Genomic DNA, 72,089 nt, shown 5'->3' with positions numbered 1-72,089 from the left:
CATTGCAGGAAGAGGGCTGTGTTAGCCTCTGGGGACAAAAAAAATCAGAATCAGATGGTACCTTTTAATAAATGTTATTAAAAGGTATAAGCTTTTGTGACCCTCTTATTAGCATTTGTTAGTTAGGAAAGGTTCTAACAGATTCCCAATTTATAAAAAATTAGAGGTCCTTGATTTGTACCAGAAGTCAAAGAATGTTATGAATTGTAAAAGAATGTTGATTAACATTCTTTTAGACACTTCTGAGCTTTCTTGCAGTGGTTCTATTGCTACTAAAATGACCTGACCCAATAGTAGACATGTTTCAGAGGTTTCCCAGTGTTCTTTTTATGTGGGGTGATTGTTAGCACGTGCCTTTTAATTCTAAAGAGTTCCAGTATCCTAAGGATTAATAAGACAGATTCTACTCAAATGACATTTTGCCTCATCGAAACCTATTCTTGCAAAAGTAACCTGAGTAGGAGTTCTAATGTAATAATCAACATACATATATTACATTCCCCGACATTTAAATTGCTTGATATTAATTGGTCATTGTATATGTTCAGTGCCATGGATTTCCATTTGCTTCCTTTCCTGTGCTCCATCAGAACTTGGAATAAGAGTTTGGAAGGTTTTATTTTCATGTTTTGCTTTTCATGTTGTCTAAACTAACAAATAGTTAACTTTGGTTTGCCGAAATCTATCATAACTCACTATTTCATGCTATTTTGATTCAACAAAAGCATAATTAACAATAACAATAATAACCCTAAGTGATACCTAAATATGTTCTCATGTTTAAGAGAGTAATCAATATAAAAAGGGTAAATGCACTGTATGTGATTGTTCTTCATTCAGAGAGCTTGTTCTTAAATCAGTTTTGGATTCAGAATTGTATTTTGTACACAGTGCATACCTGAATAATCCAGGCAAATATTTGAGCCCACTCAAGTTTTATAAGAGCCTGAAAGCTTAACAAAACTATTATGGTTATTTAATAGGGCAAAGATGGTGAACCTGGCCTTGATGTAAGTAATAATTGATCACCTATTTGTGTGTGTGGTGGGTAAACACTTGTTTCTAGTAAATAGTCGCATGCTTACAGCATGTTGAAGATTATCCCATTTCCTATGCACGACAATCATGCAGAGATTATACTCAACATTGTACTGCCGTTTGTCTTAAAATAATACTAGAGAAAATAATAATAATAATACCGCCATAAATAGTACCCTTAATGGTTTTGCAGCAATTGATGCTAACTAGAGCACGGATAAATGACCACGGAATGACAAATGTTCGTGCAATTCTGTATTGCTATAAGCATAATACTAAGTGCATCAAACCTTACAAATGCAGTCAGTGGTGCTCGAAAATGCAGCCACATCAAAACATCACCACAAGGCAACTCCTATTTGCAGCAACAGTTCTTCCAAGATTTTGGGTGTTTTAATCATGCTATTATAAACCACACATTTAAAAGAAAAAAGCCTGCTACTGCATTCTAAAACAGCGAAAACGTCATGGGAAGTTGTTCCCACAGGTTGCTACAGCATCTTTGATTGCACATGCTGACTGCAATTGAGTTATATCTTATCAGAATTAAATTAGAAGCTGCGGTTAGATGTTCCAGTTTGTGCAAATTCTTTGGAACGGAGAGAAGTTAATTAGAATGCTGTTGCCCATTTGTTCAGTGCCACTAAACCTCTATGAAGCATTTGTCCTTGAACATTGCCAGCACTAATTTGCATGTAGGAAAACAAGGGTAATTTTCTATCAATTCTTTTTTTAGTTTCAAACTACTCAATGCAGTATTCTTGGGAGTGGGGTTGCCAGGGTGCATCTCATATAGCTCTTCAGTAAAAAAAAATAAAAAAATAAACCCACATATCAATACACAGAAGCCAATAGAGATATTTGTGTTCATTTTTTATAGGGATTCCCTGGTCCACGTGGAGAAAAGGGTGATGTGGGAGAAAAGGGAGAAAAGGTGACCTCAATGCTATTCAACTGTTGTTTGATTACTTAGCTTAGTCAGTTGCTCTCTCGCTCTCTCTCCCAGACTTACAATTTGTCCCGTTAAGCTTTCTGCCTTTCTGCCTTCTGTGTGCCAAAAGGCCTATCACTGCTTTGCTAGACAAAGTCATTTGTCAGACTGTGAAACTAAGCTTCCACCCACATCTAAAAAGATGCGCATATTCCACAGTGGGAGAAAGGTTTTCTCCCCTCTAAGACTCCTTGCAGTCTGTGTTTGTTTATACTCTAGTTACTGACAAGAGACATTGGAGTAGCCATAGGACAGGAGACCCTGGGCCAGAGTGACGGCTTTTGTAAATCGATATACTGGTAGGCCTACAAACTTCAATTAAATGTGCTCTGTATTTATACTTTGTAAGCACCTGGCTTTATTGCTGAGAAGATGAAAACCAAGCTAGGAGCACTTTGGACTAATTCCGGGCAAGTTAATTGCATCAGATTCCTACTGCAAGTGATAGCTAAACATTTAATTAAAGCACTTAGTCCTATTGAGACAGCTTCAATATGCTTGTCATTGGATTGTACTCACATGCAATCATTGAATTTTTACTAGAATATGCAGTGTGGAAGCTTGAAATACATGCACATATATGGCCCATGCATGGATCACTTTCTCTAGTTCTTTAGGTTTATTTTCACTGCCAGGCAAACTATGCACTGATACATACATACCCAAACATTTATACATGTAAACGTCTTCTTTTTTAGTTCAGTGGGTGATATTTAAGACATCCCAGCAGTTGAAAGATTTCCAATGTATTCTCCTTAGGTTTCTGTGAAAATTCAAATGACTTTTGATTCTGAAATATCAAAAACAAGAAATGACAGGAATTCACATCAAACTGCTCAAAGCAGTCCAAATTGGACTGTCTGTCTGGCTGTATCAGATTGCTAATAAGCAAAGAAATAAGCTTGCAATAATACTTATTTCCCACATTATAAAGATGAAAGACTGTCTTTATTATGGCAGGATATTACACTGCAGTCTATGCCCTTGAAGTGGCAGCTTCTTCTAGTCCCAACTGTAATGACCATGCATTAGGCATGATTTTTTTGCTGGAGAAAGCCTATATATTTGTATATTCCTCCTCAGCAACCAGAATGGAAATCCATGTTCATAGAGCCTACATATATTCAATCTTATCGTGAGCCTTTCTTCCTTGACTTATCCGTTCCCAAAGCCTAGCCACAGGAGATTAAAATCATCTTCTACTAGCCATAGAAGATGAAAGTCATACCACTTTGGATGTGATGTAAGCAGCATAACTGTTCCTTTTCAGTTGTGTAATTCATAAAAGAGTTGAAAGATCAAACAGAAGTCATTTTGTAAACAGTAGTGTAATATTTCATTGGGGTTGGGCAGAAAATGAAACCTAAATTGGGAGATCTACTTTGATGAGCTTCATACTAAATAAGCTTTGTTTAGGCTTATTCCCTCCTTTAGCTCATTTTCCAAAGTTTTCATGTTTTCCCTGTTGACTATGTTGGGGAAATCAATTCCCTGGAACAATTTCTAATTAACAGAATTGGGTGAAATATAACAGGGCTGCAGCACCACCTTCTGCAACAATGAAGTATAGCATGGAGAGCGGGGATTAAACTATGTCTGAATGGCAAAACTAAATTAGCTATCGTCAGCACCAGTCTCTGTCACTTTCTAGAAACTATATTTGGTACAACCTTAGCTTGGAAATGTACCTGTTCAATTTTTTTTAAAATTGTGCTTGCCAAACTGGTTTAGGACAAAGCAGTAATGCTTCCAAAGTGTAATATTTTTAGGAATAAAGAGAGCACAGCAGGGACATTCAGGGAGAAAAAATTAAGTGTGGACAATTTTAATAATAATGGTAACTTGCATCCCCCCCCCCAGCTATTTTGTGAGTTTCTTCCAATTTACTTTGCTATACAAATGTATGTTTCTATGAAAAATCATAAACGTAACTGCATAAACATAACTCTATCAAACGTACTAGATTTAGAGCTGAATAAGAAGTGAATGAAAAAAGACACTTCTTATAATAACTAATGGGCTATTCACACTTTACTTGTTCTGTGTCACAGATTAGACCAGTGTTTTTCAAACTTTTTCCTTCATTAGCCAAAACCACTTATCAAAAAGTCCTTGTTACTTTTTATCTGAAAGACCTTATTTAAATGTCCCTGTCATGATTGGGTAATGGTTCATCAGTCATTTCCAGATTTGGAAAGAACTAGATAAGACACTAAACCCCAGACTGCTGTGTGCCTCCTACCTGTATGGTTAATTATCGATTCAGTGTAATGTGCAAATATTAAGGCAATTTAGGCAGCCAGAATTTAACTTAAATGTCAGTAAGCATATTATGTGATCATAACCGCAGACTCACTTGCTTCAGAGATAATTGGAAGATCTCCAAAATCAGCTTGAGAAAAATAAGATGCAGCCCTTAGACTAACAAAATGTTGCTTTGAAGGCTAACTATATGCTTACATGTTTAAAGAACACGAACAGCAGTTAGAGTTTCGAGAACTAGGATATCAATCCTGAAAGAATAGTATTGCATCATAGTACACAATATCATTGCCTGGTGTTTGTTTTTCCCCGGACATCATTTATTTGCTGGATGAGTTAATTGTAAAAGAACACTGGACTGGCTCAGTCAGTTCAAAATTTGTCTTGTGGAGTCAATTGTGCCAAAGTGCAAAATGAAATTGCTTTCGAATCTAAATAATTACCCCTAGATATTCTAGATGCAAATAGGGAACTAATGTTTAAACTAAATTTTTCCCTTAAAATATATGAATATGGTAATTTAGTATACTGTTTAAAACTTATAAACATTAGGTCTAATTCTAAATCTTGTATCAATAAAAATGTTCCACATAATTATTCCCTGTCAAATCCGAAAAGCGCGGGAAGCCATATTTTTGCATTAGCAAAATTAAAAGGCCCAATTTATTTTCCATTTATTGTTCTCTCAAGTTACTCTAATCTATTTTTGTTGGCTCTTTTGATTCATGGTTTGATCAGAATCTGCAATAAGGGTTTTGTTTTCCTTTTCCGAAAACTTTTGTTTCTATGTGCTGACACATCTTTATTCACCCATACCTCCTCTCCAGCTCAAAGTGGCATGCAAAGCACTCTTTTGTCTGATTTTTCCCTGGGTTCAGAGTTAGCCCCATTTATAACATATGTGGAGAAATGACTTTTTAATGTAGAACTTAAATTATCAATATTAAAGATAAAGTCTGTCAGGTTGATCTAATCTAAATGGAAATGAAGTATTTCATAGTTAATTCCTTTGACTTATAGTTTCTGAGTTATATCTTCAATTGTTCAGTTACTACTAAGAGGTCCCCTCACCATTTTAAAGTTCATTATATTTTGGCCTACTCCTGAAACGGATGAATTAATATTAGTTGTAGGATATAATACAGTATATCTCTCCATGAAACTGTGTTTGACACTCATTAGATGTTTTGTCTTATGCCATAGTACATTGTGCATTTTGTGCAATTTCACTTTTTAAAGATGTTAGCACAATAATTGTATATGTTAATTTAAAGTGAGGTTCTAATTTTGGAGGGGGGATTCATTGAGTGACTTTAAGAATGCACTGCTTTAGGCACTGAAGTGTTAAATATTACTCATTGCAAAGCAATTGTTCTAAATATTTATTTTCTGCTGTAAATGGATGCATATTTTTGTTTTGAAAATGAGTGACTGTTTATTCCTTATACACCATCCTAATCTTCTCTGCCTTTCCAGAGGTGCATTTCTCCCTTCTCCTCTTACCTTGTTTCCTTAAAATTCATCTGGTCTTTTTTACCCTTTTCCTTGCAAATTAAATCCTTCCTTCAGCTTAGACCTTGACAATCATTCCTTAGTTCTGCGGTACTAACTGTCTTTCTGCTGTATCTCCATTACACTAATATTCTTAATTTGTGTGTGTCTATGTGTTTAAATAGAGTCACTTTTGGTTTTGTTAAGAACTGTCAGCCTGAAACTCATTTACCATTGTAACTGATCAGATGTGGAAACAATTCTAAATTAGTTGTCAAAGGTGTCCTCCATTGCCTTCTGATAAAGTCATTTTTGTCAGGTAGCTGTTCTTGTCTCCAAGTATTGCATTTGTGTAGTGAAATCTGTTTACAGAAATCTCTCAAGTTAAGCCTCAAACTAAACATGGCATATTTTCTTTGAAAGAATGCCTATTTTCAGACCATAAAAGTTTCTAATTTAGGGACATGAACATTTTAATCCAGGAAGGATGCCAATAAATGTGCATTAGAATATAGAGCTCTAATGTGGAAACGCATCAGAATAATCGATTGAGATACCTGGGTCTTCACAATCCTTTCGCAAGTTTGAACAAGGAATTTGAACTTTATCACTTAATTTTCTTCATTGGCTTCTCCAACCTAATGCCTTTCAGTTGTGTTAAACAGGACTTTATCTTCTATTATGATTCTATTTGCAGGGCTGTCAAACTCGTGGCCCGTGGCCCGGATTGTCATGCACTGGGCACCCCCATGCCCATGTGACGCCAGGAGTTTAACACCCCCGTATTAGGGGAAAGTTGATCCCTAATGCAAGCCCTTTACCTGAATATTTTAAAAGGGCATTATCTGAACATCTTAACATTCTATTTTGAGCCGAGGTGGCGCGGTGGTTAAATGCAGCACTGCAGGCTACTTCAGCTGACTGCTAGATCAGCAGTTCAGCGGTTCAAATCTCACCGGCTCAGGGTTGACTCAGCCTTCCATCCTTCCGAGGTGGGTAAAATGAGGACCCGGATTGTTGTTGGGGGCGATATGCTGACTCTGTAAAACCACTTAGAGAGGGCTGAAAGCCCTATGAAGCGGTATATAAGTCTACTGCTATTACTGCTATTGCATTAACGCAGAAGAACAATATAACCAAACCGATGCAGTTAATGGTTCTGATCATCATATAACTTATTTTTTTACCTAATGCATCCTGCAAACTAGCACACAGTGGTAAGTGTCCTTTCAGCCCTCCATTGGCTAACAAACAAAAACTTTTAAAAGAGATCTTTTTGATTCCCTGAAAAAGAATAAAACATGTTTTATCCAAACCATTGTGTCCACAGGGGGAAAAGGGAAAGAAAGGCAAAAAGGGGCCTAAAGGGGAGAAAGGAGAACAGGGTGCCCCTGGATTAGATGCACCTTGTCCATTGGTATGTCTCACTCATCTCTTGGAAATGTCTCCTCTTACAGTAGATAATATAGCAATATGTCATACTGCAGAGAGGAGCAAGCTACAGTTTGAACAAAGTTGTTATTCATTTAAAGACAATGCACTTTAAACATAATCATGATCTGGCCTGTTTCCATGTAAAATATCCTTTGAAGTTTTTCAAATTGTGATTAATGAAAGAGTCTTCCATAATTTGTGGTGCAATGGCTCATGTGCGACCTCATGTTTGCCATGTAGATCATGTGTTCAACTACAGATCTAAGAAGGGAAGGACCCACATTCTTCTGTGGTCCTCTTCTGGTCAGCTTGCTCCTCTTTTTTTCTATTTGCTTGTTCCAGCAAAGTTGATGTAAAAGACATTTCTTAGTAACGTTGCAAGTTAATCTTTACAAACAGGGATTCCGTGGAATTAAGGGGGAAAAAGGGGAGCCAGGCCAGCCTGGTCTGGATGGGCTGGATGCCCCTTGCCAATTGGTACAGTATTGTTCTTTCCTTCCAACCCTGCATGTGAATCCTATATTTCTAAAAAGCTGTTTCCAATGTAAAGTTCACAGTAACCAGACTTTACATTATATGTGCCCATACATGCATGTGCATGATCAAAGTGGCCTGCCTTGGTGATGATAACAGTATCCAGAGATCACTCCACCTCTCAGCATCAGCAGTATAATACTGGCAACTCATATTTACATTGCACAGTGGCTCTGAAGTTATTGCACTCCAACATCTGCAGTGAAATGCAATTTTCTATTTAAGATAGTTGTCTTTCTCACCATCCTTCCCATCACCAATAAAACATGTTCTGCCATACTTAATATGAATGAAAATTCCCTCTTTGCTGAAACAGAATAGATCCCATGACTGAACTACTGATATCACACGTCACATTAATACTTGCCCCACCCATAAGTGTGGATTCCATCTGACCTCACTCATAAACAGGTTTTATGATTTTTAATCATAGCTATATTTGCATGTTCTTTATTTTAAAAAAGATGGCACTGGAGTAATATAGTATATACTTCCAATAGAAGAGAACTTCCTCAGGGTTCAACTGTGGAGCCTTTAGTGCTCCCTGAGTTTGGTTGTTTCCTTGCAGACATTTCATTATTCAACTAGGTAACATCACCATATTAGTGAGTGTGGGGTTTGTTCTCAACTCCCACCAACAGTGAGAAGCTAAGCTATTGAATATAAACAAGGAGGAAACCGTTCACTTACTATCACTGATTATGTAATGGAGTGTCTGCAAGCAAACAACCAAGCTCAGGAACCACCAAGGACTCCAGAGTATATGTGCCTAAGAAAAGAAGAGAAATTCTCACTCAAAGCACATTAAGTGTATAACCAGGGATACTTTTCTGAGTATGGCTTCACTGGGGATCCATACACCTCAAGAAAAACAATCTATCTTATGTGTCTATTCCTATTAACTTTTTACAGGATGGGCATGAACAGCCAACCTAGGCAAGGAACTCTTAATTGCCCACACACTAATCCTTTGACAACCTCTGGGGTTTCTGTTCCTGATATTCCATTTATTTGCTTTGACTATCATCTGTTCTCATTAAGCCAATGAGGAAATTGAGAACTTGGTTTGCTATTTGCTTTTGGGCAAGTGTACAGAAGGAAGCTAAAGAGAGTGATGAACAAGTGGAAGGCATGACCTGGAGTTAGCATTATCTCCATGCTTGACCTTCTGCTTATCTAATAGATAGATGACAGGGAGACAGGCCCACTGTGTGGTTAAGGATCAATGCAAACAGTTTCAAAGAGTGCAGAATTTATCTACAGTAATAGAGGGGAATGATATAATGCATTACAATAAGCAGTTTAACTGGAATGCTCAGTTTAGCTTTTGTTCTGCGATTTCTGGATTAGATTTATACTTAGTTATGGGACACACTAACTAAAGGATATATTGAGCACAAGATTGTTCAGTTTAGGTTATAAATATTCTTTCACAGAATTATATAGTTATGTAGGTTATTTTAACAGGGGAATGTTCTTGAATAGATTTACCTGTCTGCTATTCCCATGATCACGCCTACTACAGATTGCAATGTTATGTTCACTTAAAAAATAAGCTTTATAAATCCTTCATAAGGAATTAATGGCCTGCAGCCCAAAGCACTTATTGTCTGTTTCTTAAATGTTTCCAGCATAACAGTCTTTCCTTTGGATCTTAATTTCCCACAATACATACAACAGTCCCCTACTCTTTGTTAGCATGAATTCAAGCACCTACCTATACTAAAATTCTACTTGTTGATCCTTTTCCCTTGTACCAATCTGGCAAACATTTCAATATTACGAAAATATGTTTTTTTTAAAAAAATCATCATTATCTACACATTTCTAGAAAATGCCAAAAACATTTTAAAAGGGTAGCTATGTTTAATCTGCATGTTTTGATACTGTGTGTATAGTTTAAGCACGATTCTCTAAAAATGAATGGAAAGATTTAGTGGATTTTTAAAAGCATATCTATAATCTAAATCAGTGTTTCTCAACCTTGGTGACTTTAAGTCCTGTGGACTTCAACTCCCAGAATCCCCCAGCCAGCAGGGGGGATTCCACAGGACTTAAAGTCACCAAGGTTGAGAAACACTGATCTAAATTGTCAGGAAAGCCTTTAAGTATAAAGTCCATGTTTTATTTTGTTTGTCATTGTTTAACAATAACATATTGTTATATATTTGATTGCAAATAAATAAAGCATGCCTTCATAATTCTTTAACATATATTTGACAGTATAGTATTGGTTCTGTCTGGAAATCAGTGAAAACTGTCCTCAGTCTAAGGCACCTGTTAGCAACTTTTTGCTTAGTTGTTTTTTATGTGTATTCAAGGTTTTTCTCCCTCTTCTACTCAGTCATGTCCAATTTTTGAAGATTGCCTGGACAAATCTCTGGAAGATTCGCAAAGGTTTTTCAGAAGTGGTTTACCATTGCTTCCTTCTTAGGGCTGAGAGAAAGTAACTGGTCTAAGGTCATACCCCTGACTCTGTGCCTGAAGAACGTACTCTCTCCTCACTAGAACTCACAACTCTCCTAGTTTCTAACCTGATGCCATAACCATTACTCCAAACTGTCTCTCTTTATTCACATTATCAAATGATAAACTAAGGAGGGGAAATTTATCCTAACTTTCAACTAAATGTTTTACTAGACGTTACAAGTATGTTTCATTTTCTTATAATTTTCAAGCAAATACTGTAACATAAAGCCTCTCCCTATATTCAAGTAGTGATCCTAAGTAATCTAATAATCCCACAATTTTACCAATGAGAAATACATAATTATCAGAATCCAAATTCTTAGATTTAATAGTACCTGATAACATACTACAGTATCTTATAATTGGGATAACATTTGGCCTGTTATCCTTCAGAACAAAGATATGCTATTGTTTGCAATTATTGCACAAATACCTTATGTTGACTCAGCCTGATATAATTGATCTGAAGTTAATAGGAATGAAGTCTCTCTATTTAAAATCAGAATATAGTTAAGACAAGAGAACTAAACTTATTTGAACAAAATTTCTGATTTTAGTCAAAGATAGACACCATAGATTTAACCAATAGCAACTTAAAATTAAGGTACTCTGTTTTATTAACAATATCCAGTATTGTTAAAACAGCAAAGAGAGAAAGTAGTCCACAGGCCCCCTCTTACCTACTAGCAAACTTTGTAGAATAGTTTCCCAGGTAGAAACAGATAATTTTTAGCATTCATAAGAACCTAAACATTTACTTTATAAATGTAAATCCAATCAAGTTAACCAGATGCAATAGACTAATGCTTCTATATGAGCTTAATAATGTCTATCAGCATCAGTTATGGACATTACCTTTTCATAATTTCTGAGAAGTTATATTTATTTTGTTTTCCTTTATATACTTTTAATTTCAAACATTGCATATTGAAAATGTGCCATCATATTTGAGTGTAGCTAAATTATATTATTTTGGGAAAGTAATTCCAGTGTATTCCAGACAGAAACGATGCTTGCTTATGAAAGGTTGTTTTGGTTATTTTATATTTTTCCAAGTCTATCTAATTTTCTTGAGAAGGACTAACTAATCCTACTCAAAACCAAAAGATCTATAACATGCTTGGGGTTATAACTGTCATCCATTATCACTATTATATATGGATCAAAGCCATAAATATGTTTGCATGGAATAAGGCATTTGTTAATGTATGGTGTTCCTCTGAATTGACTTCAACTATTTGTACAGTCGTATGGTTGCAGTTAATTGCTCTTCTGAAAGCATGGGGAACATATGATTATATACATAAGAATTTCAAAAATTGCCATGTACTACATCTGTTATATTGTTTGAATTTTGCTCATTTTCCTAAATACAATTGAAGCATGAAATGATGTTAGCATTGGTGCGGTGTATTATCAAACTTAACAGTATATGGTTTTCCTTATTCAAACAGGGGCCAGATGGGTTACCAATGCCTGGTTGCTGGCAAAAGGTAAGATTACTCAAATACTTTTATGCTTACCATTTTAATCTCTTCAATATGATATACGATCAAGCATCAGTAGGCAAAATGGCACCTGTCAACCCAAGGAAAGAATATAAACAAATGAAGAAAAAAGAATTGCTGTTTTCCCTTTACTAACCAGTTTCAGTAATGCGGCAGGAAGAAGGGAAAAACAACCTCTCTCCCTCCTTTTACTCCTATAAACTGAGAGTATTTTATTCTGTGGGAAGAACTCCACTTTATCCAGCTTAGTATTATTTGTACAGTTGAAACATATATTTGAATACTACTAATATTGCTAAAATGTTTTTCTTTGTTTCTTTGCAGTGATGAATCTAACTTTGCAAGCATGAAGTTGTGTATATAATACATCACCTCCAGTATTTATAATTGAAAATGGAAGCATTGGTTTTACAAGTTTGAAATATGTTTACATAGCACTGCTTCTATTTGTTTGTAGTAGTCATGTGTATATATGGCTGCAATCTGGCAAATATAAACTGTGCAATAAATGTACAGAATCCAAATATTCTGTCTACAGAGCTAATCCCAATAGAGTGATCATTCATAGACATTTGAATTATTTCTGTAGTTTTCCTTTTTTACATTTTGGGATTATTATTATTATTTTACTTTTATTTTTTTGGTTGCAGTCTTGTTTTATTTGGCTTGTGGACAAGCGTGGAGAAGAAGTGCCATGAATTAGGTTACATTAATTTGTGACCACAAATGAACTTGATAATAGATTGCCATTGGAATATAATGATTCTGTTGCTGTGTTCACCCTCATAAACTCTATCACTGCTCCATTTCCCAAACTTGCTTGAGCAAAAGCATGATTTGTGTGCTAAAACAGCTTGTTGTGCTACAATGGTTGCTTGCTGTCATATGCTACAATGGCTGTTTGCTGCCAATTTCACCTGACACGTTGAATTGTTCTTTCTATCATCTCAAGGGAGTCACACCATGGCTTATTGCAAAAAAATGATACAAGGAGATTAAGACAAAGCTCTTGAATTTGGAGGGAGCTTCAGTTCCTTCTGACGGTGAATGGCCTTCAGTCTTCTGGGTTATGAAACCATCTTTGTGAAAAAGAAGGATGATACCTGTTCATCAGCCTCTGTTTGCTTGCATTGCTCACAGTCAAGAAGCATGGATTTCCACACATGTTGGATAGTTTTACCAAGAATGAAAGAAGATGAAGATCATGCTTTATGAGTAAGATGATAGAGTTGCAGAGACATCAAATGGATCATTCAATGATAGGTCTTAGTATCAACTGGTGGACAATGTAATATTCAAAGACTGCTACAATATGTGTTTCACATGTTGTATTTTCAAGATGATAGAAGAAGTGCTTTGACAAAGGTCACCATAAAATGCCTTCTTCTCATATAATGAAATGCGGTTGACTTTTCATGGTTTGCCATTTGGATTTTAGAAATTCCTGTGCAATGGCATATGCATGTACGGGCTTGGAGAATATATTTAATTATAATTGATCAATGGTTAAAGCAAGTAGCCTCTTTGCTTTCATGCTTATAGACATTCACGTTTTGAAGAACATATTTGTGTTTAATTTTTTTCAGCATTTGTTTAGACATATATAAGGACTTCTCCAAAAGTAAAGTTCTTTTTTTAAAACTTGTTCATCTATTCATTTTTTAAAAATTATACTACATCACTGCTGGGGTTCCAGGACCCAAATAGTATGGAATTGGTAGGAGCTACAGCATAGGCTACTTTGTATCTCAAATATATTGCTATTTTCATCTTAATTTTTTTAATGTTTCTGTTTTGAATCCTTCTATTTAATATGTTTATATTTAAGCTTATATTCTAATGTATACTTGAAGGCATTCTAAGAAATGAATTAATGTTGCTAATTATTTTGCTGGGGGAGGAAGAAATACTGTTATTGTTCATATGGTCATTACATTTAATGAATGTTCTGTAACTTTTTAAAGATCTGACCAAATAAGAAATTCCATACACTTTCAAAAAAAAGTCAGAGGGATATTTTAAAACTAGATTAACAAATAAACATCCATTGCTGAAAAAAATCATTTTTATCAGCTTGTAAATGGAATTATATTTATCACCGTACCAAATATTAGTTAAATCTCAGTACTATTTTTTACCCTTAGTATATCCCTTACTTCCTTTTTTTAAATTTAATTTTTTGTTTACAGATCATTTGTGCACTACCCAGAATCTACTGGAGATGAGTGGCCAATAAATATAAATAATAATTAATAAAACAATATATGTATAGCATTTTTATTGCTTTTTTTGAACTAAGGATCTTTTCCTCAATATTGAAGCTTTCACATTAACATTTTAGCAAGTGTTTCAGTCATAACCTCTCAACAGCAGAGGAAAAAAGATTTAGTGCTCAGGAAATTCAGAGAAATGAATGCCTGCTTTTAATAAATATTTTCTTGTAGTTTTGTTATATTTTTTATCAAAACTTGTCCTGTCTGCATGGAAAGGTAGAATTGAAATTTTTGAAATGCAAAAATAGGAAAAATTAGTCTGTGTATGCATGTATAATTGCGTACACACACATAAATACACGTATTTCAGTATATATTAACATACACTTTATCCATGTAATGCAGATCATTTGTTTGTAAGATAGAAACTCCTTTCTCTTTTTGCATAGAATATTCATCCTCAAACATTTTCCCAAATCTACTCTGAAGAGTTGTCCAATTATCCAAGAAAAAAATTATGTCTGTGGAGCTAATGGTAGCGAGAGAAACAATTACCTCCATTTTTTCTGGTTGATGGATAATGTTGAATTCCATGCATACACTTCCTGTATATTAATCTTTGTTAGGTGTGTAACATCAGGACCATATATAAAGTTCCAATTAAACTGATTTATTATTACTCATTCCTATTGCACAGAAGCTTAACTAATGGTTACCATTATTTTGTCATTAGAATCAACTGAATTCAAGAGGGATTGGATTTACCATAGTCTATATGTGGATACATAGAAACTATAAACTGATTCTTCTTTTGGCTCTGCCACTCCTTTTCCTACAATCTTTTATGCATTTCTCTGTAATGTAAACTATTTCTTACTCTATCTTCTCAAACCCTATTCATTTAAATTTAGATCTGATCAGATATTACTCATATGTAAGCATAATGGACAAGCACTGGGCTGTACATTCCCAACAAATTATTTATGAGGATCATTACAGTCTGAATGGCCACAGTAAAAATAAACTTAGGTGCCATTTACAAATTATTTTTTAAGTTCTTTTTCCTCCACTTCATAGGAGTTTACCTATAAAATAAAATGCCTGGGACTATGGGTGTTCCTTATCTTCTCATTAAACATTACCTTTCTTTTTATGTTTGTAAAGCTAATAATACTAGCTCTATGAATACAAGATGAGGAAGTAGAATAGTTGGGATGCATGGAAATATCAAACCTGTGGCTTTACCCTATGGCCAAGCATACTAATCAAAAATAGAAAGTCGTTGTGGTGATCCCTTCAGAAAATCAGGCCTTTGACCCTGGTTTGTTTGTTAGTTTATTTTTCAGTTGATAGTTAAATGAGTTAATGATAGGATATCAATCACTAAGTTTAAAATGAAATTGAACACTTACAAATGTTTATAAATCTGTGTGCAGGTTGATGGAAAAGAATCTAGTCTGTACTGAAATTAACAATATATGGACTGAGAATATGAGCATGTAGCCATAAATTAACAGAAGCAGCAATTTGTCTTATAACAGCTGTAATTTTCCAGCTGTAGCAATCATTGCAAATGTTTGCTGATCTTTTTAAAAAAAACACTTGCTGTTTCAGGCTATTCATAGATTAATTCTTATTTATATTGTTAAAATCAGTTCCATTGTATTGATACCATTGTGCTAACTCTACATGCTAATCTGACTCGTTAGATTTTGAAGTAAAAGGAGATAACACAATGGTGCCTGGTTCCTAAAAATCCCTGTTAAAAACAAAAATGTGCTTAGTCTGGCTATGTAGTTGTTTTCTGAAGACTTGTTCATAAAGGTTCTGAAGACCTTTATGTTGACATTTAAGAATTAGTTTGGTGCTAAAATGTTTTCCATTCTTCTTGCAAAGTTCCTCCAAATTAATCATTTATGCTAATATATATTAAATTGCATTTTTTCTCTTGTTGTTAAACTTTCAAATTTTTGTCTTACAATGATATAGATTTTTGTTGCCTATTTTTGTTTTTATATCCTGACTGGAGACAATATATATTTGTTTACTTCCCATTTCTAATTTTCCTTATTACTTTATTTTTTGAAGTTTTCCCTCCCAGCAACATTTATTGGGTAGTGTTTTTCAGAGGTACAAAGAAATAACATATTTTTCATTCATCTTTCCTGAAATCCCTTAAGGTGTTTCATTTTCAGGTCCACAAAAAGAAGTATTATGTGTAGAAGATATAATAGTAAGCATAAAGTGACAACCATCACTCATAATATCTAAAGCTAAATATTTCCTTTCCTGATTTTATCTCATTGCTAATTTAGAAAAACAGACTAATATATTGCTTTCCACTATATAAATAAAAAACATAGCAATATCAATATAAATCTTACCAAGTATACCAAAATCTCTACCAGCAACTTGTTTAATGTATTCAGTTAAATAGGATGATAAGAAGAGAAGTATATGTAATGCAGTGGACTTGCAGAGATATTCTCTTGTGATGAGGTTAATCACCTCAAGGAAACTTGGCCTATGTTCTGAAGTGATAGTATGTACTCTAGTCTTTAATATTTATAAACTATTTAAAAGAGAAGCACTGAAAAAGGTAACTCCTGTTTACCTTTATCTGTGTCATTAAAAACTTGAATAACGTCCTCTCCAGACAGTATTACATAGAGTGCTGAAAATCTGTTTGAATGCTTCACTTTTGCTGAAATAAAAAGTGCCAAAATATTAAGACGCTTTAAGAAATAGGCCAGAGACAATCTAGGAATCAAATTGGACATCCCTGATGGCCAGTTGGAATGCCTGGATGAAGCCTTATTTTTATAGGGTATTGGTAGCCATAAGAATATGTTATTCGATTTGTTTGTATAACAGAACTGTTTTGTATCATAATTTTAAGTGGAAATGGAATAATGGACATCTTCAGATATGTAAGGTTAATATTATACATTTTTTGCAAGCCTCCTAATTATCATTACTATTTTATTATGTGATTTTAGCTGTACATCTGCATCTTTTGTCTATTAATGAATTACAATTTTCATACAATAAGCTATACTGTACCTTAGAAAAAATACATATTATGAGAAGTTAGCAGGCATTCTTTGTTCTGGAATGTCAGCTATTAATATTGTTATTAAGTGCTGAAGTTTTTTTTTTCCTTACCCGGTTTTTTTCCTATATGGTAAGAGTCATATAGCAAAAACCCACCAAAACCTTTTGGATCATGGTGGTTTAAAACAACAACAACTAATAAATAAATGGTTCATTCATATTGATTTGAATGGTAAATTTGAAATGATTTTTTTTCAGCCTATCTGAAGACTGGCTAAATATAGAGAAATGTTTTCTCAATACAGCTGTCTGAACATTAGATAAAGTTTTCCAAACAATTAAACAATGGACAGACCGGAAAATTTATTTTTTAAAAAATTACTGTTGAAAGGCATCTTTCTTTTTCTTCAGAGAATAGGGGCCTTATTCAGATCTTACTATATATGTTTAAATGAAAATTCAGCAGTTTCCACAGTTATATTTGGTACTGGTGATATTTTAAAAACATTTCATTTGGGGTTGAATGTATGTTTTTTTAACATATTCTTAACGTTGTCCGAGCTTGTCCTGGACCACTATCTTGAAGAAATGAAATGGAACAAATGGTCATCTCTAATGTTCATACAGGCCAATGGGCTTGTTCATTGTGGATATTATGCCATTGTACATGTTGGGAAACTATAATAATTTACAACCTATTTTTAAAGGTGTATGTATCTGGTTTGGGGTTAGGTTGTTTTTGTTTATTTGTCTGCTTGCTTTGGAAAATATTGTATTTTATTTGCTTTTTTACTTTTTTATAAAGTATCTGTATGTGCAGGTATTTCCATATTTCATAATGATATCTGTTAAAAGCAGAAATCTGCCATTTGGGGAAAATTATTCCTACTTGGAAGAAATCATTAATATTCTAAGCCATTTTCATATCCCATTCTAGGTATAATATCATGGTTGAAAACAATATGTGTGCAAATAGTTGTAAGATTTAAGTCACCATTTTTATCTGATATTAATTTTTGTATTGTTGTAGCCTCTGGTTCAGAATTAAAGCAAGACTGAGCTTTATCAAATAGGATGATTCATTTTCTTTTTTTAAAAAAAATTCTGGTTCTTCTTATGCTTATAAATGTTTTAATTGTTCCTGTTTTAGTTTTGTATTTGGTTTTTGTCCCAACTTTGTGAGAAGTTGAACTTCAGAATTATTTTTACACTATTTATGACTTATTTTCATAATGTAAAAAGTGTGTAATTATTAAACTCTTATCTCTGAGATTGGTTATCCATGTTGTAAACATTATTTGCTTGTCTTTGGTTGTAAAAATATGCAATACTTAAAAAAAGTTTTCCTGAACTATATTTCTTTGGTAGTCTCCTATGAAATGTATTAATCTGAAAGGTTTTTGACTTAAAACCCATTATGTTTCAAAATTCTCTTGTATAAACCTGACTGTTTTGCCACTTTCAGTATGCAATGTAAAGAATGATTTGCAGTAGATAATGAAGACATAATTCCTATAACATTGGGATGATTTTATAAAAGGGCGAATTCACAATGGTTTTAATCATTCAACTCCGTTGTGAGGTAATCTCAGGAGAAATAACTACTAAAAGAATGTCCTACGAAGTCCTACTAGAATTGGGGCTGATCTAAGAGTTGGAGGACAATCCATGCATGTTCCAAGAAATTCTTACCAGCCAGGCAGATGCTAAATTTACTTCTGATGTATAAATAGCTTCCTCTTATTCCAGGAAATATTAGTTCATACATTACTGAGGCATTGCACAAGTTATTAAAAAAAATAACACTGTCCTCTTTTCATCCAAATAAAAATCACATTTCTGACATTTTACAAGATCATAGGAAATGCTATCTTTTAAATGCATCCAGTGTTCAATATACAGCTCAATATTTCCATAATAATTCACCACATTTAATATTTCATAAAATAACCCATATATTTTAGATAAATAGATGGGAACAGGAGAATCTGGAATCCACATATCTGTTAGTCCTATCCTTATCCAAATGCAACTTGAATATAGAAAAGAAAAATGGATAATTGAACCACCCATTCTCCCTTCAAGATACATATATTGTCTCATAATGTACATATTCTGGATATTACACATAATGCATATATTGATACAGAAGTGCTGACTTAATATGAAGAGGAAAACAAAACAAAAATCATTTTATAAGCTTTACAGAATAGAATATTCCAGTTATTTCTGGATATTAGAACTTTGTTCCCAGTAGCATTTTCATTATATTGCCTTGTTTTGATGAATGACACAAGGGGAGAAAAGGAAAAAGAAAGACAAGGAAAATGTGCAGTCTTATTCCAGTTCATTGCTTATGACTACAATTGAACCCAAAATTTCTGTTGCTAAGTGGGATATTTGTTAAGCAAGTTTTGTCCCATTTTATCACCTTTCTTGCCACAATTGTTAATTGAATCAGTGCAGATGTTAAGTTAGTAGCTCGGTTGATAAATGGATCTGGATTCCTCTTTGACCTGGTTTGTCAGAAGGTCGTCAAATGTGATCACATGACATTGGGACCCTGCAACCATCATAAATATGAGTCAGTTGCCAAGCATCTGAATTTTGATCACATGACTATGAAGATGGTTGTAAGTGAAAAATAGTCATGTCACTTTTTTCAGTGCTGTTATAACTTTGAATAGTCCTTAAACAAACTTTTGTAAGTGAAAGACTACCTGTATATAACACAAAGCAGAAATGTAGAGATCCTGCCTGCTCTTCACATCCAGAAAGGCTTAAAATATACTCGATCATCATGCATACAACTTTCTTAGCTCAGCAGATATGTAGACTGATCTTCTCTATAAATGAATTGCTTTTTTAGAAACTGAGTTAAATTTTAAATAACATAGGACTTATGATAAAATCTCAGCTAAGCATACTAACAAATAGACTATAACATGTACGTTGTAGCTGTTTGCAAGAATATTGGCTGTAAATGAAAAATATGCATGTGGGGAGTCTTATGAGTTCATCTAAATTAAAAACTTCCTTCTCTAGGCTTACTAGCTGCTTATTGTGCTTTATGAATAACATGGGTGATATCTCACCAACAGGTGGCAGATGCTGACAAGGAACCATATTAACACTTGTTTATTTTCTGATAAACTTTGAAAAAAGTACTTCAACTTTGTTGCTTTTTATTTATATTAGGATCAGTATCCACTATCCATATTTGGGAATTAGATCCTGGGAACTGGCAGGAAGGAAAGGAGCCCAGTAATTTGCTTGAAATTTTCAGAAAGTGGAAAATTATAAACAGAAAAACAATACGCTTGTCTGTTAGAAAGTAAGTGTGTGTGTGTCTGATGAGGGAGAGGGAGAGGGAGGGAGAAGGAGGGAGGGAGAGAACATATGACTCAATTTTTGATTCTGGGAAACTATCTAGACAACTCTGCTGTTTTTGTGGCAAGATTTCAGAGGTGGTTTATCACTACCTCCTTCCCAGGCTGAAAGACAATCATTGGCCTAGAACTCATGATTACCTGGTTTCTAGCCTCATGTCTTAACCATTACACAATAGTGACTCTCTTTTGAGTGATTTAATGAAATTAAAACTGACTCATATTAAGTGATATGAATATTCTTTAAAATAATCAGTGATACCCTTCTTCTGTAAAAAAGACAGAAGGTATCTAGCATATACAGGTACCTGTTCCCATGCCAGAGTCAACCAAATTAACCCAACTTCCAAGGAGTCCATTGGCGGGGATGGGTATTTTTGTATCTAGAAAGTTTTGAACCCTGATATAACTAAGACAAGTTATATGTGGTGTGGTGTGCCAAAAAGTCATTTCAATTACTGTAAGCTACTAGAAAAACAGGAATGACTTGGAAACAGAAAGAACTGTGAGGTTTTAGTGTGCTAACCAAAATATTATCATCATGCTAAACAGTACTATCATTCCAGGTGTTGAATAAATCCATGGATATAAGTGGTAGGCTAACAAGAAATAGGCTCAGTGTGATATTATCAGCATAATGTCTTATTAACAAATGTCTGTGATCTTTGATGCTTGATTTCCTAACATTCAAATGTAATATGGAAAACTTTCACATGCTCTCTAAGACTCTCATCATATAAGATTGGTTAGTGTTCTGAAGAACCAATATTCTTTTGATTCGGGACAGTGATTAATGGAATGGCTTAGAGGGGAAGTCATGGATCCAAACTCAACTTGAGGTTCTTAGGAGAATAAGATGGAATTAAGTAATTAATTGCAAGTATGGTAATAAGATGTCGTTTTACAAATAAATAAAATAAATAAAAGCAATTCTCATCAGATATTTATAGGTTTTATCAATATATCTCCATTGGGATTGGATTCTTCTTTCTCTGAATGAGACACTTTTATTCTTTTGCTTAGGTTTCTTCTCTTTTTATATTACTGGTACACTTTGCTGGGCCTCTTGCCCTCAGTTTATTTACTTACAGTATGTATGCTCTGTACTTGAATCAGGTTGATAAAGACACTTAACAAATCAGTGAGAGCAAGATATAAATCTGAAGGCAAATTAAACATCTTTCTTATAGCCTTTGACCTGCCTTTGCAGCAGGAAAACAGAAATTGTTTGGTACAGCAATTCATTATCAGGGGAGAAAACCAATAAGACAATAAGATAGCATATCTAATTAAATGTTGCACAACTGTATGGCTTTATGAAAATACCTGAATGTAGAGTTTGCATCCTTTAAAAAGAAATAAACGTAAAAGGTCTCAAGATGACCCTCAAATTTAGAGTTGATTGGGAACGTCAAAGCATGTTTTGAGGACACGTAAAAAAGAACACTTTATGAGGACATGGGCAAAATGATCCCTGGATCCACAAGAATCATTTCTTTGTAAATAAGGAGTCCTTTGAAATCTTCCCACCAGCAGTGCTGAAGGGAGGGCATCAAAGCAAACTCTGGAAAAGATCCATCTATATTTACTTGTGGTTAGAGTGTATAGATATCCCTTGGTAAAGGTCTTGCAGCTGACAATAGAATTGAGGAGCATTTTAGCAATCCAAATCCTTCATTCTTTTACTCTTGATTTGGCCTTTTCTAGATTTAAATGGCCTAAATTCAACAGCGATGCCAAGATTTCAAAGTTCTTCCACACGGGTACAGTCCCAGTAGCTCTTTGACAACAGCAGAGGTATCCAACTTGAAGGGTCAAATGCAATACTGAGCCCTGAAATTAGAATTCTGCCCCAGGACTGAGCCTTAAGAATACTTGGTACCAGAGGTGGTGTTCTACCATTTCAGACTGGATCACCCAAACTGGTAGCGGAAATCACGGGTAGCTTCCCCCCCCCAGTGTCTGGCTATATGCATCCCATTTAGCCCCCCCCTTTTTTGCCAAAAACACATGTGCAGAAGGATCTCCGCATGCACGGAGTAGGCAAGGTAAGTGTATATCACCCCTGTTTGGTATCCTTAGTTCAATGTGGCAGGCACTGACTAATAATCATTAGGAGATAGAATATATTCGCTGCAGTGATATATTTGCTTAACCTGATATTAGATTTATGCAATTCAGTATATCGATTCAAAGACTGTTGAAGGCTAATTTGGGGGTGATATGCTAGGCTGTAAAAATACCTGTCTGAAGGATTTAGCTGTGAAATCATGGATACTTGTATTAGTCTACATTATTAACTGTAAGTCTGAGCTATTAAGTCATTAGTTAAAGTTAATTAACTTATCAATGTGTTAAGGAGATGTAAAGTTATTTGTGTTATTAAAAACATATTACAACAATAATATATCTGAATAGCCACTAGTCTCTTTTAATTAAGGGGGGTAAACTGCATAAATACATTTCATTAGAGAACATAAATAAATATGAATCACTGGTCACTGACCTACGAATAGTAGTAATTACTGTCATCAGCATATCCTCATTTTAATCAGAACTCACTGAGTTCCTCCCATCACAAGGTCACAGATGATCTGCACGCAGTAGCAAGGTCCAGTTAGCTGGAAATTTTACACTGTAAAATCAGACCATGATTGAAGAGTGGATAGAATAATTAAATTATAGCTGATCTCATTAAGACAATTGTTGCGTGGTTGGCTATGCATTATTACTCAAGTGCATAAATTGGAACGTTGAGGTCAGTTTGTAAGAGAAACAATGCATACAAAGAATAGGGCTATAGAACATGTTCCACTATGCCCAAAACTGGATGAATAACGGGGGTGGTGGTGGTGAAAAATGGTATTATATCCCAAAGTAGCATCATTTCTTTCTTATAATCTTATATAATTGCTAGGAATCTGTCAATCTTTTGTCCTCAAAAGAACCTTAAGGACCGGTGTTCAGTACTGTAGTAATAATATTTTTATTAATTATCAAAGAAAAAAGGTTGCTATTTTGCCAAAAGATCCAAGATACGTAATCCTCCAGTGATACATTGTTAAGCAGATTAAATGTATTAAACATGTGGGCATAGAATTCCTGCCTCAGCAAGTCATAACGTATTAATGTTTTGGGATTGGTTTTTGTTTTTGCCTGCTGCCCTCAACAACCTGATGTGAAGACATTGACTGAGCCAATATATGAAGCTCAGTTAAGTCAATAGCTCAGGGATGTCAAACTTGATTTCATTGAGGGCCGCATCAGGATTGTTTTTGACCTCAGGGGGGGAGGCGTGGCCAGAGTGGGCATGGCCGGTTCGATGTCACTCGTGTCTGTAGTGGCCCAAGTGCTCTCCCAGCTATAACAGGCTCCTGAGCATCATTTTCGGCTTAATGCAACCCTCTGCCAGTGATAATGGGGGTCTACTTTCAATGGCAGAGGCACTGTGGGCCAAAACTTTGCTGTTTCCAGGACGGCCCTGTGGGCCAGATCTAAGCACCCCCCAGGCTGGATCTGGCTGTGGGCCTTGAGTTTGACACCCCTGCAATAACTCAATTTTTTCTTTCGGAACAATCCAATCCAAAGATAAGTCCTTGGGACCGTCATTCAAACTGTGTATTCATATGACCTTGAGGCTAAAGCTTTGTTTACTCAATTAGGTGACTTGTGTTTGGCTGGTGATCTTTCATTTTTTGCTATAATTTGACTCCTCTCCAGTGGGCAAATCTCCTTTAATAATTCCTAAGCCTAGAAAAGACAATCGCTGAATTCTATCAATTGTATCAGTTCACATTCATGGTCAATGAATGGACATTTTGTGTTGGAGGTAAGAATCTGAAATATTGCTTTAGTTGAATTCATATCAATATCATTTCCAGCACAGGTATTTTCATAAAAAATACAATCAGATTAAATATGTATAGGGTGAAGAATATCTATGGAGATTCTCAGTCATCCAGGTCGTGGTTGACCCAAAGGTGCTTTTTTAAGAGGCAATTGGACTGCCTTGTTTTTCTTTGAAGACATTTTGCTTCTCATCCAAGAAGCTTCTTCAGCTCTGACTGGATGCTGGGGAAGTCAGAGCTAAAGAAGCTTCTTGGATGAGAAGCAAAATGTCTTCAAATAAAAATAAGAAAGTCCAGTTGCCTCTTGAAAAAGCACTTTTGGGACATAGGCTGAAGAAGTAGATAAAAGCTATTACTATTTCATATCTGAGAACAAGCCACTGATGTTGCTTCAGAAGATAAATAAATACCAACTGGTTTAAAAGAACATCCACTTGATGTATAGGATTTTGGTGCCTTAGAAATTAATGATTTCCAAAACCTTTTCAGGGGTTTTTAAAGAAACAAGTAGTTGACCATCAGGGATGCCAAGGTAGGGGGTTAAATTAGTGGTTTTGGAAGTCTATTGGACATACCTGACTCTTGCACAACTAGCATTCTGGCATCCCTTCAAAGGAATCATAAAAGGCTTACTGTTAGGAGGAATAGGTGTTATTACCACAAATGGAACACACACACACACAAAAGTGAGGTATGTATGATTATCACAAATGAAGCACAAATGAAAATAAGAGTCGGTCAAACACAATAGAGCTAACCAAAACAAGATCTGTTGTGATACTATTTTCAGTCTACTGAACAATATTAAGTCTGCATCAGAATTCCAACTCAACAGCTACAGGTCGGTTGTATCTCCTGAAACCTTTAACGTTCCTCTGGTATCTTAGGAGTTCATTTTTCGAAGAATTAAACATGAAGAAGATGGAATGAACAGAATGTTCCTTTCTTCCTACTGAATGCTCCATTAATGTGATTTCCCTCCCTCCTTTCTCTCCCTTGATTTTGGTCTATTGAAATCAATAGGAGTATGTGGAATAACTGAAGACTGAAAAAAATGTAGGTAAATTAGAATAGAATAGCTTTTATTGTCACTTTGAATGTACATTAATCAGCATACATTAAAATGAAACTTTGTTGCATACAGTTCTCAAAGGGTCATTACCTCTAACATACACTATATAATCATGACAGAATAAATAAATAAATAAATACATACATACATACATACATAAATACATAAATACATAAATACATACATACATACATAAATACATACATACATAACTACATACATACATACATACATAAATACATAAATGTTAAATGTTCATGTTAAAATTAAATATGTACATTGAAAAGGAATTATAAATACCATCAACATAAAATGGAGCTTGCTCAGAGGCTGGAATACACCAAGTAAATGAGAGGAAGAGTATGAAGTAGAGGAGAGAGGTAAGGGAAGAAGAGAGGGATAGGAGAGAGGGGGGAAGAGGAGGAGAGAAAGAAAGAGTGGAAAGGGGAGAGAGAAGGAGAGAGGAAGGGAAAGTAGAGAAGAAAAGGACGAACAGAGGAGAGAAAGGAGGTAGGGAGAAGAAAGTGATGCATAGAGTACAAATATGAAGAGCAGAAGAGCCAATAATTGTTTTGGGGAGTTGATGATAAGACGAATTGATGTAAACATTTAACAATATAATATGAAGTTGGTTATGTAATAGTATACATGTGGGTATTAGTTATGAAAATGAAAGAAATAAAAAAACTGTACAGAAAAAAATGAAATTTCGTTGCATACAGCTCTCAAAGAGTCACCACCTCCAATATACACTACATAATCGTAGAATAAATAAATAGATAGATAGATAGATAGATAGATAGATAGATAGATAGATAGATAGATAGATAGATTCAAAATGTTGCATATACCCACATATATGACACAGAGAAAGAACACAGTCTAGTTCGGATAGTTCGGTGTACACGTGAACTGAATATTTTTACGCCCGGAATTTAAAAAAAAAACCTGCTTCATGGTTACTGGAAGGGTCTCCTGAAGCTTCGACGAGCTGCCCCTTGGCAAAGCGTGGCCAATTCGTGCCAGACCGTCGCCGGCAAAGCGGTACTTACTGACGGAGGGATAAACAGCTTGGAAGGAGGCGGATGGAAAAATCATTCGCTCTGCACGTGACCGCCGAAGCGAAAACAGTCGCCCTTGCGCTGCCTCTTCGCCCGGCTGGCCTGGTCTGGCCTGGGGCGAAGGTGGGAGGATCGGGGATGGGCAAGGAAGGTTGGCAGAGGACTGCGGAGGCGGAGTCCGACGCCCAGGCTGCGAGGGATATAAGGAAGATGTCTCTGGCCGGCGGGGCTGGCACCGAGCGAGTCCCCGACGGCTGTGGAGAGCAGGAGAACTTTCGGGAGCGGACAGGAGGATGGAGACGTACAGCAAAGCGGAGACCCTCGAACTGCGGAAGAAACACATCGGGTGAGCGGAGAAGGCAAACTAGCCCAGGAGCTGGGGAGATGGAGCGGGACATGGGCGGTGGCATCGCCCCATGCAGTCTCGTCGTAGGGTCGCCCCTCTCCGCGGCCGCCCTTTTTCCCCAACGGAAAGCCCACCTCCACCTGAAGATGCATTCCCCGATAGAAAGCGACTCGGGCCCGCCCAAAATGGGATTAGGGCTTCCCACTAAACCAGGGGTGTCCAAACTTGTGGACTTTTAAGACTTGTGGACTTCAACTCCCAGAGTTCCCCAGCCAGCGAGTTGAAGTCCACAAGTCTGGCTGGGGAATTCTGCGGAGTTGAAGTCCACAAGTCTTAAAGTTCCCAAGTTTGGACACCCCTGGCACTAGACGGTTGCAAGGTAGGGTTGCAAGAGGCGGCTGGCAAGACCCTTATGAAGATCAGATCAACCCAAGAGTTGAAGGAGAAGCCATTCAAGGCAGAGTCGCTACTCAAACCTCAGCCTTCTGCTCTACTGATACCGCAGGATACCATTGGAAGAAAGAAGTGCTGGGATGGAAATGAAAAGATAAGCAAAGAATCCAGGAAGATTATTGGAAATACTGAAAATTGAGGCTTCCTTACTGGGAGGGGCATATTTACGGTACCAAAATGACATCTTTTCTGAACAGTTCCGACCCTGTTACTTTCAGAAAGTATTTACAATGGAAAAGGCATATACAGCTACCCTTGGTTTATAAGCTCTAGTGATTCTACCTTTTATTAGTTTAAAATTTCCCTATAAAAGCCTACAAAACTTGGGTGGAGCTTTCCCTGAGCTCAGCACATTGCATCCTGTTGCAGCTGCATACATTTTAAACATATCTTATATAAACTAACCAATTGCTTATTGCTGATTAATTTTCGTTAAAGGCTGCACTTTAGAAACACTTCATTTTGATTGTTCCTACATTTACTAACTTTCAGTGACATTTACACTTGCAGTACACTTGCTTTTATTTTGTAATGTGTGGAAGTCCTACGAATAATGAAAGTACATTTTTTCATTTAAAAGCACATGTTGAACTATACAAGTCTTCTACCCTAAACTCATCCTTGCTTTCATATCTTGGTTTCCAATGATTTCACTTCTGTAAAAATGGTCACATTAACACCTAAAAGACTAGAGCAGCATTGAATTCCCTAAAGGATATGCGACAAATATAGTAAGGACACTAAGATGCATGTATCTTGAATTGGATTAGACGAGCCAAAGTTAATTCAAATGTTGGCATGCTGACATATAACCATCGGTTTATATAACAGTCAGCAAGTGTACTCGTAATTCTTGCATAACCAGCATGCTGATGTTATGCAAAACCAAAGTTGTTTTCCAAGACAAAAAAAAATCTGTACAAACAGATAAGGGTTGTTTCATTAGGGTTGTTTTGCAAAACACTATTGCAAATATGTGTGTGTATGTGTGTGGGGTGTGTGTGTGTGTGTGTGTATGTATGTATGTATGTATAAACTTTCCAAACGTAAAAGTAGACAGACTTGTAAGTTATTTAGGTTGGGATTTTTCCCCTCAATAACAGAACTATGTTATTGATTTGTCTTTCTGTGCACACAATTTATTCCACAGGTGGAAGAAACCCTTTTATGCATCCTCAGGCACAAATCTAGGATAAGTCAGATGGAAAATGGGAGGAGGGCTAGTCTCCTTTTTGTAATGTGTTCAAAGGTCCATTGCAGGGTTGGTGAACCTTTTCGGCATTGAGTGCTGAAACAGGAGCGTGCATCTGCAAGGGAGCGCCAGAAACTAGAAGAGCAGCTCCTGGCATGCTTGCACGCTCCGGAAAGCTGAGCTTCCGGTTTCTGGTGTGCATGTGCCCACAAAGACCAGCTGGCAAGTGTGTATGCGCGTGCCAGAAACGAAGCTCAGCTTCCCGGCATGCACATGTCCGCCAGGTAGCTCTCACGTCCGCAAATACCACTGGTCGGCGTGCCGGAACCCAGAAGAGCAATGGGCGACGGCTGGTGAGCCTGGAGAGATGGCTCTGTGTGCCACAGACGTGCCACAGGTTCGCCATCACGGGTCTATTGTTTCAAAATTGTTTCTTGGTTAAAACTTGATTTAGGTTCTTAGCTTGGAACAGAGGAACCTGCTCACATGGTTTTCAACATAGATTGTAGGAAAAACGTTCTCAGTTAGCAGATTACAGTAGAACGGAGATTCCAATTCAGACACCCAATTCCATTAGTGTATCAACACTTGTCATCACTAAGTGTCTTGCAGATTAATGACTGAATTGGCTAAACTGAATTGTCATGTTTTGACCTGGCACGGCCTTTCCTCAAATTCCTCACACTGAACAATGAATGTGCATGCATCATGAACTTCAGCTCTGTTTAATGTATCGCCAAGCACATTAATAGGTCTCAGTGCTAAAGGACCACTGAAAGTAAAGAATGCAAAGCATTTTTGTGTTTGTGTACATGTAGGCTTAGCAACGCTGTTGAGCTGATCCAAATTAAAACAATTTGATATCATCTCTTGCAGGCCATCATGCAAAGTTTTCTTTGCTAAAGATCCCATTAAGATTGTGCTGGCTCGTGGACAATACATGTTCGATGAGAATGGAGAAAAATACTTGGATTGCATTAACAATGTAGCACATGGTAAGAATTAAGGAGTCTGCTATTGCCCCAACGTCAACAAATTACCAAATTGACGCATTCAGTAGCCATGACATGAAGCTCACCCATTCTACCAGAAATTTTTTCATTAATAGATATAATAGAAATAAATTTTGGTCATCCTTCTTGTCAAGTTTAGAAAAGAAAGCCTAAGTAAGGGGAGAAAAGGATTTCCTCACAAAGGTGCATGTACAGAGGAACATGGTCCACCATCTGTATCTTTCTAGACCAGGAGTGTCAAACTTGATTTTATTGAAGGCCACATCAGGGTTGTGTTTGACCTTGGGGGGCTGGTGTGTTTGTGTGGCCGGGAGGTGGTGGCAGAGGGAGTATGGCAAGCTTGACATCACTCATTGAGGCTCCATTTTTGGCCACGATGGCCTTCTACAGCCCTCTGCCAGCGAAAACGGAGCCTGGGGGAGGCAGCCTGCAGTTTTTGCTGGCAGAGTGCTGCAGGAGGCCATTGTGGCCAAAAACGAACCCCAGGCGGGCTGCGTGCGGCCCTCCTGAGCTCCATTTTTACTGGCAGAGGCACCGCAGGCCGGTTCTTTGCTGTTTTCAGGGAGGTCCCATGGGCCAGGTCTAAGTATGCCGCAGGCTGGCCCACGGACCAGCCCACGGACCTTGAGTTTGACATCCCTATTCTAGATCCCCAGGGAGACCTATCCTGAGCAAAAGAAAACATGTGATATGTTGCAGGATCCAATCTGAGTCGGTCACCAGGACCAAAGGTTTCATTTTCCAAGCTTTTGGGGTTCGTGCTGGACTCCATCCTCAGTGAACTTCTCTGTCTCCAGAATCTGTGCATTGGGCTGTTTTATGCGTTGTATTTATATGGTCAGTTACAGAGTTGGGTTGCTGCCGGTTTGGCCTGGTTTGGCCAAACCAGTAGTCTGGGTTGCAGACCCAGCAGTGACCCAGACCTGCCACGCCCCCAAACCAGTCTCCTCACTGCCGCTTAGCCGTGCTATTTTGGATTTTAGACATTGCGCATGCGCAATTCACTGTAAATTGTTCTGCGCCTGCGCAAAGAACAATTTACATTGAACAGCGCAGACGTGAGCAGCGCACATGTGGTCACGGGTTGCGAACCGGCAGTGATGCCGGCAGCAACCCACCCCTGGTCAGTTAGGGTGTTGAGGGTCAACATCCTAATTAACAGCCCAAAGCCACACAAAATCAGGAAATAATTGCCTTCATTTGACACGTGTCTACAGCAATGTTGAAAGCAAACCATTAAGAATTAAGAACCTTACACTGTGTTGCTAAAGAGATCTGTGGACTAAGAGCTTTCCTTATACTTGATCCTTTTTAGTTGGACACAGCCATCCTGATGTAGTCAAGGCTGCAGTGAAACAAATGGAGCTTCTTAATACCAATTCTCGGTTCCTGCATGACAATCTGGTCCAGTATGCCAAACGCCTCACAGCTACCCTACCGGAGAAGCTTTCTGTTTGCTACTTTGTGAACTCTGGGTATGTCAGAAGGTTTTTTCTGCCAGTTCTCTGGATCATAGGAAGAAAAAAAATATCTCCTCTTCCTTTCTCCTTCATGTAGTTGAGGGGCATATTGGTTTTGAATGACAAATAGTCGCTGCTATTTATTTAACACCAGTCTGCACTGCACTGAATAAATCCTGCTTAAGAAATTCTGTGAGAATCATGTTTGGAAATAATTAAATTTATTTTTGGGCAACTGCCTTACACAAAGATTTAGCGAGGTTATCTATTCTACAGGTGTGTGCAAACATGTATGGGCAACCTTTTGGTTTTAATGCCCAAAGAGAATCCTGTTATATGTCGCAACTTTGATTGCAATTCAGGCAGTTGCCCTGCTTTTATCTGATTGAATCGGATGTAACATAACCAACAATATTAATGTTTTCATATTGTGTTTATGCTATAAACACATTCCTCCTCCCCAATTACTATGTTTTGAGCTAAAATCCCTGAATTGCTTTTCTAATACTCTTTTACAGCTCTGAAGCAAATGACCTTGCTTTGCGCCTGGCTCGGCAGTATAGTGGCCACTATGATGTGATAACCCTTGACCAGTAAGTATGCAGAGTGTATAGATGAGGTCAGCTCTTTGCAGCATAAAATAATAAGTGCTTCAACAGCTGATTCTCTGTTGCCTTGAATCTCACAAATGCAGGGATAGATTATGATTAATTTGTATTCATTTTTATTCATATTTTATGTTTATTCAGTCATTTATATGAAAGGTGGGAAGACGAATTGGTTGATCTGTAATTATTCAGTAGAACCATTTTATTTACTTATTAGCATTTAACATTAGCATTTGAACTTATATACTGTCCCATAGTGCTTTACATCACTCTCTGGCTGGTTTATAATGTCAGCATTATTTGCATATTGTCCCCAACAATCTGGGTCCTCATTTTCCTGACATCGGAAGGATGAAAAGCTGAGTCAACCTTGACCTAATCAGGATCAAACTCTAGACTATGGTCAGAGTTTGCCTATAATGCTGTACTTAACCACTGTTCCACCAGTGGTTTATTTACTTATTATTATAGTGATGATAGTCTGCTTTTCCTCTTGGTGATGAGATAGATAGATAGATAGATAGATAGATGGATGGATGGATGGATGGATGGATGGATGGATGGACGGACGGACGGACGGACGGACTCAGTCATCAAGTTGGTATTTACTCTTAGCAATCACATAGTTTTTTCCATGATGATCTGTCTTCAGCCTGATCTTCAGCCTGGTGTTTCAGGTATTCCAAAAATGACACACAGAGGCCTCCTCTAACGTTATCCTGAGAACTCTGTGAGGAGGAATGAACTGGGACATATTAATGGGCCCAATGTCGTCTAGTCCAGTGGCCACCAACTGGTGGTCCATGGACCACTGGTGGTCCGTGAGAAAAATTTGGTGGTCCACAGAAAAATTATTTGCATTTTTATATTGCGCTAGATACTATTTATCTTTTTAAAAATTCATGGGTATGTCTAGTTTAATAGAAAGAAGGACTAGGGGAGACATGATAGCAGTGTTCCAATATCTCAGGGGTTGCCACAAAGAAGAGGGAGTCAAACAATTTTCCAAGGCACCTGAGAGTAGAACAAGAAGCAATGGGTGGAAACTAGTCAAGGAGAGAAGCAACTTAGAACTGAGGAGAAATTTCCTGACAGTTAGAACAATTAATCAGTGGAACGGCTTGCCTCCAGAGGTTGTGAATGCCCCAACACTGGAAGTCTTTAAGAAGATGTTGAATAGCCATTTGTCTGAAATGGTATAGGGTTTCCTGTCTAGGCAGGGAGTTGGACTAGAAGACCTCCAAAGTCCCTTCCGATTCTGCTATTGTATTGTATTGTATTGTATATTAGTGGTCTGCAGGATTGAAAATTATAAATTTAGTGATCCCTGAGGTCTGAAAAGTTGGCGACCCCTGCTGTAGTCAACTGCATGTTCATATAGAGATTTGAATCTTAGATTGACTGTTCCCAATCCAAGTCCAAAACCTTAATCATTGTTCCTGTATTTTGAATCACACCGTACTCATATATTTTTTCAGCGCCTATCATGGTCACGTGACATCCTTGATTGATATCAGTCCATATAAATTTAATCAGCTGGGAAAAGAGGTCAAAAAGGAATTTGTACATGTGGTGAGTATTTATTACATTTCAAGTTTTCTAAGTTCTCCCTACCAACAGATTCTTACTGTCGATTCCTGCACATGCCAATATGGAAGTTGGATCTACTGAGCTAAAATGTGGCAGGCTTCATGCAACCTGTTATTATTTTCATGTTAAAAAGCCTTAAAAACAAAAATCAATAGGTACTTTGCCTATACTCATATGCACAGAGAGAAAGATTACTGTTTTTTAAGTATAGCTTTGCTATGTCTTTTGGAAGGGAACTTGCATTGAAATGAATATTTCAAAGATTTCCCTTGCCTTTTAGGCACCTTCCCCAGATATTTACAGAGGAAAGTATAGAGAAGACCATGAAGATCCAGCAGGTGCTTATGCTGATGATGTGAGAAATATTATTGAAACAGCTCAAAAGAATGACCGTAAGGTACATTAGCTCTTGAAACTTTAAAAAAGAAAAGATTTTTCTTGCCTCTTCCCCATCCATCAATGTTCGTCCTAATTAAGACTACTTAACTATCTTATATAATTGAAATGTCTTTCAGTTTTTTTTTAACAGATTCTGGATTTTAAGGTGTTCCCTAGCCCCTTTAATTCATATTTGTGAGTTTTACAAGCACTGTTTTAAATCAGGACTGACATGGGTTTAAGAAATCTGGATTTCCCCTCCTTCTCTTTACCTGCTTGATATCTTTTGTGGCTATGAATAGGAAGCATCTTAGCAAAAGTCTGTTTTTTCTAACTGTGCTGAGCACCAGGGATCCCCTTTTGCAAACTAATGTAATAATAGATGAAGATCCACAAAGCTTCCATCTGTGAATTGTAAGCAGTATTTGAATGGATATCCCTTCTTTGAATTGGAATGCATAGGGTGTGCAACTGTTTTTATATCTGAATATTTTACGGCCACTGCCCAGAGTTGTATTTCAAATTTCTTCACTAAGGATTGAAAAAAACTCATCTGCTGCTTTCAGACTTGTGGGATCCAAAGGTTCCTAACTGCTGAAAAGAAGTTAAGCAATTTTCAAAACTGATTAGAAAAGGAAACACCTGAATCTTGTTTCCTTTAAAGGTCCCAACATTTTTTTCAAATCCCAGGTGATTTCATTCTTTTTAATTTAATTTAAGAGGGACTCCCCAGAGCCCCTCTTTGAGAGAGATGGGCAGTTCAAAAATATAAAAAATAAATGAAGAAAATCAAAATATTGTTCCATACTACAAGAAGATTATGTTAAAAGCCCAACAATTTCACTACATGCCTTCTTTAAGATAATATTGAATGCAGAAAATCAGTATAGTTCCATGGATGTCCCAGAACTCCAGTTTACTTCTGATCTTAGAAAAGGGTTTCCAGTAAGTCATTATCTGTCTCACTGCATTTCCAGCAAGTTACATAATAATACATTAACTTTGTTTTAATGCCTAAAGGAAAACTAAATAGTATATAATAAAGCTGCCTTCCCTAACTTAGCACTTGCCAAAATTGTTAGATTACAATTCTTGGGATTCTCAATCATAATTAAAACTGTTTAGCATTTTGGCTGAAAAAAGGTGAAATAGAATTTAGAATTAGAAACCACAAAACTGTATCCACCAATCTCAACCAAAATAAACACAAAAGGATAAAAAGATAATAAAACACAATGTGGTGTGGTTTGGTTTAAAATAAAACTACTAAAGTTAACTAAAAGTCCAAGTAAGAAAAGCTGAATATCAGAGCAAATACCAAAATATCTGATATACACGTGAACAAAAGCTGCTATTTAAAATCAGCAATTATAAATATTTTAAAGTGATTTTAAAAAAGGGATTTCAGAATAGACTTTGTTTATTAGCAGGTAATTAATTACGGTACAAAAATCACCATCACAAAAGCATCAACAAAAGTGAAATTGCAACCATCAGCTGATCAGTGAGTTTTAGACTTCAAATGAAAATGATGACAGTGCTGATTGAATTTCATTTTGGTTTCTAATAATTATTGATATATTTTTTTGTGGGGATCCAATAAGTAGTATACCTAACAGTGTTTAAATAAAAAGCAAAACAGGAAAACAAGGTGAAAATTAAACCAGCTAATAATTTAAAGTAAGCTAAGTGTATAGAATTAAGGATATGCACTGCTTCATATTCATTTGGTAAGAAGCACTTTAGAACATAGTGTACTACAAATCTAACATCTGCAGTCATGTGATTAAGGATTACCTTAATAATTCATAAGGAGGTACTACATTTCTATACCTTATTCTTCCCAATCAGATCTGGAGCACTGCCCAGCTCTAACAAAAACAAGCTGATAAATAATCATAATAATACAGTTTTCAGGGATATTTAACATCCTAAAAAGTGCTGCATCATTTTTTAAATTTATTTTCTCCAACTACGTACCTTAAAGTCCAGAAATCTATCAGTCTTTAATTCCTTAACCATTTTTTTAAAAAAACAAAATCTAACAGGGAGTTTCTATTTTCTTCCCTTTGTCTGTTTCTCTCCCTTTTCATATATATCTTTGTAGGTTTTGGTGCCGTAGACCTGTGATAACGTTTTACAGACAATGGGGAATCTTCTACTGCCTGGCTGTAGTGTACCTCTTCAAGTCTATGTGCGCTTCTTTACACGTTCCCCAATGAGCTTCTTTCCAGGAAGACCCTCCTGCCCAGCTACCATGGAACCCACAGATTCTCAGGGAGGGTTGCGCAAAGTGTGGGAGGCAGTCAGTTAAATAGCAAACGTGCTCTGCAGGCAGTTTTGGGGGACAGCAGTGACTTAATGCTGAGGGCAAAAAAAAAAGGACAAAAAAGTAAGCTTCATGTTCTGGTCTACCAAAATGATGATACTGACTCTTGATTTGACATAATATCTTTGTGTTTGTTTGCATTGTTTTTATTCCCAGCAATTGGAATTACTTTTATCTGTGGGCTTCTTTTTGTCAAGTGGCTCTTTTTTGTGAACGTTCTCTTTAAGTTTTTTCTAAAGGAGGGATGTCCAAAATTTCACTCTGTGGAACGTTTAACCCCAAACAATATGTTTAGGTATCTTAGCTGAGAAAAAAGGAGATGCAACTGACTGTTCCAGCATGCCATATATAATAAAAGAACGTGTCAAATATTCTTTTGATATTTGGGGGATTTGGAATAATGAATGATTAATCAAAATATGGAACCTCATCATTTATCAGATAACCTGGAAGTAAAATTTCTCTGGGTATTCCATCTAAAATAGATACTTAAATGTGTTGGTACACTTTCAAGATCAGTCCAACGCTTTCTCAATAAATATTTCAATTGGATGCCTGACCTGGCATTGAAAAATTGGGCATCCCTTACTCATAGTTATCCATACAACTGTCCAAACTCTTTGTTCATTTACTTTCCTTGTTTTGATAGCCTACATTTAATTATTGGGTCATTTGCAAAAGACTAGGTTGAGGACCATTCTTTTGTAACACCTTCTTCTACAACATCTTCTCTAACTTAGATTGCTGCCTTTATTGCTGAATCCATGCAGAGTTGTGGAGGCCAAATAATTCCACCTGCAGGCTATTTCCAGAAAGTGGCACAGTATGTATAGTGCGTGGAATGGCTTAATTGTAGCAAGACAATTAGCAGAAGTTCTCCAATCTACTATCGTGCTTGCCTACAATTTTCAATATAGCAATATAGCCAGCATCTAAGAGTCCCAATATGTATTGATGAATAGTAGATTGGTGAATAGTAATTTGCCCATTCTACCGTGTTTCCCCCAAAATACAACCTTCTCAGAAAGTTAGTCCTAGCTTGATTTTTACATGTACACCCAAGATAAGCCCTACCCCCAAAATAAGCCCCAATTAAGACCTCACATACTCCAGGGTGCACAGGTAAAAATTAAGCTAGTTGGGGATGGGGGCGGGTGGAGCTGCCCTACTACTAATCTTTGAATAGTTGCAGCCAGGCAACTCTGCTCATTTCGTCTGCAGGCAATGCTTTCCTGAAGGCCTCTGTAGCCGATCTTATTGGCTGCAGAGGCCTTCGGGAAAGCCTTGCTGGCTTTGAGGGATGAAGAAGTTCCTGAAGGTCTCTGGATAGTGAAAAAGAGTCCGAGGGTGACGCATGCAAGTGAGGTGTGTCAGTGGATGACATCCGCCCCCCCCCCCCCCGAAAATAAGATCTGTACCTTTTTGTGGCAAAAAAATATAAGACAAGGTCTTATTTTGGGGGGAAAATATAAGACAAGGTCTTATTTTTGGGGAAACACGGTACCTATTAAGAAATAGTAGCTTGTGGCTGTAATTTTTGTTCCTTGAAATAGCAGACAACTTGTAACAAGAAGGTTTGGCAAGTAATTCAGCCCAATAGCAATGATGGTGATTCCACCCACCCACCCATTGTAATATCTTATTATGCACTGTTCCCAATAATGTACATATTTAGGGAAATAGTGTTTAGAGAAGAGTTATCGTGCTACTGGATATTTCCCTTGTTTTATTTTTAGCATGTACATAACAAACTAATAATTTGAAATGAATGTCAGAATAAATGTGTAGAGTAAATAATGCAAAGAGTGGTTTAGAAAACATTCAGACCTGGCACCCCTATGGATATATTGAGGAAATCGTTTTATGAACGATAGACCTGATGGTTTTTCTGATCAAAGGTAGCAATTTCAAATTTTTAAATTGGATTTGGCCTTTCAGTAACTAAAAACCAACCGTAATGTTTCAAGTCCACTTAGTTCCTTTCAGGCTCTGATGAATCACTCTAATAAAGAGGGCAGCCTGTATTTTATAACAATAGCAGTGTTTGTAATTCTCAGACCTGAAAGGAGATTTTTAGGAGCTATGTTTAAAGTTAATATATTTTTAATCATTTTATTATGTGGGAGGATGTTCTTATCTAAGGTCATAATGAGACATCTGAACTTTTTTCTTTTTTTTCAGATTTGTCCACAAAGCAGGAGGAGTTTTCATAGCAGATGAAGTCCAAGTTGGATTTGGTCGGGTTGGGAAGAATTTCTGGGCATTCCAGCTACAAGGTGAAGACTTTGTGCCTGACATTGTCACTATGGGGAAGCCGATTGGCAATGGCCACCCAATGTCTTGTGTTGTTACAACAAGAGAAATTGCAGAAGCCTTTGGTGCCTCGGGGTTAGAGTACTTCAATACTGTGAGTATCACTTTTAGTGTTATAATAAGACAGTTAAATTATAAGTTCTGATCATCGGAATACAAATTAAGCATGTGGTGATATACAGCGTTCCAATATGGAAACAATAGTACTTACGCTACTAAAATATAAATCAGCCAGCCTGATTTAAAAGGAAGTGGAATATTTAATAAGGCAATTGAGAAGACTGATCAGATGATTACAGTCTGTTATTGAGATGCTGCAGGTTAGCTTTGTACTGTTTCATTCTTATCATCTCTAAATTGGACCACACAGTCTTTCAAATAGAGAAGTTTGTCAAAAAACCATCTCCTCTCACAGCCCTTCAAATAGAGAGTTGCCCTCGGTGAAATAAGGTCACATTTAGGGGAAAGAGATATTGGAAATTGCTGTCCTACCTTCTCAACTATTCTTGCTTTCAGTTTGGTGGCAACCCAGTATCTTGTGCAATTGGCCTGGCTGTCTTGGATATAATAGAACAGGAAGATCTACAAGGTAATGCCACACACGTTGGAAACTACCTCTGTGGACTACTCAAGGAACAACAGAAAAAACACTCATTGGTGGGAGATGTCAGGTAAGGTAAAATGTACTTTTAGGTTATTACCAACAACCAGAATAACATAAAGGAAAACTTATGCATTGGTCAAATAAACTTTACTGTTACATGTTGCCCTCAGATATCTAATACAACTAGGGCTGACCAAAGTAATGCAAGACTAAAAATTTGCTTTGGAAGACTCTGAAGAAAAGATAGTTAGTTCAAGATACAGCTGCCGGGCTATTTAGTGGTTATAGTGAAGATAATGATATCTAGCCTATGCTGACAGATTTTTACAATTTCTAGATATACAGTAGTTTAGAATGATGATGCGTCTAAAGGTCAACATAGATTAGAAACCGTGTTTCTGAAGAAGTTACAGATAGCAGTTGGGACTTTTACTTTCTATGGTAAACAAGTAAAACTTTTTCAAGTTAATATTTTTATTGAGTTATAAAGTTATATAAAATACAAAGTTAATAGGAAAGCAGGGGGGAGGGAAAGGGGAAGTGAGGAAAGTTGAGAGAGAGGGAGAGAGAGAGAGAGAGAAGGGTTGGCTTTCAACTCTCTCTGTTACAGTAAAATAAGGCATTAACATCGAATCACAACTTTTTGCTTTTTCCTGAAAGTATAAACAAGCCATTTCTATAAATCTAATCGATAAGTCCCAAAGTCAAAGTTTCATTCTTCTCCACATCAAGCATGAAGTTCAGAAGTGATTTCCATGTGGAAACAAAAGTACTTGTGTTCTTTTCTTTAATCAAAGTGGTCAGTTTTGCCATTTCAGCCAACTCCATCAATTTCTGCATAATAGGAATAGAAGTATCCTTCCATTTTTGTTCATACAATAGTCTTATAACAGAAAAACTTTTTCACTGCCATTTTTTTCCTGTTGGTTAACTAACAGGAAAAAAGTGTTTCATCACTCTTCAGTGATGCAGAGTGTTTCATCACTCTTCAGATGTTACATAAGCTGTTCTGGCATTCTTTCCTGTTGCCACATCTCTGCTGCATGCAGACAAAGAATACCCCTGCCTGTGCTCCAAATTCAAAGGAAAGCAGAGATGTCCACTTGGAGGAAGGAGTCAGAAAAGTTAATATGCTCTGTGCAGTACATGTGAAAGAGGTGGGAGTTCAGTTGCATGGAAGTGATTGCCATCTTGACTTTTTTTGACACCTCTCCCCATGAACACCTTTGTAGAAAAGTCTCTCCTAGCACTCAGCAGTTTTGCCTGCACAAGCACAGAAAGGCAGACACATATAAGCACACCCAGCTATCATGGAATGACCTATTGTTGAATAGTGAAATGTGATTTTCGTACTGTTACATTTCTGTTACATGTCCTTCTTTATGTTTTTAGAGGTGCTGGCTTGTTTATTGGTGTGGACCTTGTGAAAGATCAAATAAGGAGAACACCAGCTACAGCTGAAGCTCAGCATATCATTTACAAGTAAATATCTTATCAAAATGTAAGGTTAAACTGAAGTAAATGAATCCGTATCAAGCAAGAGCTCATTTTTACCTACCGGTATTTATTTATCTTTCCCAAGAAATTAGCCCCACTAAAACATACAATGCATTACGTACTTTAGGCAATTGAGGCACCATGGAAGGAAAATTGCTTCTTATCCTTAAGATCCTGTGTCTTCCTAAAAATTCATGAAAGTCGCATGAATTCTCCTCCTATTATGCTCCCAGTAGTATGTATGAATGAATGAATGTACAGTCGGCAGTTCAGCGATTAGAATCCCTAACACCACCTAACGGAGTGACCTCCTGGTACTTGTCCCAGCTCCTGCCAACCTAGCAATTCGAAAGCATTTAAAAATGCAAGAAGAAAAATAAGAACCACCTTTGGTGGGAAGGTAACAGGGTTCCTTGCACCTTTGGCGTTTAGTCATGCCAGCCACATGACCATGAAGACATCTTTGGACAATGCTGGCTCTTCGGCTTTGAAACAGAGATGACCACCCCCCACCCCAGCCTTGGGAACGACTAGCACATATGTGCGAGGGGAACCTTTACCTGTATGTATGTATGTATGTATGTATGTATGTATGTATGTATGTATTCTCAAACTGTGCCACCATCAAAATGTTACTAAATTCACCCAGATTAAACGTAGTTTTAAAGTAATTTCTTAAAATGAAACACCACATATTTTTCTTTGTGTTCAAGAGTAACTTTTTTGCTTCTACCTAATAAGGCTGAAAGAAAGGAAGATCCTTCTGAGTGCAGATGGGCCTTACAGAAATGTCTTGAAGTTTAAGCCACCCATGTGCTTCAGCATGGAAGATGCAAAGTTTGTAGTTGATCAAATTGATGAGCTCCTTACAGGTAAAGTATTTTGGTAGCATACTGACTTTATCTAGGTTTATTTAAAAAGCCACCCTCTAATAATATGCCACTGTATAATAGGAGGAGATCTGTATGTAATCATTGACCCACACAGGACAAGGAGTGGAGGTAGGTACAGGCAGTGGGCATAGATTTGATCATTGTAAAAAGGAAATCCAAGGCTATTTATCGATGGTTAGAGAAGAGAAACAGGAGTTAGAACTTCTAAAATTAGAAGAGAAAGAATAATTTTATTATTAGAATTGATTACTGTAACATTAATTTTGATTAATTTTTATTAGTATTAACAATATGTATTAATATTATGAGGGGAAAACACTGTTGTGAAATTACTATTAGAGAATACTATTATTATTACTATGATGAATATTACTGAAAAGAATTGTAATCAGGCAACACACTGTCTATATGGATTTTGAACATGTTGCTCTTTCTACTTATATTAATAAAAAAGAAGGGGGGAAAAGGAAGTCCATTGCTCCATTCCATGGAGAATCTGGCTAGTCCAAACTAGGGGAAAAATAAGACTTGATCCTTAAGACAAACATGTAAATAATTTCATAACTATCTGCATGATCATTGTAGATAGGGTCTTAGATTGTATATAGCCATGATGGCGAACATAACTATTGTTGAAATGTATTCTTTGAACAGAATCCAAAGGGGAATAAAACAACTTTACTGCTTTACAGCTTTGATAAGCTAGGAAGTAGTACTGGTTAAGGACTATAAACTCCAATAATTTAATACATTTAATAAAAAATTTGAAAAAGAACAAATTTAAAGAAGGATTGCATGAATTTGATTTGTCCAACCTGCTGCTTCCAGATACATTAGACTTCAAGCTTAAAATCCTTATACTAAGTAGAAGTGAATTAGGTGATCTTCAAGATTCATGTGTAATAGATTATTTATATTTCTTCATACTCAAACAGATTATTCATAAGCTAATAAATTTATTTTGTGTTCTAGATTTAGAAGAAGCAACTCAAATCAGGGCTAAAAACAGCCTACCTACAAATACTCAGTCTAAAAGAAAAGTAAGTTTGGGAAAAGCAAATTTTGTACTATTACATTGCTTTGTTTTCTACATAATTACAGTAATACATGTACAGTCACTAAGATTGGATCAAACATTTCTAGTCTGTTGTCACTTTTTCTTATATATTTTCATTAGTCATTCCAACATATTAGTCCATCAGTTCACAAATAAAAATCTACAAAAATATCTCAAAATACTGGATATGTTTTCTTAGTTTTTTTCTCCTCTCAAAAACTCCCATTTTATAAACATATTTTCTATATAATGAATTCTGATATATGTTTGTGTGTGCGTTTGTGTCTATACACGCATACATACTGTATATGCACACAGATACAATAATTACCCTGCAAAATGGGAATTAAAACAAACTCTGAATATCAATATTTTGATCAGCTCATTCATCCAAATCAATCAGGCCAAATTGCATTCTTCCCTTGGAACTACATGAGTGAAAAACAGGAATGTGAAATAGTTCTGGCTGTTCTGAATAAATCAAATATTTGTTGAAGTCAATTTCTGCTTGTTTCTCATTTCTTTCAGTTGCCTACTTGTGGGAGTTCCCAGTTAGAATCCAACAATGAAAACATCAGTCCAATTAATGGAACCATCTGCAGGCATGAAAATGGGTTTTCTGGTGAAAGCCATGCAGTGCCTTGTAAAAGAATTAGGACGTGAAACGAAAGGATTTTCTATATAGCTGATGGTGTTTAAAGAAAAATGGCTTCCGTCTACTATTTCTTATAATTCATTATATATGATAGAGAAATACCCATTTTTACCTACGGTCAACATTTGGAGCATCAGGTTTTGCAATACTATTTTGTTAGACAAAATTAGTATTGCCTTCTTTGCTTGAGATGCCATGGATATATTTTGACTGTTTTGTTTGACATTTCAGTGAGCAAATTTAAATATTAATGATGCCTCACATTTTAATGATGAACGTATAGTCTTATGCCTTACAAAGATATAACTTGTACATCTCAAAAGTAGTTGAACAAAAGGACACATGGAAGAATCTGTGAGGGTGGGTACATTTTTAAGACTTTTGAAATTCCCACCAAAAATCCTTCTTCTGATTTGTGAATCAGATGATAGGTTTCGTTGTGTTTGTATTTGTGTACATATGAGAGAGAAAATAAATTGCAATTTCTTATGTATACAATATGGAAAATAACATGGCTTATATTCAACGTTGGATTTGTATTAGTATCATGTAGCATTATAAAACCTCACTAAACTTGACTAAACATTTTGATATGACATTTATTGTATTCATTTTACCAGATGTTTGTCAATTGTTTCTTTAATGTTATCAGTATTCTTTATCACTCTAAAAGATCATTAGGTAGTTTTTTGTTTTTTATTTCAAAGAATAAAATTATTTAACCATGGAATCCTTGTGTATTTAAATGAATAATTTGTCATCAGTGTGTAATAAATACTTGGTAATGTTATTTTCTTTTTTGGGTTGATCTTTACTCCCATCTCAAACTCGCATAGCTATAAATTAACATGGTTAATGCCAATGGACAGCAGCTGCTTGGAATGGATGAATTATTATTCAAAGTTCAAACCCATATCGCTGTGAATTGCAAATATTCAAGGTACAGCAACTAGCTCGATTTGCACTCATAGCCCAAAATAGAAAGAACAAAGTTTAAATTTAACATGTTCATGAAATTATTTGTGTTCCCTTTTTTTCTGAAAAAGGAAGTGAGCTCTCTTATATTTCCTTCTGGCTTCACTTGTAATGTATTTTAGTCATTCTGCCTCTTGCAGAGTCATACATTGTTGTTTGTTGTTTTAGTTTCTGATAATCAAACTGTCTACAAACAGGGCTGGCACATTTGTTTTTAAATCTTTGTCAGAAGGTTGGGTAAATGGAATAAAACAATGTTCACTTTCTTCACAAGATTCTTGTTGTAATCAGGAAATAGGTGGTGTCGGATTCCTCCCCTTCTGTTGAAGGAAGGCTGTGTTCTAAAAACTCCCCAAACTCCTTTTATTTATTCCAAGAAGGTTCCACACCCATTGCGGTTCCAAGAAGGTTCCACACCCATTGCAGTTCCAAGAAGGTTCCACACCTATTTGCACTCTGACACAGGTGACCTTGAGGACACAGATAAATCCTCAACTGGCCTCAAGAGCTCTCAGGGAGAGTGCTAACACAAAGGAAGATTAACATATGTGGTCCAGAATAGCGTTGCAGGATCCAATCTGGTTCGGTCACTGGGACCAGAGGTTTTATCTTCTGAGCTTTTGGACTGTCCTGGAGCCCATCTTCAAGGAACTTCTCTCTAGCAGAAGTGTGTGAGAACAGAGTGCAAATAACCAGATGACTGCAAAGAAATATGATTCTTCCAACCCCCGTTGCCATCCTTCCATAACTCCCTCCATCCCACCATGGAGCTTCTTGCAAGGAAAAAAACAGGCCAGTTGCCTTTGAAAAAAGCACCTTGGAGACAAGTAAAAGAATGATTTTTTCCCCCCTCAGGAAGAGAAATCTTACATCAGTCTAACTACTCCATGCATCCAATAAAGTGATTGCAATTTGCAAAAACATGCCTTTTAATTAAAGGTGTTACAGAAAAAATGCTACTGTGTTCCTTCTGACTCCCTTACTTCAAGATTATGCAAGGTCACTATTAGTCTTTGTCACTTTGCCACCTACAGTATTACTTTGGTTGAAAGCCAAATAACTATAGGTGGCCTGAAACAGAATCATACAGAGGCAGAATAGGGATTGAAAGCAGAGACAGCAAATTTCATTCCAGTATAGTTTTCTGCTGACTCAAGGGTGGATGGATAACACTTCAACTCAGCAGTAAAGAAAAGTCATTTGACTTGTAGCACCTATAATTACAGTAATCTCTAGCTTTGCTACAAATAATAAAAGCAGGAACGGTTTTTTCTTTATTTCAACTCTTCTTACAAGGCATGGCTGTGTTCCAATTAGCACTTGAAAAAGAAATGCATCCAATTTTTCCCCAGTAACAATAGCTTTGCATCTTACACTCATCTAATTAAGATTCTAGAAGATTTCTCCATTGCATCTCACAAAATGTGATGCTTACACCCATATTAGTGAGGTATAGTATACATTCTGGAAACATAAGTACTGTGATATTGGAACTCTTTTTATTGCCTCCTTACATGTCACTACTTCTTGTGTTGGTGACCTTTTTCTCAAACAAATGAAGCTACTTAAAAGTTCCTGGATTCCTCCCTAATGAAATTTATGTCAAAAAGAGAGTTTTTTTTCTGATATACAACTTATTGTTTCAAGGAAGTTTGCCAGAATTAAAATAAAATTAAAAAGAACACCGCAGAGGTGAATACATCCAGTCGGTAGTGACGGATAAAAGGGGTCAGAGACGACCAGATGGCCACCTGGCAAATGTCCTCAAATGGGGCCCTGGTAGCCCATGCCGCCGTAGTGGCGGCGCTCTAGGTGGAATGGGCCGTGATCCCTGCAGCAGGGGCCTGACCAGACGCCTCATAAGTCATTACAATGGCCTGGTTTATGGTTTTATGGTTTATGGTTTATGGTTTTATTTGCATTTGTAGGCCGCCCTTTTCCCTGAGGGGACTCAGGGCGGCTCACAGAAAACAAGGGAAGGGGGAAATACAACATTGAGACAACAACACATAATAAAATAATGGGCAACATGCATACAACATTCGGGCGGGGTAGGGATCCTTATCCCCAGGCCTGACGGGCGAGCCAGTTCTTCAAGGCTGTGCGGAAGGCTTGGACGGTGGAGAGGGTACGAATCTCTACGGGGAGCTCGTTCCAAAGGGTCGGGGCCACTGCTGAGAAGGCCCTCCTCCTTGTGGTTGCCAGCCGACACTGGCTGGCCGATGGAATGCGGAGGAGGCCTAATCTATGGGATCTTATAGGTCGTAGGGAGGTAATTGGCAGAAGGCGGTCTCTCAAGTATCCAGATCCACTGCCATGTAGGGCTTTATGGGTGATCAATAGCACCTTGAAGCGCATCCGGAGATCGACAGGTAGCCAGCGCAGCTCGCGGAGGATAGGTGTAATGCGGGTGAATCGGGGTGCACCCGCAATCACTCGCGCGGCTGCGTTCTGTACTAGCTGAAGTCGCCGGATGCTCCTCAAGGGCAGCCCCATGTAGAGCACATTGCAGTATTCCAGCCTAGAGGTCACAAGGGCCCGAGTGACTGTTGTGAGGGCCTCCCGATTCAGGTAGGGTCGCAACTGGCGCACCAGGCGTACCTGGGCGAATGCCCCCCTGGTCACAGCCGCTATATGATGGTCGAATGACAGCTGTGGATCCAGGAGGACTCCCAAGTTGCGGACCCTCTCTGAGGGGTGTAAAATTTGACCCCCCAGCCTGAGTGTTGGATTATTGGCCAAATCTTTGGGAGGAAAACACAACAGCCACTCGGTCTTTTCTGGGTTGAGCACAAGCTTGTTAATCCTCATCCAGTCCATGACGGCTTCAAGCCCCCGGTCCATCACGTCAACCGCTTCATTGATTTGGCACGGGGCGGACAGATACAATTGAGTATCGTCCGCATATTGATGGTATCTGATCCCGTGCCTACGGATGATCTCTCCCAGCGGTTTCATGTAGATGTTAAATAGTAGGGGGGATAAGACCGAACCCTGCGGCACCCCATATTTTAGGGGCCTTGGGGACGATCTCTGCCCTCCCACTAACACCGACTGCGACCTGTCCGAGAGGTAGGAGGAGAACCACCGTAACACGGTGCCTCCCACTCCCACCTCCCGCAGTCGTCGCAGAAGGATACCATGGTCGATGGTATCGAAAGCCGCTGAGAGGTCAAGGAGGACCAGGATGGAGGGATGTCCTTCATCTCTGGCTCTCCAAAGATCATCCATCAATGCGACCAAAGCGGTTTCTGTGCTGTAACCGGGTCTGAAGCCTGACTGGAAGGGGTCTAGATAGTCTGCTTCCTCCAAGGACCGTTGGAGCTGGAAGGCCACCACCTTCTCAACAACCTTCCCCAGAAAGGGGAGGTTGGAGACCGGGCGATAGTTGTTAAGGACAGCTGGATCCAAGGATGGTTTCTTCAGGAGGGGTCTCACCACCGCCGCTTTCAGTGCGGCGGGGAAGTTCCCCTCCCGAAGGGAGGCGGTTACAACCGCCTGGATCCAGCCTCGTGTCACCTCACTGCAGTTAGAAACCAGCCATGAGGGACACGGATCCAGAACACAGGTGGAGGAACTCACAGCTCTCATGGCCTTGTCCACATCCCCGGGGGTAACCTCCTGAAACTCAACCCAGAGCTGTTCTACTTGGTCCCCCTGTGCCTCGGCTGGAACTGCAGGTGTGGAGTCCAAGTCCGTCCGAAACCGAGCAATTTTGTCCGCTAAGAATTGGGCATATTCTTCAGCTCTGCCCTGCAAGGGTTCCCCCGTCTCCCTTTTGTTCAATAGGGAGCGGGTTATCCTAAACAGGGCGGCTGGACGGGACTCAGCGGATGCGACCAGGGAGGCTATGTGTGATCTTTTAGCTGCCCTAAGTGCCCTAGTATATTCCCTGGTGCAGGTGGTTACCATTGCTCGGTTCGATGCGGACTTATCGGACCTCCAACGGTGCTCTAGGCATCTCCTCCGGCGCTTCATCTCCCGGAGCTCTTCGGTGAACCAAGGAGGTCTCCGGGATCCGCCGCCTCGGAGGAGCCGCAGTGGCGCAATCCGGTCGAGGGCCTCTGACGCTGCCAAGTGCCACGCAGCAGTCAGAGTCTCTGCCGGACTGTGGGCGAAAATGTCAGGAATAACCCCAAGCTCTGTCTGGAACCTTGCTGGCTCCATAAGACGCCTGGGGCGGAACCACCTGGTCGGTTCCTCCTCCCTACAGTGGGGGTTTGGCCTCCGGAAGTCGAGCCTCAGTAGGCAATGGTCTGACCACGACAGGGGTATGATGTCACTCCCCCTCAGACCAAGATCACACATCCACTGCTCCGAGAGAAATACGAGGTCAAGCATGTGTCCCGCTGAATGGGTTGGGCCTCGGATTACTTGAGTCAAGCCCATGGCTGTCATGGAAGCCATGAACTCCTGCGCCCCATCAGAGTTTTCACCGAGCGACGGCAAATTAAAGTCCCCCAGGACCATCAACCTAGGGAACTCAATTGCCAGCTCGGCTACCGACTCGAGGAGCGAGGGGAGGGCTGCTGCAACGCTGTTGGGAGGCAGGTACGTTAGCAGCAGACCCACTTGACCCTTGAGGTCCAACTTTAACAGCAAAGACTCACACCCGACAATCTCCGGAGCAGGGACCCTACGAGGAACTAACGACTCCCGGATAACAACGGCCACACCCCCACCCCTTCCCTGGGCTCTCGGCTGATGCAGCACCTGAAATCCTTCTGGGCACAGTTCTACAAGGGGGACTCCTCCCTCTGGGCCCAGCCAGGTCTCAGTAATACATGCCAGGTCTGCCCTCTCGTCTAAAATTAAGTCCCGGACGAGAGGTGCTTTATGTACAACAGACCTGGCATTTAGCGACAACAGCCTGAGACCAGGGTCCTGACCACTTGCGCCATCTGGTCTTGGAGTGGGACTCCTAGGGCCGGAAGGAGGGATCTCTGTAATGTAGCGAACCCTCCTTCCCCGGTAATGGCCTGCCCTAAAGTCCCCGCCGTATCTGCCCCTCCCTGTTACGACCGCAATACCCCGACCCTCTCCCGTGTCTCTGGTCCCCTCAACCACCCCCGTGGCCCCCGCAGTTCCCGACAGGTCCTCCGAATCACGCATACTCATACACTCCCCCAGACAGTCCCCACGTAAAAAGTTAAAAAACACAAATTTACAACAATATAATCATAAAAGTGGGACATTCATTCAATCAAGCATACCTCATGCATAGCCCATACAAAGGAAGAAGAAAAAGGTGTAAGGAAAGAAAGAAATTATAGATTGCGCAAAAAGTTAATTAATGTAAAGTGCGAATAGATCTGGGAGAGTCCAAAAAAGTCCAAGGTGGTTAAGGAAAGGAGAGAGCCTCCTATATACTGTAGATACCCCCACTCGTCCAGTAATGATGTTATCTGAAGTAGCAGGTCCAGGGCGGCATCAGGCACCAATAGCCGTGGCAGATGAAAGTGCAAATAAAGGAATAGATGAAAATATAATCCAAAAAGTCCAATAGCCGCATTCCGAGGGGAGTCTAAGCTCAACCAGCAAAAGGGCCTGCAATGGCAACGGTCCAGTGGAGGAAAGAATGCCCCAACAGGGGAGGCCAAGCCGAGGGGAGAGGAATGGGGTTGCAATCGTAGCAGATAGAAACCGCCTCCCATTCTCTCCCAGTATTGTCCCAGGCTAACCGTCTTCTCCTTGGGGCGAGAAAAAGTAGTAAAAGGGGGTGAGGGGGGGGGATTCTCTCAGCCCACTAGAAGAGGGGGGGTCAGGGCTCTCTTCAACTCAGCCGGGTCACAGCGGACTCCAACAGTGCTCCAAGCAATAATTACCCAGCGTCTCCAGCCGAAATGGGCCGCAGCGGCTTCCAAGCGGCACCCGGGCAGTATCTTTAAACGCCTTTCCGAATCAGCTGGGCCGCGGTGTTTTTTTTTTTTTTTTCCGGGCGCCCTCGAACGGCGTCGGCGTTCTTCGTAAAAAGGCAGCCTCGGAGAGCAAAACTCTCTCCCGTCCGCTGCCAGTACCAGCCCTCCGAGAATCGTTCGTGCCTTGGTCTTCTCTCCAACTTCCAAGCGGCACCCGGGCGGTATCTCTGATCGTTCTTTTTCAGTGGCCTGCCTCAGCCACCTGCCTATGGTGGCCAAAGACACCCTGGCTCTTAAGGACCTGGGCTGAAATGAGATAAAGAGAGCCTCAGATCTGTGCACACCTGATATTCTCTTGAGGTAGATGCACAGGGCGCGGCTGACATCCAGTCGGTGCCAGAGATGCTCCCTTTTGTGAGAAGGGGCCAGACAGAAATTAAGCAAAATGATTTCTTGGGACCTGTGGAATGGAGTGTTTACTTTTGGAAGAAAGGTAGGGTCCAGATGAAGGACCACCCTATCCTGATGGAATTGGCAAAGATCGTCCCTGGATGATAGGGCGCCCAGTTCCAAAATGTGCCTGGCCGACGTAACTGCAACTAGGAAGGCCACCTTGAGGGATAGTAATCTAAGATGGACTGTTCAAATGGTGCTCTCGTCAGGGCCCTTAGGACAAGGGGCAGGTCCCAAGTGGGAAATCTATGTATTGGGGGAGGCCTGAGGTTAGCCGCCCCCTTTAGGAATTGCTTAATCAGGGGGAAGTGAGAGAGAGTGGAGTTACCCTCCCCCCGAGGACAGAGGACAATGCAGCCACCTGGTGACATAGGGTGTTTTATGGGAGAGACCTCCATCTAACCCCTTCTGTAGGAACTCGAGAATCTGGGCCAAAGAGGCTTCGGTTGGGCAGATACCTAGCGGAGCACACCACTTGACAAACACTGACCATGTGGAGTTGTAGATCTGAGTGGTCAACAGGTGCCTTGAGACCTCGATGATTGCTATGACCTTGGATGACAGGTTAGCATTCCTCAGGAGATGGTGCTCAAGTGCCAGGTGGTCAAGTGGAGCCACTGGGGCTCCGGGTGGATCAGGACTCCCTGGCACAAGATGATCTCCTCCAGAGGAATCCTCCATGGAGGGGAGACTGATAGTTGGACAAGGTCCGCAAAGCAGGACTGTCTGGGCCAATAGGGGGGCAGCATGATGACGTCGCCCTCTCTGTCACTACCTTACTGAGAGTCCCCAGGATGAGGGGTATAGGGGGGAAGGCATAAAGGAGGCCCGACGGCCATCTGCTCCTGAGGGCGTCTGTGCTCTCCGCGGTTCAGGTCTGGAAGCGGGAGAAGAATCTCGGCAGTTGTGAGTTCACTGGAGTAGCAAAAAAGTCCACTTGTGGGGTGCCGAACTGCCAGCAGATCTCCTGGAACAACTTGGGCAGGAGTTGCCACTTGCCATTGTCGAGGGTTGCTCAGCTCAGCCAGTCAGCCTGATGATTGGACGTGCCCGAGATTTGTTCCAATACCAGTGATGACAAGTGTCCTTCCACCCATGAACTGAGTTTCAGGGCCTCTAACCAGAGAGCCCAGGAATGGGTACCTCCCTTACGGTTTATGTGGGCCTTTGTGGCTACACTGTCTGTCAGAAAAGCACGTGATATCCTACAATCAAGTCCTTGAAGTGTCAGAGGGCCAGGCGAGCTACCTTCAGCTCCAGCAGTTGATGTTATGGCAGAGGTCTGAGGCAGTCCAATGACCCTGCACCAACCTGGAGTCCATCAAGGCCCTTCAACTGAACAAACTCGCGTTTGTTGTCACTGTTACTCGGTCCGGTTCCCAGAAGGTGCAATCTTGTCTCAGAGCTGGGGAGAGCCACCAATGGAGGGACAGCCGTACGTCTGCCGGGAGATGGATGGATCGGAGGGAGTTGCTCATCCATTTTCTCTAGAAGGGGATCAGAGTCCACTGGAGTGCTCACAAGTGCAGATGGGCCCAGGGAACTATCCTTATGCACGAGAGCATCTTGCCAAGCAACCGAGACAAGGTTAGGATGGAAACTGACCAACTTCTGCGAACCTTGATTATCAGTTGATGGAGGCCAACCAGGTGGTCTGGAGAGAGATGGACCACCCCCGCCACAGAATCAATCACTGTCCCTAGGTGTAATATCCGCGTGGAGGGGGAGAGATGACTTTTGGGGAAATTGACGGAAAACCCCAGGGACTGAAGGGCCCGGATGGTAAGATGGAGGTCGATGATTGCCTGAGAGTGGGACTCTGCCTGAACAAACACATCGTCCAGGTAACATTGGAGTCTCACCGGGGTGGAGTGGAGGTGAGCCGCCAATGTCACGAGGACCTTTGTAAAGGTACGTGGAGCGGAGGCCAGGTCGAAGGGAAGGGCGTGATATTGATAGTGGAGGTTCCCTTGAGAGAACCTCAGGTATTTGCGGTGGGCTGGCTGGATTGGGATATGAAGGTAGGCCTCTGTTAGGTCTACCGAGGCCAAGTAATCCACCTGATGGATCCCCTGAAGGATGGACCTGAGGGACAACATTTTGAAGCGTCTGCATACTAGATATTGGTTTAGACACTTCAGATCCAGAATTGCTCTCTAGCCCCCCAAGCTCTTCGGAACCACAAACAAGTTGGAGAAATGGCCCAACCCACGTTCCGCCGGTGGAACCACTTCCACCGCCTGAATGACGAGAAGATGGTTTATAGCCAGCTCCATCAGGTGGTGACATTCCGGGTCCCATGAGGGAGGGAACATCCTGAAGAGCTGCAGGGGGTGGGGAGCTGGGGTGGGGTGTAGAGGAACTCAAGACACAGGCCATGGTGGACCTGACCCAGGCGTCTGTGGTGACCCGGTCCCACTGATCCACAAAATGTGCCAGGCGACCGCCTATAGGGAGATCCGGGTTGGAGTCATTTCCCCCTGTGAAAGGGCCGCCTGGACTGACCCTGGTACCTGTTTTGATCCTGGTAAAATGGGCATTGGAACAGCTGTCTGACCTAAAAGAGTGGTACCTCTGCTGGTGATCATGCTCGGGAGCCCTGTAAGAGGATCTACGGAATGGGGCTGAACGAGAGTCTGACTTTTTGGAATTGGAAGGAAGGACCTTATCCTTGTTCTCTATCAAGATAGGATCTAGAGCCTCCCCAAATAGATTAGTGCCTGTGTAAGGGGCAGCCACCAGATTCCATTTGGCCTTATTGTCCATCTGCCAACTGTGCAACCACAACAACCGTCGGGAAGTTACCAACATGGACAGAACACTAGCGGCATATTTAACAGAATCTAGGGTTGCATCGGCAGAGAATTGAGAGGCGGCTATGATTTTAGTGATATCTTGATACAGCCGCAAATCCTGGATCGGGATACGGTCCTGAAGCTGATGGAGCCACATAACAGTTCTGTGGTTAAAGTAAGAAGCTGGCGCCGCAGATTTTATTGCCCAGGCGGAAGCGTTAAAGTTCTTATGCAAGGTAAGTTCCATACGCTTGTCCTCCAGCTTCATCTTATCAGCTGCATCCCCAGAGACTACGGAGGAGGAAGAGACCAGAGCAGCTACTGGGGTATCTATTGTTGGCAATTGTAGAGCTTGGGCAAAGGTCTGCTCTATGTTGTAGAAGCGGCGATCACTGCTACCGGGATTGGAAAAGGTGGAAGGACGGGCCCACTGGTTCTTTACCACCTCAAGAAACAGGGGAGGGGCAGGAATCTCCTCCTTGTTTGTGACGGTATTAGAAAACATAACTAGATTAACTAGATTGAGAGACCGTCGGGTACCCAGTTCCAATCTTAGTGGTCTTCCTGGCTTTGTGTAAAAGTGTCTTAAACATGACCAGTGGAAACAGGCCCGGAAAGGCCAGGGGTCAGGAGGAACTGAGTCCTCATCCTCTGAAAATCCCATGTCGTAATGGTTGTCTTCCCCTAAAATGGAGCCTTCGCTGACCATGGAAGGGGAGGGGGCTTGTTGTCTGTGATGAGTCCCTGGGGCCCTGCCAGGTTGAGAAGCCTTATCTCTCTGAGACATACTGGCAATGCCTCGTGATATGGCTGTAAAAATGAGTCTCGAAATGCTTTCAGGGAGGAGATCTAGGTCTTCAAGGTCTTCCTGCGATGGACTCGGGATTGGTGGGTCCTGCAGAGTTAACCCTAGAGAAGAATGGTAGGATCTAGAGTGGCCTTCCAAGGGGTCTGCATCCCCATCCCCTATGGCTCTGGGTGAGATGGAAGGGGAAGGAGAAACTCCCTGCCTGGAGTACCTGTGGGATCTAGTAGAAGAGACTGAAGGAGAAGAAGGGCTGAAACTCCTGGGAGGAGAGCCTGAGTGGAGAGATGAGGGTCTGATAGGAGATCTGGATCTGCTGGCCGAGTTGGGCCTAGTGACCTGGGCCTGCTTTTCTGCCCTGGCAATAGTCTTCTTCAGAGCCCTCTGTCGTCTAAGCTCATCTCTTGTGGCAGCTCTGGAAGGGCGTTGATCAGCCATGGCCTGGAGAACGGCGCCCTGGTTCTGAGCCTGTCCAACTACTTTTCCCTGCCTCCACTAGGAGCCTCTGGTAGGGCCTGAGGAAACTCGGATCTTGCTGCCATATTAGTCACTCACGTGTCAGAGTATCAAGACCACTGTAGGTTCTACCGGTGCCTGGGCCTGCGGGAGCTGTGGCCACGTTCTGTTTAAGGGCCTGCCGGCCTCGATCAATGGTCACGATGCAGAGGGCTGAGGCCAACCATGTGGCTTCTGCAATTGGTCGCCTCCACATGGCCGCTTTCAAAATGGCCACCGGACCCTCCGATTGCGCTGCCGAAAGGTTCAGGATGACCGCGGCTTGTCTGTTAAGTGCCACGGCTTGTCTTTTAAGTGCCGTGGCTCCTGTGCTGGGCAGGGTTGGCGTGGCAGAAAGGCAGTGTGCACAAGGACCGACGGGAGGGCAGCACGATCAAGGAAGTGCTGCTTGCCACAAGGAAACTCCCAGTGTTGGAAAAAAAGCCACGATTTGCCTTTTAAATTATGCGGCTGATTCCCTTCGGTTCACAGCCAGCTCTCGGTAAGCTGTGCCTTGAAGCCCGTCACCCTCGCTGGCCCGGGAATCAGACAGGGCTCCTAGGCCAAAGAGTAGGGGGGCGGCGCCCCAAGGGGCTCTCCTATCCTGCGCGAGACAGAACGACAGCTGACCTTAATTTAAAATTTAGAGTAATCAATCAATCGAATCAATTAATTAATTTAGTCAACAATAACAATAATTTCCTATCTAAGAGCCAAAACAGTGCTTGGACCAAAAGACTGAAAAGAAACTGGGAGCCAATGGGAAATTGCAGAATATTATAGAAATTTCTATCAGTCTATGGACCAATCAGGCTGTGACAAAACCCATGCGTAACACCTCTCTCGATTCTACTGGAAAACATATAAATCAACAGCAAATATATAGTATGCTGAAAGTCAGAGGTGGGTTCCTACCAGTTCGCACCTATTTGGTAGAACCGGTTCGTCAAATCTACCGAACCGGTTAGAAGAGGTTCTACCAGTGGACCCGGAAAGCAGGCCACACCTACAGAAGAGGTTCCAAAATTTTTTGAAACCCACCACTGGTCCTTGGATATAATTATTCTACACTATCATGCTCATATTTATAAAATTCAGTGCCTCTGTGAAAGGTAAGGATGACTACTGCGTTTGTGGTGCAATCAGAACATTGCATGTGTTGAAGTTGTTTTTACGCAAACCAAAGATGCCTTTTAAAAAATAAGTTACATCATATTCTTATGCATGCCAGTGCTGTGTGTGAGGTAATTTAAGGTGGTTCTGATAAGTGTCGTCGGCATCTTCATATCTGCTCACATGGGTGGCAAGCCACTCCCATCCGGTCACATGGGCGGCAAGCCACTCCCACAAAGGGGGCCACACCCACAGAGTATGTTTGAACAATTTTTGAAACCCACCACTGCTGAAAGTTGACATACAGTATATAAAAATACAAACTTTAAAGTATATATAAAAATGATAGTGACAGAACTAATAAATTAGAGAACCAAAATTGAAATGGATTTTACCTCAAGGGGCTCAGTATTTAATTCTTTATTATTTTATTATTCTCAATAAAGCAATGATATTTTTGCCCTAACAGGATGGTGTCATTCCTTTTTCCCCCCAATACAGTATTGTTTTATCCTCACACATATTTTTCTGATGCATAGGGTTTGATTAGGAAACCCAGTTTCATCATATGTTCTTTGCTGGATTTTAACTTCTTACCCATAATAGCTATTTTTTAACATCTGCACCACAAGGCAAACTTCATGAGGTTCATTATAACCATCTGTGTAAATATTACAACATGCTGTCTGGTATTACTTAAGCCCTTTATAACGAGCAGTTGTCCCCTACCCAGCCATGATTTGTCGCAGCAACCTTCTGTCAACCTGTATTTCTCTGAGGCAGAAGGTAATCAGCTTTGCCCAAGAAATCAATACCGGTCATAACTGAAATGAACTTAAATACTTTCCCTATTAAACCAGTCGTTCAATTTATGACAAGGCACTGTAAAGAAGTACCTACTTGCTTGTAGTTTAGTTTAAAAACTCATCTGCAACAACAATACATGTATCGTTATACATTATATAATAGGAAGGGATCCCGTTATTCCCATTATTGTATAAAAGGAAAAGGATGTAGAATGTTGATTGTACTGCAAGCTGTTTATTGAGTTTTATCTAACTTCAGGACAGAACAAGTTATTTTGTTTGGCAAGAACCAACCCAGAAAAAAATTGAATGCTCTTGAACTTCAGCTTTATAGTTTCAGACATGTATTGTTCCAAATCTGCTACATGGATTTTATGCCATCCAAAAGTTTTTCCTTTTGTAAATGTCTTGCTAAGAAGAATGAAAAGATTAATATTCCAATGGAGCTCAACTTGACCTCCTATTCTCTAGTTTCCTACAATAATTATGTAAGTGAAGTGCGGTCCCTGATGAGTATGGAATAGTCCAATAAGAATTTATAGGTGAACGTATTTCTGAACCTGTTGCCAAGCCAAGTTATCTGCTAACTGCTGAAACCAATATATGAAACAAAAGTAAAAGGCATGCACAAAGGTACTGTCATCAAAATCCAAGAAAGGACTTTGGAAGATGTGCAGAGTACAAAACAGAAAATGGTTTGGTGAAGAAAAAAAAGAGGTCAATTATTAATGTAGAAAATATTCCTTGACTAGATAGATTGGCACATTTTTTCATTTCTGCAATATTGTTATTATTAAGGTTGTTCTTTGACACCTGAAGCAAATCTGCAAATAATGATGATGATAATAATAATAATAATAATAACAATAATAATAATCCAGTTATCACTGAACCAACTGATGAACTAACTCAAAAACAAAAAGAATTGAAGGATAAGATCATGGAGCATTTTCTGCTTAATGAGGAAAGGCAACGTTTACCATCACTAAAAACTGTGCCTAAGAAAATTTTGGCCCCTATCATGAAAATGGTTAATGCAGTGTTTTCAACAATTGAATTGGGATCCATCTTGGAAACAAACCAGTTAATGTACAGCACAGCTGTAATAGTCACTAATGAACTAGGCATTAAAATCAAAGTACCTAGTCACACAACAGAAAAAGCATCAAAGCCAAAGTGGAAAATCCGATTAGAACAAAAAGTCAAAAAATTAAGGGCAGATGCTAGTAACTTAAAGAACATGCATGAGCAACGGCTCAAAAACAAAAAAATCATAGATCGGCTAATCAGAAGATATAGATTGGATACAAGAAACATCAATGAAGCTGTAGAGATTGTAAAACAGCAGATAACAGCAACAGCTACAAAAAATTGAAAGATATGAGGCACGAATCATCCAATATAAACAAAATCAGCAATTTCGATCAGACCAACGGCGTTTTTATCAAAGTCTTAATGTGAATGGTGACACCAAAAGTGAAAAACCAGAAAAACAGGCCACAGTTGAATTCTGGAAAAAATTGTGGGAAAATGCAAAGGACTACAACAAGGAAGCAAAGTGGATACATGACTTTGAGAAAAGCATTGGCAACAAACAAATGCAAGTATTAGAAATAACAACTGAGATGGTCAAAAATCGAGTTAAAAAGGTAAAGAATTGGACATCACCTGGAAAGGACCAATTACATGGTTTCTGGCTCAAATATCTGACCAGTTTACATGCAATATTGGCCAGGCAACTGAATGAAATTTTACAAAAGGGCCAAATTGATGAATGGTTGACAACTGGAAAAACATACTTGATTCAGAAAGATGCAACTAAAGGAACAACACCTGAAAACTACAGACCAATAACATGCTTGCCAACAACCTTCAAATTACTCACAGGCATTATTGCAGATAACATGATGGATTATTTGGAAACAAACAACATCTTGCCAGTAGAGCAAAAAGGCAACAAAAGAAGGAGCAGGGGCACAAAAGATCAGCTTCTAATTGATAAAATGATATTAGAAAATTGTAAGAACAGAAAAACGAACTTGAATATGGTCTGGATTGATTACAAAAAGGCATTTGACTCACTGCCACATAGTTGGATCATAAAATGCTTAGAAACAACTGGCATTAGCAAAAATATTACATCCTTTACTGAAAAGGCAATGAAACAATGGAGAACTGAGTTGGCAGTAGGGAATGAGATCTACGGAATGGTTAATATCAAGCGAGGAATTTTCCAGGGTGATTCACTTTCACCTCTTCTCTTCATCATCGCAATGATCCCACTATCAGTAATCTTAAAAAAAATGAAATTAGGCTACCAAACAGCCAAAAAAGCTGAAAAAATTTCGCATTTACTATATATGGATGATTTGAAACTCTATGGAAAGTCAGAAATAGAAATCCAATCATTGACAAACACAGTCCGAGTATTCAGCACCGATATTTCAATGCAGTTTGGCATGGAAAAATGCGCCACTGTATCCATAAAAAGGGGCAAAATCACTGCATGTGAGGGAATTGAAATGCCCAATGGCCAATTAATTAAATGCAAAGAAAATGAAGCCTACAAATACTTAGGCATTCTGCAGTTGGATAACATCAAGCATGGAGAAGTAAAAACTATTGTCAGGCGAGAGTACACCAACAGAGTTAGGAAAATTTTGAAATCTAAATTGAATGGTGGAAATACAATCAAGGCCATAAATACCTGGGCAATACCAGTTATAAGATACACAGCTGGTATAGTTAACTGGACACAAGCTGATTTGGACCTTTTGGACCGAAAAACCAGGAAACTAATGACAATTCACTACAGTTTACATCCATGTGGTGATACTGATAGATTATACCTGCCCCGAAAATCAGGTGGCAGAGGATTATTACAAGTGAAGCAAACAGTTGAAGAAGAAAAACATGCACTGGCTGATTATTTAAAAGAAAGTCAAGAACATCTATTAATCGAAGTAAAGAACAAAAATCTACTGAAGGCCCAACAGACGAAACAAGAATACAGAAAAGATGTGATAAAATCAAGAATGAAGAGTTGGCAGAACAAAGCACTGCATGGCCAATTTCTGGAAAAAATAAAAGATAAAGTGGACAGTGAACAAACTTGGTTATGGTTAACAACAGGTACATTAAAGAAAGAAACAGAGTCACTAATCCTGGCTGCGCAAGAACAAGCTATCTGCACAAATGCCATTAAGGCCAAAATCGAAAAATCCTCTGATGATGCCAAATGCAGACTTTGCGAAGAACCTGATGAAACTGTTGATCACATACTCAGCTGCTGTAAAAAAATCGCGCAGACTGATTATAAATTGCGGCACAATTCAGTAGCACAAATGATCCATTGGAATTTGTGCAAAAATTATAATATTGAAACAGCAACAAACTGGTGGGAACATCAGCTTGAAAAAGTCACCGAAAATCAGATGGTCAAGATCTTGTGGGATTTTCGCATACAAACAGACAAAATACTGGCGCATAATACACCAGACATCACACTGGTTGAGAAAAATAAGGTCACAATCATAGACATCACAATACCAGGTGATAGCAGGGTCGCCGAGAAGGAACATGAAAAAATCGCAAAATACCAGGACTTAAAAATTGAAATTCAACGACTATGGCACAAACCAGCAGTGGTAATTCCAGTGGTAATTGGCACACTGGGTGCTATTCCAAAAGCACTGGAATTACATTTAAAACAGTTAAAAATTGACAAAATCACCATCAGTCAAATGCAAAAAGCCGCACTGCTTGGAACTGCACGCATATTACGAAAATACGTTATGACGTCCTAGGCCCCTGGGTGGGGCCCGACTAGTAACCAATGCCAAATCCGGCGAAACAACTGGCCGCTGTGATACAATTGTATTGCATGTGACACACACACACACACACTCACACACACACACGAGTTTCCCATCACGTGCCAAAAGCACATGACGGCATGGTGGACCCGTTTTTCGCTTCCCCCAGGGTCCAGACCCCTTCTAGGAGCCTGGGAAGGGAGAAAATGGCCCTTGCAAACACTCCTCCCCAAAGACCCTCCGGAGGCCAGAAATGGCCCATTTGCAGACGGCCCAGTCAGACTGGAAGGTCCGTTTTTTTCTCTCCCAGGCTCCAGAGCCTTTCTAGGAGCCTGGGGAGGGCAAAAATGGCCTTCCCCACCCCCCGGAGGCCAAAAACAGCCTGTTTCCCGATTTCTGGTGGGCCCAGTAGGTCCAAAAATCAGCTGGCCGGTGTGCGCATGCTATTAAACATATAATTTAGCTTGGGTGCTGCTCCCCCCTCCCACACCAAATGTGACAAGCAAACACAAAGGATTCTAAGAAAACCTTTACAGATGAGACACCACTGCAATTGGTGCTTCTTAGAATGTCAGTGCAGGCCGTGTGGACAAATGTACAATACAGTCTCTTAGTCAATATATAGGAAAGAGTGCTGCTGGGGGCTGAGGGAAGGCAAAAACATTTTTTTCCTACTTACCTCTTCAAAATCTTGGTGCGTCTTATACACAGGTGCATCTTATAGTCCGAAAAATATTGTATATCATGCCCCTATGGACAGGTAGTCCTACATTGTCAACAATGTGTTTTGCAACTGTTCAATGTTACAATGGTGCTTAACAGGTGGTACTTACAACTAGTCCTCAAAGCTCTCACCGTCCCAACACAACCACAGTCATGTGACCATGACTCAGGTACTTGGCAACCAGCTCACACTTACAACAGCTGCAGTGCCACTGCCCCATGGCCCCATGGTTATCATTTGAGACTTCCCTATCAGTTTTCCCCAAGCAAGTTCAATGGAGAAGCTGGCAGGGAAGATGTCCAGCAGCAGTCCTGCCATGCTCTTAGCATACACTGCATGTTGGTTGAAGAAAGATATTTTTTAAGCATTGCCTCTATAAGCCTGCCTGTTTTCTATGTCTACTTTTATGTGGCATGCAAATCCAAAACAGGTTGTAGCATGATACACTAACTCCCGTTTTGTCACTCTGAGGGAACAAAACCCCAAACAAACCAGTAATTATTGCAGTTGCCACTGTTACTAAACCTGGTGTTTGGTAGCTTTAAAATATGTGCAGTTTAACTAAATTCCAAGATTCAAGTACAGTAGGCACACTGTTGAAGGCAAAAAGGCCACAAAATTCTTCAAACTCATCCAAGTTTGACAATGATAGAACCCATCCGACCTGCTTGTCCTTTGTAGGTACTCAATAGCAGGTAAAAGTAAGTTACATAGCAGCTTCTTATTTCTTTCCCACAAAAGAGAGGGGAGCTTCTCCAAGTCACAATCTATTTTAGCAGCTCGATGAAGTGCTTTGTGCTTCTCTTCCACTGTAATTTTGTAATGCAAGCTGTTCCCGGTAGTATTGAGTGTTCAGTCCTTTGACCTTTTGGCTGCTGCTCGGAAAAGCACCAGTCGTCTCTCCCCCCCCCCCCCCCCCCGTATGTGATCATCTCATGTTCAGTCACACTGATACATTTTCAGCAGCCTAATCTTAAAAGGGGCTGCCTTTTAAGGTGCTTTCCAATATGGGTAATGGTGAGGGATACTGGACTTTAAAGAACAAAACCAAGAAGACCACAGGTTCCCACCTGCCATCTATCAGAAATGGTGTAGGGTCTTCTGCTTGGGCGGTGGGTTGGACTAGATGACCTACAGGGTCCCTTCCAACTCTGTTAATCTGTTAAAATATTATGCCACTACAGGCCAAAGCAGGGCAAATGAGACAGAATAGTTCAGGTTTTGGAAAGGTAAAAAATATGTGGCAAAAAGGCAAAGGGCCTTTTTGGAGTATGTTTTAAACTTGTGATCTACAACATGCTTACTCATTATTAATGTTTTATTCAAGTACTCCAGTTTCATGGGCCGCATAGCATGGACCACAAAGGCTGCATTGACACAAGATATTACAATATAATTTTGTGATTCATGAGATTATGCAAATACAACCAATATGTAGCAGTATTTCTGACTTACTGGCCCTAATATTGCTCAAAATATATTTAAAATGAAAAGAGACTTTTTCTTCAGGTTCTTGGGCTACTATATTATTTGATTCTGAACCATATTTTGTATTTTTCTACTTTGTTTTATTTTATTATTTCAGTTTTGTTGGCCACCCAGAGTTACCAGATTGAAATGAGTGACCTTATAAATTCAATCAATCCATTCATTTTCAGGAATTAAAATATGACATTCTCTGTCCCTAAAGACTAGAATAATAGTATCAAACACTGCTGAATGAATAGTACTTCATTAGGGAACTTCTAATAGTTTCTTCAACACTGAGAAATCTTTCTTTTCCTCCTTTGGATTTTGGAAAAAAAGATTTTTTTATTCTTGTCCGAATAAAGCAGGAGGATTCTTCTATCACAATCAATTCATATGTAGCCTGCTTGATGCTCCTTTTACAGCTGAGCTAATCTGCCTTCCCACACTAAGCCTTATCCTTAATTCCTACTAAATTACTCAATGTAGAAATATGAGCTAGTTTGATGTTATCCAATGCCTACCGACGCTCATTTGATCAACAACATGGACTGGGCACGCCCTTTGCATGCTAAGCAAGGAATAAAAAAAAATTGCACAAAGTTCTATAGAAATAGAAAGGTCACCTCAGGACAAAGCACAAACATGTGGCATCATCATCAGTGGATTGGATCCTGGTAGAGGGTGTTTCTGTGTATTCATTATTGGTTCCTAGGCAAAAAAGAGCTCAAAGCCACAACAGAGAAATGATTGCGTAGCAGTTTTCTTAAAAGAAAGACTCCCCAGAGGGCTAAAGAAGGTCAGGCACTCTCATGAATGGATCCACAAACACATATAATAATACCAGTAAATAATAAATAAATAATAATAAGTAAAATCAGAAGAAGGCTACAAGTACTTGGGGATTTTAGAGGCCTCTGACTTAATGCATAATAAAGTCAAGAAATTAACCTCAGCCAAGTACATTTGACAAATTCGCAAGATATTAAAGTCTAAACTGAGTGGAGGAAACATCATAAAACCCATAAATACCTGGGCTATACCTGTAATTCGATATGCTGCAGGAATAATTGACTGGACCCAGATGGAGCTGGACAAATTGGGCAGAAAAACAAGGAAGCTTATGACAATGAAACATGCTTTGCACCCTAAAAGTGATGTTGACCGATTGTATCTACCTAGAGCAGAGGGTGGTCAAGGACTCCTACAAGTAAAGCAGACTGTGGAAGAAGAAAGACACAGCTTGAATGATTACATCCAGAAAAGTGAAGAACCAATGATTAAGGAAGTAAATAAAGGAGGCCTTTTGAAGACAACTAAGTTAAAAGCTGAATATAAGAAAGAAGTAATTGAGAAGTGAGCTGAAAATTGAAAAAGCAAAGCTATGCATGGCCAATGCTTGAAAAGTATTGAAGGCAAAGCTGACCAAAAACTAACTTGAAACTGGTTAAAATCAGGAGTACTGAAAAAAGAAACATAAAGGCTTTATTTTGGTAGTTCAAGCACAAGCCTTAGCCACAAACTGCATGAAGGGAAAAATTCAACATGTTACCACCCACAGCAAATGTTGCCTCTGTAATGAGAAAGATGAGACAGTCAACCACTTGATCAGCTGTTGCAGCAAAATTTCACAAACTGACTACCTACGACGCCAGGACTGCGTTGCTAAGATCATTCGCTGGAAATTGTGCCAAAAGTTTGGATTTGAGTACAGCAAAAACCACTGGGACCATAAGGTTGAGAAGGTTTTAGAGAATGAGAAAGTCAAGATCTTGTGGGACTTCAGAATCCAGACTGACAGGCACTTGGCCTACAACACACCTGACATAACAATAGTTGAAAAGAAAAAAGTATGGTTCATTGACATTGCAATACCTGGTGATGCACAAATTGAAGATAAACAGCAAGAAAAAATCACAAAATACTGGGACTTGCAAATTGAGGTTGAGCGACTGTGGAAAAAGAAATCATGTGTTGTCCCAATTTTAATTGGAGCCCTTGGAGCAATACCTAAAGGACTACCTTGCTATTTGAAAATTCTAAATTTACCTGACTTGAACATTCCGACTCTACAAAAAACCACTCTACTTGGAACAACTTATATCCTCCGACATTATCTTAACAGACCCTAGGCCCTTGTTTAGGATTCTACAGCTACAGTCCCAAAGACTGTGAATCTCACCAGAGATTAACCACATATAATAATAATAATGGTACTTGGTTGATACCTAGGATGCTAGCAGCAAACCGTATCAACCATTAGCACCAATCACTGGTATTTGTAATGTATTTTTGAATATTCAGTTGGCTGAGTTTCATGTTTAATGAATAAAGTACATAATAATAATAATAATAATAATAATAATAATAATAATAATAATAATAATAATAATATTACAAAAATATAGTGCAGATGAAAACCGTGCCATAATGGCCTGTTACTACAACTCAGAGCCAGAAAAAAGAGGATATTTAAAGCGAATGTATGAATTATGGAAACAACAATATCCAGATTCAAATGTTAGTGAACAACGACTAGCAGATCAAAGGCGATTTATTATACGGAATAAAGTGTTTAGTGAAGTTGAACATGAGGAAATTCAGGCAAATTGCAAAACCCAAAAAACAATATCACAAGCGGAAATAACTGATATTCAAGACACAACTAAAGACACTATAGTAGAACTCCCAGAAGAAGCTCTCGGGGAGGAAATAACATCACCACCACTAGAACCAGTTATCACTGAACCAACTGATGAACTAACTCAAAACAAAAAGAATTGAAGGATAAGATCATGGAGCATTTTCTGCTTAATGAGGAAAGGCAACGTTTACCATCACTAAAAACTGTGCCTAAGAAAATTTTGGCCCCTATCATGAAAATGGTTAATGCAGTGTTTTCAACAATTGAACCGGGATCCATCTTGGAAACAAACCAGTTAATGTACAGCGCAGCTGTAATAGTCACTAATGAACTAGGCATTAAAATTAAAGTACCTAGTCACACAACAGAAAAAGCATCAAAGCCAAAGTGGAAAATCCGTCTAGAACAAAAAATCAAAAAATTAAGGGCAGATGCTAGTAACTTAAAGAACCTGCATGAGCAACGGCTTAAAAACAACAAAATCATAGATCGGCTAATCAGAAGATATAGATTGGATACAAGAAACATCAATGAAGCTGTAGAGATTGTAAAACAGCAGATAACAGCAACAGCTAGAAAAATTGAAAGATATGAGGCACGAATCATCCAATATAAACAAAATCAGCAATTTAGATCAGACCAACGGTGTTTTTATCAAAGTCTTAATGTGAATGGTGACACCAAAAGTGAAAAACCAGAAAAGCAGGCCACAGTTGAATTCTGGAAAGAATTGTGGGAAAATGCAAAGGACTACAACAAGGAAGCAAAGTGGATACATGACTTTGAGAAAAGCATTGGCAACAAACAAATGCAAGTATTAGAAATAACAACTGAGATGATCAAAAATCGAGTTAAAAGATAAAGAATTGGACATCACCTGGAAAGGACCAATTACATGGTTTCTGGCTCAAATATCTGACCAGTTTACATGCAATATTGGCCAGGCAACTGAATGAAATTTTACAAAAGGGCCAAATTGATGAATGGTTGACAACTGGAAAAACATACTTGATTCAGAAAGATGCAACTAAAGGAACAACACCTGAAAACTACAGACCAATAACATGCTTGCCAACAACCTTCAAATTGCTCACAGGCATTATTGCAGATAACATGATGGATTATTTGGAAACAAACAACATCTTGCCAGTAGAGCAAAAAGGCAACAAAAGAAGGAGCAGGGGCACAAAAGATCAGCTTCTAATTGATAAAATGATATTAGAAAATTGTAAGAACAGAAAAACGAACTTGAATATGGTCTGGATTGATTACAAAAAGGCATTTGACTCACTGCCACATAGTTGGATCATAAAATGCTTAGAAACAACTGGCATTAGCAAAAATATTACATCCTTTACTGAAAAGGCAATGAAACAATGGAGAACTGAGTTGGCAGTAGGGAACGAGAGCTACGGAATGGTTAATATCAAGCGAGGAATTTTCCAGGGTGATTCACTTTCACCTCTTCTCTTCATCATCGCAATGATCCCACTATCAGTAATCTTAAAAAAAATGAAATTAGGCTACCAAACAGCCAAAAAAGCTGAAAAAATTTCGCATTTACTATATATGGATGATTTGAAACTCTATGGAAAGTCAGAAATAGAAATCCAATCATTGACAAATACAGTCCGAGTATTCAGCACCGATATTTCAATGCAGTTTGGCATGGAAAAATGCGCCACTGTATCCATAAAAAGGGGCAAAATCACTGCATCTGAGGGAATTGAAATGCCCAATGGCCAACTAATTAAATGCAAAGAAAATGAAGCCTACAAATACTTAGGCATTCTGCAGTTGGATAACATCAAGCATGGAGAAGTAAAAACTATTGTCAGGCGAGAGTACACCAACAGAGTTAGGAAAATTTTAAAATCTAAATTGAATGGTGGAAATACAATCAAGGCCATAAATACCTGGGCAATACCAGTTATAAGATACACAGCTGGCATAGTTAACTGGACACAAGCTGATTTGGACCTTTTGGACCGAAAAACCAGGAAACTAATGACAATGCACTACAGTTTACATCCACGTGGTGATACTGATAGACTATATCTGCCCCGAAAATCAGGTGGCAGAGGATTATTACAAGTGAAGCAAACAGTTGAAGAAGAAAAACATGCACTGGCTGATTATTTAAAAGAAAGTCAAGAACATCTATTAATCGAAGTAAAGAACAAAAATCTACTGAAGGCCCAACAGACAAAACAAGAATACAGAAAAGATGTGATAAAATCAAGAATGGAGAGTTGGCAGAACAAAGCACTGCATGGTCAATTTCTGGAAAAAATAAAAGATAAAGTGGACACTGAACAAACTTGGTTATGGTTAAAAACAGGTACATTAAAGAAAGAAACAGAGTCACTAATCCTGGCTGCGCAAGAACAAGCTATCCGCACAAATGCCATTAAGGCCAAAATCGAAAAATCCTCTGATGATGCCAAATGCAGACTTTGCAAAGAAGCTGATGAAACTGTTGATCACATACTCAGCTGCTGTAAAAAAATCGCGCAGACTGATTATAAATTGCGGCACAATTCAGTAGCACAAATGATCCATTGGAATTTGTGCAAAAATTATAATATTAAAACAGCAACAAACTGGTGGGAACATCAGCCTGAAAAAGTCACCGAAAATCAGATGGTCAAGATCTTGTGGGATTTCCGTATACAAACCGACAAAATACTGGCGCATAATACACCAGACATCACACTGGTTGAGAAAAATAAGGTCACAATCATAGACATCGCAATACCAGGTGATAGCAGGGTCGCCGAGAAGGAACATGAAAAAATCACAAGATATCAGGACTTAAAAATCAAAATTCAACGACTATGGCACAAACCAGCAGTGGTAATTCCAGTGGTAATTGGCACACTGGGTGCTATTCCAAAAGCACTGGAATTACATTTAAAACAGTTAAAAATTGACAAAATCACCATCAGTCAAATGCAAAAAGCCGCACTGCTTGGATCTGCACGCATATTACGAAAATACGTTACGACGTCCTAGGCCCCTGGGTGGGGCCCGACTAGTAACCAATGCCAAATCCGGCGAAACAACTGGCCGCTGTGATACAATTGTACAATAATAATAATAATAATAATAATAATAATAACAACAACAACAACAACAACAACAACAACAACAACAACAGTTCCTAGGTTCTTGGTTAGGACTCGAGCTGTTGAGCTACCAACCAGCCCCAAAGGTTGTGAATCTCACCAAAGATTAACCATGCAATAATAATACCTTAACAGTTCCTAAATCCTTGGTTAGGACTCGAGCTGTTGAGCTATCAACCAACCCCAAAGGCTGTGAATCTCACCAAAGATCAACGTAACAACAACAATAGTAATAATAATCTAAAAATAAAAGAACATTGGTGACTAAATTCAAGAACGGAGAAATGTTCATAAAGGAATCCTTACTGTGTTTTAAATTCAATTCATATAGCTGGCTTTCAGCTTTCTAGCTGGATCAGAAATGGGAATGATTCAGCTGTGAAATAACAAGACTGGGAGCTGGGAAACATTAAAAACTTTGACACTTTAAGCATGGGTCAAAAAAGAAATCCGATGTAGCTTGGCGCTGAAAACATGAGAGTTTATGAAATTGAGATCCCTGACCTCAAGGCCACCCTATTTCACGTCAGTGAGCATTAGAAGCACACGTTGATAGAAGTGGAAAAAGAAGTGTATTTGTAACCAATGCAGTGCAACTGATATACCACTGCCCAGCAGGGAAGTCTGATCATGGAGGTGTTCTGGGCGAACAACAGAGAAAGGAGGCCAAGAAAAAGTAAACTTAGTTCCCCAAACATGACAAATCCTCTGAAGTTAACTCAAAGATTCCTTTATTAGGAGTGCCAGCTGCCCCAGTAAAAAGTTTCTCTGTCACAAGCTAACAAGTCTGTCCAGCAGGGAGATGAATAGTCTGCCACATCTGTTCATCTCCGCCCCCTGCCTTTTATCTTCAGATCTAGGGTGGGGCTTCGCTAGTAGTGCTGGCTCTTCCTTCCCAAGGATCAGCCCAGAGATTTCCTCTGTTCTCCTCTCCTCTGCCTTCTGCACATCCGCGTGTCAGACACTGGACCCAGCTCTTCCTCCTCTTCCTAATCAGTCATCTGGGGGCTATTGACTCTCCATCTGAGGGTTGACAGACGGCCTAGGCTCTGCCTCTGCCTCTCTCTCTCTCAGCCAGCTCCACACACTCTTCCCCTTGGAGCTCTCAGGTTGCCTTGATGCTGAACCTCACTCTCATGCCTCCTCCTCCTCCTCTGATTCGGCTGCTGGAGGGGCTGGTGGCTGATAGGCCACAACACTTAGATTGTAGTTAGAATCACAGGACTTATGATCAACACAGTTCTTTAGAGACAGAGTCCTGCTATACATGTCTGGAATTAATCAAAGCTCATCCCCGAGATTTAAAATGTGCCCAGCTGGTTTTTCTTCAAAACCAATTAAAACAGAATGTAATCCCAGCCTGCCAAAATCACCAATCGCTCACCTCTTAAAAATCAAGGGTTTCAGTGTTTCCAACATCAACACATGAAAAACGTAACTTTTAAAAAATGGATGAAATTCCTTTTTTTGATGATAGTATTGAATAGAAGAAGGAATTTCAGTACTTATAAGTTCTCTGAAAAAGTCTCCTGTTTTACATTTCAAGATACAAACCTTTTGTATTATTTTTTTTGCTGCTAAGATGTTCATAAATAGTCTAGCTGTAATAGCCTGTAGCCTGCATGAGATCCATACAACTTTACTGTTTAAAAGGTCAAGTATTTTGAAGCCCCACATGAAATGGCAAGTCATGTAATCAGCTTGAGACAGACATTTATGAAAGCTGATACTTATAACTGACAACTTGTAAGAGCATTTTGACATAACTAGATATAAAAACTATGTTAAAATATATGCATCACGTGGAAAACGTTTTCCCCATTAAGCGGACTGTTAGTTACCTTGGTAGTACCGAATTCTATAATGGCATGAAATTTGCTGTTCCTATTATTGAATCTATCTAATGCTTCTCATCCCAGTTATTGCAGTAGCCTGACTTCCCTACAAACTAAACATTAAAGATTTCACATGAACTAAATGCTGCCTTTGTATGAAATAGAAAATGAAATAAAAATGATCACTCCATATAAGAGATTCTACACAAGTTTTGAGGATTTCTCTTTGTTTACAGGAATAAATCTCACTCTATCCATTATTGTTCTAAGTACTTAATATTCATTGGACATTTTAACAAATGAAACAATGGACTGTGAAGAGTAGTAATTAGATACTAGCTTCTCTAAACATTTTTGTAATGCAATGGAATAGTCAAAATTACTAGTCAGTATACTAGTAATTTCAAAGGACACTAGATTGGGGAAAGCAATCTTACCCATATATTTTCTCCCATTATCAGTTCCATCATGCTGTACGCAATTACTAAGTTCTCCTTCATTTGACTCTGAAAGTTACAAGAATTTCAAACCATACAATATACCTCAGAGAGGCAAATGTCAAAAAAATAGAGATTATAGATTAATAAAGCTATTTATAGTTTTAGTTGGTAATTTTATGCCTATAATTGCTTATCGGGGAATGATTTCTGAATTTCACGTAACACTTGTTATTACTAGTTGGATATTTAGGAATAATTGCACATAAAATCTGTCTGCTTACACGAGGAAACATCAAACATGTAGATTGAGACCTACTTCATACATATATCAGCCATGGTTATTGAACTAACCAGTTGATTGGATTCATGTAGAATCTATTTAAAATAAAATAAGCCATATAAAGATTGTACAATTCACTATGACTGCTCACTCCATTGAAAAGAAATGACAACGAAGATGTCAATTTATATATCACCTTTATGCCGAGAAGCGATGTAAACCATTTCTAACAATTTTAGATGAAATCTGCTTGACTGGTTGTAGTTTGAAGACTGGTTTCTGAAACCATCTAGGTGTGAAAGACTATTGTTATCCATTAAAAAAAATAGTGTGTGAATTGATACAAAAATAAAATCCATAAATTGTAAAATGTGGGTTAATTTCACAAAAATTTCAAAACCTGGACAGTGTTCATAAGATATTAAAATTGAATGAATTAATTCATGAATGCAGGAACGAACAAATGAATTGCTGCTAAGTTTCTGCCATTTGATGACTCATGGGTTGCTGTTAGAAAAGGAGATGGAAGCTGTGGCCTGGAACAGAAAGATCTAGTTACTGTGAGTTATGTCTTCGTAATCATTTGGTAAGATGATTACAGTAACTAGACCCATTGCAGTTGGACTATTGCAAAGCCCTATAGATGGGATGGTCTTTGAAGATCACTTGGAAACTGCAGAGTTAAATGTAGGAGCCCATTTGTTGCCTGGCGTTCACCACTAGGCACACATCACACAGTGCTGCAGGCCACCTAGTGGTGCTAACAGGCTTCTACATGCAATTTCTAATTTAGAGGTTAATATCAGTAGATGCCATTTGCCTGCAAGGAAGAACTGGTAAAACCACAAAAACTGAAGATGCTAAAGTACTCTGGGATTTTAGAATTCAAACAGATGAGGACATGCCATATAACACTCCAGACTTCACTTAATTTTCGGTGTGAATGTCAAAAAGTCTGGAGTCAGCAGAAAAGAAGAGAAAGAACTGGAGAAAATCACAAAATACAAATACCTGCAAATAGAACTACTACGGCAAAAGAGACAGATAGTATCAGTAGTAATAGGCACCTTGTGTACAATCCCAAAATATCTTCTAGTAACACATGAACAGCACTGGCATTGACAAAATTCTCATCTGTCAATTGCAAAAGGCATTTATGTATAACAACTTACATCCTTTGACAATATCTTTATTAGTATTAGACAACACCTGCTTATCCCAGAATCATAGGTGAGACTCTATAGGTGATAAAGTATCTGACCATTTTTCTGTTGGATAACATCAAGCATGGACAAGTTTAAAATGTGATTAATAAAAAATACATCCAAAGAGTGAGAAAATTGCTAAAGACAAAATTGAACTGAGAACAGCATCAAAGCCATCAATCCCTGATCATACTTATGGATGCAGTATACTACTGAAACGATTAAATAGACACAAGCTGAACTTTAACTGTAGTTGAAAAGAAGAAAGTATGGGAAATTAATATGGCAATATTAGGGGATAGTACAGTAGAAGACAACAATGGCGAGATCAGTTTATCAAGATCTGAAAATCAAAATTAAAAGAATATGGCATAAATCAGCTGTGATGGTCTCAGTGGCTATTGGCACACTGGGTGCCATATCAGTAAATCTTGGATAGCACTTAGAAAAACTGTGCATTGACAAAAATTTCCATCTGTCAATTACCAAAGCACTGTCA

General features: G+C 39.1%; 1 protein-coding gene across 1 annotated transcript; it reads left to right on the top strand.

Annotated features, from left to right (window-relative positions):
- The first annotated feature begins 26,549 nt into the window (after positions 1-26,549).
- ETNPPL (ethanolamine-phosphate phospho-lyase) lies at positions 26,550-43,482 on the top strand. Its single transcript, XM_032223623.1, has 13 exons — positions 26,550-26,710; positions 29,232-29,350; positions 30,684-30,843; positions 31,347-31,421; positions 32,915-33,008; positions 33,307-33,423; positions 36,474-36,556; positions 37,915-38,140; positions 38,563-38,717; positions 40,043-40,132; positions 40,889-41,019; positions 42,013-42,080; positions 42,626-43,482. Exons 1-13 carry the CDS (start codon positions 26,658-26,660, stop codon positions 42,758-42,760), a joined length of 1,506 nt encoding a protein of 501 aa, XP_032079514.1. The 5' UTR covers positions 26,550-26,657; the 3' UTR covers positions 42,761-43,482.
- Positions 43,483-72,089: the final 28,607 nt, after the last annotated feature.

The sequence above is a fragment of the Thamnophis elegans genome, chromosome 9, assembly GCF_009769535.1.
Source record: "Thamnophis elegans isolate rThaEle1 chromosome 9, rThaEle1.pri, whole genome shotgun sequence".
Lineage (NCBI taxonomy): Eukaryota > Metazoa > Chordata > Lepidosauria > Squamata > Colubridae > Thamnophis > Thamnophis elegans.
Note: the sequence above shows the minus strand (reverse complement) of the source record. Positions and strands in the feature narration are given on the sequence as shown.

Coding starts and splice junctions, on each gene's coding strand:
- ETNPPL (XM_032223623.1), top strand. CDS start 26,658: ATGGAGACGTACAGCAAAGCGGAGACCCTCGAACTGCGGAAGAAACAC. Junction 36,557..37,914: donor TATTTCCAGAAAGTGGCACA/GTATGTATAGTG, acceptor CTTTTTTTTCAG/ATTTGTCCACAAAGCAGGAG. Junction 40,133..40,888: donor GCTCAGCATATCATTTACAA/GTAAATATCTTA, acceptor CTACCTAATAAG/GCTGAAAGAAAGGAAGATCC.